This window comes from Fistularia commersonii, chromosome 24 (assembly GCF_037954325.1).
Source record: "Fistularia commersonii isolate RoL2024-O1a breed Wild chromosome 24, RoL_Fcom_v1.0, whole genome shotgun sequence".
Taxonomy (NCBI): Eukaryota; Metazoa; Chordata; class Actinopteri; order Syngnathiformes; family Fistulariidae; genus Fistularia; species Fistularia commersonii.
Genome location: NC_141307.1, coordinates 10,721,767 through 10,782,714, shown reverse-complemented (window position 1 = coordinate 10,782,714; position 60,948 = coordinate 10,721,767). Strand labels below are relative to the sequence as shown.

The following is a 60,948-nucleotide window of genomic DNA, read 5'->3' as shown; positions in this document are numbered from 1 at the left end:
GGGTTCAATGTTTATCCTTGTTATTTGGCTTAAGAGATCTGATAAGTATATTAAAAAAAAAAACCTAAGTGTCATATTTTGACATTGTGCAGCTTTTGTGGACAAAAAAGAATGTCCACATATTTGGACACTCATTTTTAATTTCTATAGAGCACGATTGAGTCAACTCAAAATATGACGTGGATGCCAGGTCTTTAGGCATTATTTTTCTATTTTTCAATGTTTTTCTCTACTTTCTGTCATCTGAAATTAATGGATGACACTGGAAATGTGTTGGAAATTAGTCCAGCAGGTCTAAATTGATAACGGATCATACAACATCGGTGTTTCCAAACTGAGCCTTTGTTCATTTTACTAACTTGCTTTACAACCAAAAAAAACAAAACCAAAAAAAATGGATTTTCTGGCAACTAGAAAGGATAATTCAATTTACCTACCAGTCTGCAAAACACTCGAAGCTCATTTCTCAATTCATCTTTGCCCACACAGTCACATAAACCGCCATACTCACTCTTCGTCACTATCTGTCACATTGGCAAAGAAATACATCAGTGGCTGGATTTTAAGAAACACATTTATATATATATATTAGTTAGGCAATTTTATTAGCAAAGTAATCTCGTTTTAAGTGACTGTCTCACAATCCTTCTTTTTGCATAATGAAGCAGAATACACTTATTGTATTCCAAAATTATTAAGTTGCACATTTCAGTCATGTATGCAACATTCTGAGCAGAGTAAAAGGCCTATTACTACTACTAGCGTATGTTTTGACATTTTTATCCTCACTTGACTTTCTCACACTCACCGAGATGCAAAGTATTCAGCGGGTGGGAGTGACAAAATAATGCTCATTAAAATGGGTTGCTGTCTATCAACTGAGCACTGCAAGACTTTTCACACAGCTTTGTCAGCGGAAAGATGAGGAGCGCTTAAAATCCAAACACCTAATAGTCGAGTTAAATTAGCCCAGGATAGTTAGAAAAATGTCTATAATTGTCACAGTGCAAAATGAACCCTGAACATGTACAAGTAGCCGGTCACCCGACAACGGCGCCTTAAAAGTACTGACCCCACAGTACATTCAGCCGATCCCATATTGAAACTGAAACAACTATTGAGTTGAGGTGAAAGAGAAATAAAAACATTGCTTTGCAATTAAGCCTATGCATTAGTATGCACAATATATCAGTGGTCATCTTATATCTCAGCATAAGCCGCAAACGGTTTCACAGCAACTGTTAAGTGCAGGTAAATTCCTACCTTTCGATGGAGTGCAAATAACTGTCTTTGGATTTATTACCGATGAAACGCATGATTACTCGTCCTTATAGTTTCTACGTCTGTTATGAAGAGTGTCCTCTGTGTGCCTCGTGGATTAGACGAAAAGGCTAAACAGAGCTACTGTCAACAATCATGAAACTATTTCAGCATGTTGATTCGCTGGAGCTTCGAAGGTATCTACTACATACATAAGAGGCTTTTCTAATATATAGGCGTAAAACATTTCCGATTCCAAAAAAATGTCTATACACCTCTGCAGTCACTTAAGGTCAAATGATGAACTGTGATCCTTGACGAAGGCAAAACAAACAAACAAACGAAAAAAAAAAGTGTGACATACTCGGCTGTGGAAATATAAAAATTGTGCGGTGAAGCATTGCTTAAAAGAATCAAAAAAACTGAACAAAACACAAACAATAAATATCAGCATATGACAGAACAGAGCGTAAAGAGAGATCCATCCCTCATTTGAAGTTTCTGGATGTCTGCATTGCCTCCCTGTTGTTCTTCATTATTCTGATTACATCAGGAATAACGGGAAATAAGGGAACGCGTTACATATATATAAAAAAAAAATTATGTTTCTTTGTGTGGCAGGAGCCTGTTCGGGGCATGTGGGTGAAAACGTGACATCCCTGGAATGGTGCCCTCCTGCCTCAGGGCTTTTTGCAAGGCCACGGGCGCAGGGGCGATAGCGCCCCCGGCTGCTGTGTGAGAGGCGTTGCTGGAGGAGGTGTTGGTGGCCAACTCGATTTTCCCCTCCAGTTTGACCAGCCGTGTCAGAATGTCGTCCAGGAGCACGGCTATTGTCCTCTTCAGGTCGGCTGTGAGCGGGAGGGAGAACGACTCATTCACCTGTTTGATAGATATAACTTTGACGGAATGCTTAACAAGGGATTTAATGTCGGGAAGTAATTACCGTAACCGGCCATTGAGGTTCCCTGCGGTCCGCCCGGCGCGTTCTGGTTCTCCTCGGTCAGGACCTTGACATAACGCCGGCTGAGCTCCAGGATCTGCTCACGCAGCTCAGCGCTGCTCTGGTGGCGCGGCTGCTGCACGGTGTAGTGGAGCAGCATGAGTCCCCACACCAGGCCGAAAACCAACAGCAGCACGCTCAGCTTCTGGGACATGTTCCTCCGCAGGAGTGCACCCAGCATGTTACTGGGGCTGACGGAGGGGAGGGGGGAGGGGGGGAAGGTGGGGGGGGGGGGGTATAACGGCGAGGGCCCGCTTTTGGCCGATTTGCAATCCAAGTCAATGTCGATGTTTTGTTCTGCTTTTTTCTGGAGGGGGCGTCGCCGATTCTGCTGTCACCTAACCTGATATGGAAAATTCCGCCAGTCCACTGCAGGAGAAGATCGACTACACCATCCTCAAGGGTTGGAGTTGTGTGTTCAGTAGGGGCCGACCGGTGGGACCACGATGAAGTATTCACTCAGACAACTGCGAGGGGGGGGGATTTATTTCCATCCTCTTTCTGTTGTAAGATACTGAGCGGCGAATGTCCAACGCAGACCAGGTGTTGAGAGAGGGCATCCACAAACCATTCCTGGGAAAAAGGATATGAAGATTAGAAGAAAACACACATGGAGCAATTGTCAGCGACAAAATAAACTATTTAGCAATTTATCGCCCATGGTGTTATGACTTTTTTTTTTTTTTTTTCCACACGGTGTTTGGATTTCCTTGTGTTGTGTATCAATGTGTAGCCACTCAACTACATCTTATAATACATGTGCATAAACTGGAAATATACATGCAATTAACTGAAAAACTATTTGTAAAAGCAATCAATTTCTCTCAAAGTAGCTTTTATTATACTTTATTTATTTTTTTACTTGTGTGTCTACCAGATTGTATCTGTGCAAAAATGTACACATTTGTTTAGCCTATGAGAAAGTGTTCGGCTTTTTTTTTTATCCTTTTCTACCTTCCAGCACAATTACCGTATTTTCCGGACTATAAGTCGCATTTTTTTTTCATAGTTTGGCTGGGGGTGCGACTTATACTCTGGAGCGACTAATATGTGAAATAATTGAGCTTTCTGGATCTGATGTGTGTGTGTCTGTGTCTGCGTGTGTGTCTTTAATATAACAGCGATCGTCACACACACGCCAACCAATCAAAATTCAGCGGGGGCGGGTCATGGCAGAAGTGCGTTGCGAAAAAAGAAGCTACCAGCGACTTCTGTACCTATGAAAATTGATCATTTCAACATTCGCGCTAACTTATAAAAACAACTGAGAAGGGCTGAACAAAAATGGCACCGAAAAGAAAATCACATTCTGCAGGTTGCAATCCGGAAATAGTGAAATATGCAGAAAATGGCGATCGAGCACCAGAAAAAGTTTGAAGTGAGTGAGAAACTTGTAAGAGACTGGCGAAAAGCGGAGGTTACTCTTACTGAAATGAAGAAAACTAGAAAAGCTAATCGCGGGCTAAAAGCTAGCTGGCCACGGCTAGAAGAAAGAGTTCACACATGGGTGCTTGAACAACGTGCTGCCGGGAGAGGCTTGTCAACAGGACAGTTGCAAAGGAGATTAATAGAAATGACTTTACGGAAGGACCTTCCTGGTGTTACCGCTTCATGCTCTATCAGAGCAAGGACGCCATCCTGTCGGGATCCAAAAAGGCTGGAATAATTGGAACTGCAAGTGACGATGACTCTGACGTAAGCGACGTACCGGTAGAAGAGGAAGCGGCGCACCGTCTACCTTCGGAGTTGTTCAGAAGTGACACCGAAGAAGAAGATTTCATTGGATTTAGTGATTAAGAGTGATACAGATTGTTTGGTTGTAGCATGTGCTATATGCTATCATTATTTGAATGACTCTTACCGTAATATGTTACGTTAACATAGCCTACCAGGCACGTTCTCAGTTCGTTGTTTATGCGTCATACAGGCTATACTTGTTCAGCCTGTTGTCCTCTATTCTATTTTCATTTTAAATTGCCTTTCAAGATGAAATGTCTATTCTTGGTGCTGGATTTTATGAAATAAATTTCCCCCCCAAAAAATGCGACTTATACTCCAGTGCGACTTATATATGTTTTTTCCTTCTTTATTACACATAGCTGGTGCAACTTGAATTCCAGGCTTGGAGCGACGTATAGTCCGTAAAATACGGTATAGTTTCCCCCTAATTTCGTTGTGTGGTTGTGCAATGACAATAAAGTTTCTATCTCCACTGTCTATCATCAAGTCTCTTGAGTCTTTCGGAAATGTTGCACTTTGAGCTGGCGCTGCACGGTGACATTTAGGAGTTGGACGAACGTGCTGATTTTGCATACACAAACGTTTCTGGGTAAAATAAGAGGAATAACAGACTCATTCATATTGGCAGGGAAGCACCGGGTTCTAGAAAAAGGGGGTACACGAAGGCGGACTCCATTGACCGCTAGGTCGGGTTGCACAATCGCTAACCCTTTCAACAAATCTTTCACGGCTGCCCGGAAACCCGATCACCAGTTTGGTTACAGCTCCAGATCCAAGTCACAGAGTGTCGCTTCGATCCCACCCCTCAGAGATGTTCGAGGGGCGTGCAAAGGGTTTGCACGAGCACGCCGCACACAGGCCTCGCTGATTAGGTGGCGATATCTCAGTTTTCACAACTTTGTCACCTGGTTCATTCGCAATGCTTCCTCCTGGGTGTGGTGGTATCACTTCCTATTGAAGTGTGAGAGGAAGGCACTGTTGGAGAGAATCAATTATGAAAAGTGAGCTGAAAGTCTGAAGACACACACACGTCCTTCCAATGACCTCTGCACTGCCGAGGATCATAGATGAGCCGTGACACAATTTTCCACATAACTTTGGGAAACATTTACTCCTCCAGAAAACACCTCAGTTATATTTTCCTGCCTGTGAGACGCAGCATAGCCTTCCTTTCTAACGATTAACTACTAGAAAGCTAAACCCGGGGAGGGATCGGTTTTAACCCTCGCCAGTAAATTTTGATGCGTTAAAATACAGCGAGTGTTACATACTTTCTCCGGAAGGCCAGCTCGAGCTCTGACTTGGCTGTCTGTTAGCTGCTACGCAATATGCTGCATAAATGCAGACCATTGTTAAAACACTCTTGCTCTCGGATCTTCAAAAAGCGGAAACACACAAGTATGTAGACCAGAACAATGCCCCCACCCCCACCCCCACCCCCTCCAAAAAAAAAAAAAAAACACATTCAATGGATTGCATTGTTGTTGGAATTGAACACGTCAATATTAATGCCTTCCTAAAACCTAAAATTAAAAGTATCTTCAATACATATATCCATTTTATTCTGCAGCTGCAGTAGAAGAGACAATCCCCCGGCTACAATTGCTCGTTCTTTTCACTCCAATGTGTGGCATTCCCAGCGATTATCCGTAGCCGCTGAAGTTTCTCTGCAGCTCGCAAAGTTCCACGTCTTCTGACTCTGTGGTTGTTTGTCCATCTGTTGTTTGTCCACTTTGTCTATGGCTGACTTTGGGGCTTCTGTTATTGAGATATATGTGGCTTTTTTTTTTAATCCATTTGTTATTTTCATCAAAAATGAAACACTGCCACACAATAGACGACCGATTTAAAAAAGTAATTATCTAATTCAGCTTATAAAAAACAGTGTTATGTAAGCTGAGCAAAAAAGCTTGAGTTGATTCACCTGAGTGCGCGCTTGTTCGTGTCCTCATGTGTCCTAAATTGCGATTTTAGGCGACTGATCCGTCCACCAAAGCGTGGCAGGAGTTTGAGTAATCACAAAAAAGTACTTAAAATTGTCCATTCATGCACATCTCATCTGTTTCTGAATTTCAGAGCATTTAAAGCATGTCTTTGAATCCAAATTCGGTTAGAAAGCCATTACAAACTCATGCTGTGACATTGGTTTGAATCCGCTGTACTGCAGAAAAGCAAAAAATAATACCGACTGCACACACGTTTGTTTGCACACAAACACAAGCACACACACCTTAAGGATAAATATAAAATCAAGCCCAGCTAGTTTAGCCTCATCCAAAATCCTAGATGTTATTGTATGTGTTGACATTTCCCTCCCGGGTAGTCATGGGACTGACTCCTCAAGGACCATACCCTCCCCCCAACGCAGGCTGCTCACACTTGTGAAAATGTAGGATGTTACAACCGAAGAACTCCTTCTTGCCAACTGCCGTTAAGACAACCCCTGAGCGCCTGACAAGGGTCAATAACCATGCACTATCTCAGGAACAATTAGATTCACGAGATTGTTCACCTCTCCTGCTATTTTCATTACGGTCAACACTGTACTTAACCTGTTTATTTAAGTTTCTGCCTCAAACGTGCACAATGTGAGTTTTAAAAGACGTCAATATGCACTTCTGGAACATGCATGCAGCAGTTCAGGTTTCAATTGGCACGTTTTCTCCCGAGTTGTGTCCTGTTAACGCTTCGTTGCAATGATACGCTTCTTATTTACATTTTGCTTTTTCTGTCCATCTATCCGTCTACAATGGGGACAGCAGAATATGATGTTTACTGCACAGGGAATTAAGTTTCCTGACTGTACATATGATAGTAAAAACTTTAATTCACACCCAGAAGCGCGTAGATATTTTCCTCCGCCTTCAAACAATTTTTCTTTGGACAATTTTTTAACTTTGCAAGAGGGTTTAAAAAAAACCTTGCCTACGTCGACAGGATGTGTTTACACTGAGAAGACACACGGCCCCGGGTTAAAAATAAAAATAACCCACCCCCGACCCCGCTAAGGTCAACAGTGACCCACACAACTGTTACTTGTCATTCACGAGGTTTGCGGGGGATCTAAAAGTCCCTGTGTTTTACGAGTTAAACCGCAACTCGGCGTGTGTGTGTGAGAAAGTGTCGAGCTGAAACACACAAGTGATGATGTAACGGGTTCCGCACCGTGTTGACTGTACATGGACATGCTAATAAACTGTGATGTCAATAACAATCATTACACAAGACGCTGCGACGCAGAGACATTAAAAATAAGATTCTTAAGTTAATAAACTTTATTTACCTACCACGTCTGTTGAGGTGATTTTAACACCAACTAATAGTTTATAAATAAGAAAAGAACAGATACTGTACAACTCAACTCAAATATTAGCACGCTAGCTTGGAGGCACTTGAACCCAAGAGATAATGCTAAATATTGAAGCTAATGCTAAAGGGGAGAGGTCGCGGGTGAGGAGTGTCCGTGGAAATGCTGTCACTTACCCACTTTCCTCGGCGTGTTCACGCAGAGGTCACCCCGTGGAGGAAAAGAGGAATGACCGCGACCCGGTGAACCGGCTGCTAAGCGACACGGCGCTCAGTCGGCTCCAACCTCTGGAGACTACGTCACCGGCTGATGCTATTCCTTTTTTTTGTTTGTCTTTTTTTGTTTGTTTTGGATTGAAACCCGAGGATGGATGCGTTTGCGGGCTCTGCCTGAAACGCCGCCGCTCGTCCCCATCGGAAAGTTCCCCGCCTCTCCTGATCCCCGGTGCACGGAAACGACACCGCTGTAAAAAATCTGCGGGCGGATTTGGGAACATGCAGCCGCGCCGGATGACTGTCTCGGTTTCGTCCCACCTTCGGTGTTTACGTCATTGGCACCGGTGCATGCTGGGAATTGTAGTTTTACAGCTTTGTACAGTTATACACCATTATAAACAGCATTATAAAATTGATTTAAATTCGCCAATACATATCGCCACCGTCTTGAAATAACTGCTTCATTCATTTTTTTTAATCGTTGTTTTTTTTCTTGGCCTAAATCAACTTCAAAAATGAGATGATTATTGTAAGGATGTGGTGATATAAAGTGTATCAGTAGTATATACAGGACTGTCTCAGAAAATTAGAATATTATGTTCAAGTATTTTATCTTTTGTAATGCAATTAAAAAAAAAACTTTTTCATGATATTCTAATATTTTGAGATAGGATTTTTGAGTTTTCTTAAGTTGTAAGCCAAAATCAGCAATATTAAAATAGTAAAACGCTTGCTCTATTTCAGTTGATTTGTGATGAATCCAGAATGTATGACTTTTGTTTCTATATATACACATACATACACAAATATGCGGAATACTATAAACACAAAATACAAAATCTAAAAGAAACAATGAAAATTATACATACAGGAGCGTCTCAGAAAATTAGAATATTGTGATAAAGTTCTTTATCTTCTTTATTGTAATTAAAAAGATAAAAATGACTTTTTCATGATATTCTAATATTTTGAGATAGGATTTTTTAGTTTTCTTATGATGTAAGCCATAATCAGCAATATTAAAATAATAAAAGATTTGCAATATTTCAGTTGATTTGTAATGAATACAGAATGTATGACATTCTGTTTTTGTAATTGCATTACAGAAGATAAAGAACTTTATCACAATATTCTAATTTTCTGAGACAGTCTGCATATACACATACATACACAAATATACGGAATACTATAGACACAAAGTACAAAATTTAAAAGAAACAATGAACAGGACTGTCTCAGAAAATTACCTGCTCCTCCCGCATTTGTTAGGAAATTTCGTTTAATTTCATCAAACAGAGTCCGAAACACTTTTCCTTTAACACACATGACCTCGTGCAATATTTACAGATCTCATAAATACTGCTTCCAAACTGCTAAGAAAGCAATCAGACGTGGAGCCAAATTTTGAATACCACCTTTGTTAGGTTTTAGCCACACGGAATATTTGCAAAACTGAATGTGCTTTTGGATGTGCTTTCCAGGCACCAGCCCAATTGTTTGACCTGAATGATTCGTAAAAAGTAATGCATTTAGATGATCCTGACGTCACCACTATGCAAATGGTGAATAATTACTGAATATAACATTTTTGAAAATAAAAAAAAAGAATATATCACAAAAAATCTTTAAAAATAATTTTCAAATGAAAAAAAAAAGAAATTATCTTTTTAATTAGAGACTGCTCACTGGTAACTATGTGTATATGTCGGTACAGTGTATTCGAATGTCGAATAAGGCGCCTTAAATAAAGTGTATTTTCATTATTATTGTAAAAACCAAGGCAAGTGGAAAACTGTGGTTTCTGAATTTTAAGCAAAGTGATAATTTAAACCACAGACACTTTTTCCATATTTAGAATACATTTTTTGAATACGTGATTTGTCTGCATGGACTTAAACACCACAAGTCTTTGCAAGAAGACAAAAAAATATTCAGGAATCATAACATTAATTGACGTGTGTGTAAATGAAATAATTTTTTCAGTTGACTCAAAAATGAAGGTTTAAGGAGTTAACAGTGTGTGCTCATTTTTTACTTTTCATCAATTCTTTTTTTCCCCACTTTCTTAAGCGTCTCGCAGGAAAAAGAAAAACATAGGAGGGATGTTCAGGTAGTAGCAGTTCTTTCAGTCATCGTTAGGGGGACCTAAGAGCTTTCCTATGAGGATTTCATCAGTGATAGTAAACAGATGTCTGTCAGTGTTTTGTTTGAGCATCTTAGGCTTTTTTTTTTTTTTTTTTAATACTGCTAGTTTTTGAAGCTTTATCATATTTGTCAAAGGAGATTTAAAATGAAGCTAGTTGGAAAAGGTTAGATGATTGGCTTAAACACTTGCCTGTTATATATGCAACTGTTGCACAGCTAAGCCCTGGATGAGGGCTCCATGTGTCACGGTCAGTGTTGACATTGTGCTGGTATTAACTATCAATCATAAATGAAGGTGCACAATCAAAGCTTAAACTAAGTTGATTTGGGTGCTCAGATGTGATAAAAAAGCAAAACAAGGATTCATAAATGCAGATCTGTGCAATTTACACCATGTGTGGCTACCATGTTGGCTAGCATTTATCAATTACAGCAGGTAAAATTAGGATGCAAAGCAAAGAAAATGAAATTCTTAAGTCAAAAGGTTTGTCTATTTTGTTCATTTACATGATCCTCCATTGTAATCGTTAGCCGGACTGGACCGGTTTTTCCCTCTTATGTCATTTTCAAATATCCGTGCCATGAAACGGTCAGTCGGCACACGTAGGGACTTGCGTGATGGGTGTTCGCGCGGGGAAAGAAAGCCCACCCACTCAACATGTCACCAAAATAACAGCAGAGCGGCGGATCTATACCCAGTGATGAGCACGATTTTTAATTTGCGGATAGATTTACTGTCTCCGATTGATTAATCCTATTCCTCACGGCAGATCAGCTGCGATGAGAGCTGATTTAATCCACAGTATGAATGGAGAATGAGGCAAGTGGTGTTTTTTTCTGTATTTTTTTTTTTTTTGTAATTCTTCCCCGTTGGCCTGCTTTGCTTTGGACTGAGAAATAAAATTAACAGGGAGAATTAAATAAGAATTCACACCCACTCGGATGTTCTTCGCTTTTAGGACACGAGACGCACGGAATCGGCATCGGCAAAGTTACTGACCAGTTCATCACATGCCGAGTGTATTTAAACGCCAGTGTCACCAAAGGGAACTATACATATATACATATATATATATGTATGTGTGTTTATAAATGTGTGTGTGAGCTGGACGGATGGTGTTGAGAGAAATGAAGCAGAACGGTGCCTGTATGATGGCCCCGATGCACCTGCGCCCCCGTCGCGGCGCCTCGGAGAGGAAACAAGTGGAAGGGGGATCTTATTTGAAAGCTGACACTTCGGATTTTCGCGCTTATCTGGTGTGTATCCGCCTCAACGACGATGTCACCGGGTCACGGCGAGACACCGCGCAAACACTCGAAACAGCCGTGTTTCAAAACTCTCGCAACTTGAACGAGCCGTGACCTCGAGTAACGTTCAAAAATAATTTGACCTCTTTTCATTGATTGCTTTACCTGCAGGCTGGGAAGCAATAGGTGCAGAATTGGATTTGAAAAGTTTCTACATTAGTCTGGTAAGATTGCTAATTTGCAGCAATTAGCTCCCTATGGCAACAGGTAATTTATTTCAGCCATTGGTAGAAGGGGATGAGTTCTATCCTTCCCTGATCTCCATGGAAATTTCGCCCAATTACCGTGCATTGAAACCCTTAAATTACTCCGGCGACCGTCAGGGGTGAGCGGAAAATGTATGCATGGCGGTCCGACACCTTTGGACCGATCACGGGTGAAATCATTTTGCAACTCAGACGTTTACTCCCTCATATCTGCTGCGGTTTCAAAGGAGGACAAACCTGGCCTCTTGTTTGTTCCGGGAGGTTCTGTCATCCAGGTCGCGGTGAGATCTTGTTGCGCATTGTTATGCTCATGGAGTGTTGTTTGTTGGGACAAAAGAGCAACTTTTGTGGGATTACCTGACTTGGAATGGGAAAAAGTAAAGCGAGACAAATAAGGGAAGCCTGTTGGAGCACATGAACTGACGTGCAGGACGTGCTCCGATCCCAGTGTAAGGGATAAAATTTGGGACGGGAGAAATTAATTTAAAAAGATACCTGGTTCAAATATTAAAATGCCCTTTCAGAATTGTCTGGGAGGAATATTTTGAATTTCATTTTCAAAGGATTACTTTCATGGATCGTTCATTCCATTTCCAAGAGACCCAAGTAAATAATTGCTTTTTGAGGACTTAAAAGGTAGTGTGACATTCTGGAATATAATCCAATTTAATTCCTCACAGAGCTCAAGAGGAGGAGAGATTGTTGCTCGTTTATCTTTCCGCTGGTAGATTTTGTTACGTTTTTACTGTGCAACGTTTTTCCCCATGTTCTGGTCAGAATAGATGGAATGAGGCTCCAAACATATTAAACATCAAGCAGGAACTCATTCAGCAATGCCGCATTTGGAGCCTATTCTAACTGTCATTGGGTGAAAGGCGAGATTTGACCTTAACAAGTTGCAAGTCCAGCAGAGAACTCCATATCGGAGCATACAAGTACCGTCATTGCCGGACTATTGAGCACTGAGGGCAGGGAGGGAGCTACATTGGTAGCTCAGCTACATTGAGGGAGCTACATAGGTCTGATAAAATTTGACTGATTGATTGATTGATATGCAATGGAAACGGCATGAGAGGAAAAAATTAAACAGATAATGTACCTGAAGACATGCAGGAACCAAACGGTGTACAGTAGAACATCGGCTTGTGAACGCCCCTTGTCACAAAGAAATCGGCCTACAAACAGTTTTCAATCAAATTTTGAATCCAACTGCAAACAAGCCCTCGGTACACAAACAAACTCACAGACTTTCTGCGTTGTAGCGTTGTAGCGTAGCAACAGTTGTGCATGCTACTCCGCCTTGTTTATGCTACTCCGGCTGAAGTGGCTCAAGGGGCGACTACGTTAACGAAGCAAAGGTCTCAAGTCTTAGAAGTAGAAAAGTGATTGTTAGCTTCATGAACAAATTGGCCAACGAACAGTGTTTTGAATCATTTAAATCATTCAATCAAAAAAAAGTCACAGACCTTCTGCTTTGTAGCGTTGTAGCGTAGCAGTAGTCGTGCATGCTACACAGCGTTGTTTACATCATTCATCGCCATGTTCTCCTGTTGTAACATTTTCTCAGTAAGCTAGCCCTCGTTATGGCTCTCAAAAAGGTTAAAAGTGCTAGAGCTAGAGGTGTTAAAAAGAAGTTAAGAAATTTCAATCGATCTGAAGAAGAAAATAATAGCTAAATGTGAGAGCGGTGTTACTATTACTGATGCCGCCAAGCCCTATGCTATGGCTAAGTCAACCATCTGCACAATCCCGAAGAACAAAGATGTGCTAAAGACGGCTGATGTGGCTAAAAGGACGACTTCGTTAATGAAGCAAAGGTCTCAAGTCTTAGAAAAAGTAGAGAGCGTTTGTATGCTTGGATGAATGAAAGACAGCTAGCCACAGATAGTGTTAGCGAGGGTCTCATATACTTTACTTTTGCTGATATAGTGAAGGAAACCTCAAGCAGAAGCGCTGAAGAGAAGAGAAAGAACACCAGAAGCACAACGATAATTAAGCTTAACTTTAAATCCTTCCTGTATTTTTTGCCAAAGATCAATAATCAGGTACACACTTTTGTGGTGAACCCAAAAGTGACCATTAGGGGAAGTACCCTAGCCATTAAGTTGTCTTGGTGGCAGCCTTGGGGCAGGAACAGCACTGTCAGAGGGTCTCCTGCAGTTGCAGATGGGTACTGGTGGGCCAGAAGGACCGCGGCTTGTGTTGGAAAAGAAGCAAAAAATACGGTGGTTGGGAGGAGTTTCCCTTCAGGAAAGGGAAACAGGCAAACTGGAGACCTGTTGACCTTGACATTGGTGTGTAGCAAAGGAAGCCTTTGTCACCGATTTTGTTTGTGATCTTCATGGACAAGATTTGTCTAGGAGTGTCTGACATGAAATCCTCAAAATTTCTTTTCTTTGCACAGGATGTGATCTTGTTGGAGAAGCCACCTGTCCTGTGTCCGTCTTGGCGTGGGTGTAGCTCTTTGTAATTCCAAAATTCCAAGGACTGCAGATTTTAGGTGCTTTTCAAATGCACTGGATTGATTTTAAAAGTCATAATGTCACTCGATTATCAGGCTTTTTTCCTTTGCTAGGTATTAGCATATTTTGTCCTTTGACCTAAAGCCTGCCTGAAGCGTAGCTATACTTTCCTTTTATTTTCAATCCTTAAAACTAATTACACTTCTGTGAGAACATATTGCAGGTGGAAACGTTTTCTCTCGGCTTTTCCCCCTTCGACTGCGATGTTTTTTTTACAGGGTATCGATCATGATGTTATGTTAAAATGATGTTTGGCACTTTCTTTTCAGAAGTCTGTTCCCGTAGGCTGTACGATACCAGCAACATCTTGACGTATATTTGGTAAATGTATTTCAGACTTTTTAATTCCTCTTCCCTCAGCCGCAGGGAATCGTCAATCTTTGTAGTTACTGCTAACAGTTAAGACAATTCATATTTCATTATATTTCTTATTCTTCCTCCTTTCCACTATTATCTATTACTGTTATGTTTTTTTTACTTGAAACTCAGGCACAACAATTTCCTTCGGGATTAATAAAGTTGTTCTCATCTCATCTCATCTCATCTCATCTCATACATATAGCATTATTTGATGATGTATTCCATTAAAATTAGATTTAAATCCCTTCTAGAATATTCACAGATTAATATATTTATTTACAAAATAAATATATTTATTGAACAAAAAGGATGGTCTGTTATTTTAAGGTTGACACGGCCCATCAATTGCCTGATTCCTGATAAGAAAAGTCCAAGTACTTTTATTTTATTTCTCATCGATAGTAGTTAAAATCTATATTTTCCCATTTTTTTTAACTTGGTAGAATAACTTTTCACGTGAAGCCTTGATGTCATTCCAATACTTTCCTGAAAAATAACTATTATTAATCATTATTAACAGAAATTTTTTTTAGGGATGGCTAAATTCAAGATCTTGATGATGAACTATCAGTCATCAATATTCTCATTGATAAAGGATGCGCTTAAAAAAAAGTTTCCTGAATATATAGGAAGCAGGTATTTGTGACAATGACAGGCCACTATCCCATTGACCTTCTCTTTTACACATGTCTTCACCTCAGTGCCGAGGTTTCAGGCAGCTGACGTCCATCAGGTGTCCGGGTAGCGTGCGTCACACCTGTGCCAAAACAATGAATCACAGCTTTTGGTGGCTTGACCTTCTGTTTGTCTGTCAATCAAAAGTGATTTTTTTTTTTTTTTTTCTCCCCCGACGACTCACCCCGGGAGCAGATGTGGCGGCGACACGCTGGCCGGGATGGAAACTCACGTACAGCTCGCAGTGGATCGCAAGGAAAGCTGATTAAACGGGGGAAAAAAAAAGGCAGATAAATGGAAATGACAAGACAGGATGTTTTGGTCTGTTAAAGTAGCGGTGGTTTAATTCTGGTGACGATGACATCAACGAGGCTTCAGACGGCAGATTCACGGTGGATCACAACCTGAGTAATAACAAAAACACCCGGTGCATTTATAGATTACTCTTTATACTTTTACACTTCAGAATTTATTTGACTTTTACTTGCATTTTTAGCTAGCTTGTCACTGTCTTGTTCTTGTATGTCTTGCTGCTGCTAAACAATTCCCCAAGCATGGGATCATTGAAGCACATCTCAAAGCTTCATGCACGCCTTCCACCATCGAGAGCGTCCTGACCAGCTGTATCACAGTGTGGGGTGTGAGCTGCGTGGAAAAGCTTTGCAACGACACACACACACACCACCCGCCTCACCCGTAAAGTGTCCTCGATTGTGATCAACCCCACTGGAACTGCACCTCCACGCTCCGGATGTTGATCCCCCCCCCCACACACACACACACACACTCTCTACTGGACTCTGATAACATATCAAAATATTGCTACTTGATTCTTTTTTGCACAACTGCTACTTTTTACTGAGAAAACCATCATGCTGCTATTGCACCGTATATCACTGACCTCTTTATGCCTTCAAATATCAGTATGTATCTGCATGCACTTTATTCCTCATAGTTTAATGCTCACTATTTAATCTAACAGTGTACTTTACTGCTAATATGCACTTGATTATTATTATATTGTTAATTTCATGTCACTGAGGGATTGTGAGCTGACTTTGACTTTGAATTGTCCGCCCGTGGGAATGAGAGCGAATGGTTGGATGCGACGCTGTCATGTGACCCTACCTCTCGTCCAATGACAGCTCCTGCACGACACGCGTGGAATTATCAATTATCAATTAATATCAGGTCAGCTTGACTTGGCCATATCACTCTCAGCACCTAAATTCTAATTCTAGGCTTGGAGGGACTTGATCTATTCCTTTTAGTATAAGTAGCGCTAAGTAGCGCTATTGCGACAGTTACATCGCAATAGCTGAAATGATAAACTTTAATATTCTTGTGACTTGGAATTATTGTGCTTTTAAAAAGAAATCAACGTAATGAGCCCCATCAATACTGGTGTTCATTCAAGGAGTCCATCCTTCCCAACCCCCCATTTTAATCAGTTTGTGTTACTTTGTGTTTGTTTCAAACGCTTGTATTCTTCCCTTGGCGTTCATGCATGTGTTTGCTTCATATCGTCGTCCGATATCCCGAACGCAAAGATACATTTGTTTCTCAGGGTGACCTATTTTTCCCCCCTCATCTTCAATTCTTTTTTTTTTTTGTTTTGGTTTTCACCGGTCATGCATGTAATCTGGCACCGCCCGTCCATTTCAAGCTTGAGTGAGATGCGTATTCAAAGAAAGCGCAATTTTCCCCTTCTCCCGCCGCTCAGACACCGACTGACCTCTTAAACTTTGCCAAAGTGTTTCAAAAGCATCTGTTTCTTTCATTTGCGCGCTCGAATAGGCGTAAGGAGGCGGCGCGCCTATTGACGCCGCGCTGAATGTAACCAGAAGACGGCGAGGAATCCTAAATTCCTGCCTGCGATCATTATGATTCGGTCATGACTTTCTCGCCCCGCGTTCTCTCACTTGCGTCTCGTTCCTCTTTGCTTCCTGCATCGTACAAAAGAGCCCTTGGCGCATCCTTCTCCGTGACTTAAAGAGCAGTGCCGCGAAAAGAATACTGATTTGCTAGTTTATTCGACTGGGAGGCGACGCACAAAAGCATCATGAATAGGAGGTAAATGAGGCACTCGGCGATACATTTTCATTTGAAGTGCTATTTGGGTTTTCTTATTAAGTGTTTCTCGGAGATTAGGCGCTTCTTTGCCTGACGTGTCTCCGCATTCACATTTATGCTCTTTTTGTTCAGGTCGAGAGTCTCCGACTCTCTTCCCGTCGGAGGTGAACAAACTCCAAAACAAAATAAGCAGACTGATTGAGTTGTAAAAAAAAAAGAAAAAAAAAACGTTTCCATTCGACACGAGTCCGTTTGAAACGGTTTCAGAGGAAGGGAGGGAAGTCGCTCCGCCCGTCGGTTCCTTTTTCGGAGAGCGGTCGGACGATTCTCTCATGGATCGAGGCTTCGGATCTCTGGGAAACAATCTATCGGCTCTAAAGGGAAATATCATAAACAATAAATTGTGCATATCAGTCGCTATTTATTCATTTTGCATATTCTCATTTGCGTAGAAGTTCAAGGTGGAGGCCCTCCCTGTTTGCAGTGGTGACGGACAGGCCGGCTGATGAGGATTGACAGGAATCTCCACGGACCACAATGTTCGCAGATGACATTGTGATCTCGGGTGACAGCAAAGAACAGGTTGAGGAAAATCTAGAAAGGTGGAGGTATGTGCCGGAAAGGAGAGGAATAAAAGTTAGTCACAGCGAGATGCGTGAATGAGAGGAACTCGGGTGGAACGGGGAGACTACAGAAAGTGGAGATCAAGAAGTTGGAGGATTCCAAGTGCTTAGGGCGGTGGTTCTTAACCTTGTTGGAGGTATTGAACCCCACCTGTTTTACATGCGCATTCCCTTCTTTATTGGATCAAGGATCGTTTCGTTGATGGGTACAAAGAACAGGCAGAGTAGCCTTTTCATGGAATCTGGCTCCCTTCACCTTGAATTCAGCAAGCGCTATGTTCTTGTAGTTCCCATCTCCATGCAGCTGAAGGAAGCCTTCCCTTAGTTTTGCCGGTGCCGGACTAGAATTGCTCATCTTGTCTTTGCAAATCACGCAGTTAGGACGTCGATTCCAATCGCGTTCCGTCATACATGTGAATCCGTATTGTCCGTGTTCTTCCGACCGCTTTCTTTTTTTGCCCGACATAATCAGTATGAAGGGATTAAAACATTAAGAAAGAAATCACATGACGTACCATCACGACAGTCACAAGTTACTACAACTGAGCGCGCCAAAATCCCCGCAGCACGGATAGGCCGAGCTATGTAGCGTGATCACCTGTGATGTCATCACCAATGTGTGTCTTGACCTCCGCCGAACCCCTGAGACCGACTCACCGAACCCCTGGGGTTCGATTGAACCCAGGTTAAGAACCACTGGCTTAGGGTCAACAGTCCAGAGCAACGGAGAGTGTGGAAAAGAGATGAAGAGCCGGATTTAAGCAGGTTGGAATGGGTGGAGAAAAGTGTCAGGTGTACTATGAGATAGGAGACTATCAGCCAGAATGAAAGGAAAGGTGTACAAGTCAGTGGTGAGACCTGCGATGCTGGAACAGTAATAATGACCAAAAGACGGGACGCAGAGCTCGGTTGCAGGGATTAAGATGCTATGGATCTCTTTGGGAGTGGATAGAATCACGAATGAGTCCATCAGAGGTTGTTGGGTCGTGTATGGAGGAAGGATAGTGAATTTATTGGTAGACGGATGCTTGAATTGGAGGTCTAGACCAGTGTTTCCCAACCACTGTGCCGTGAGAGATCATCAGGTGTGCCGTGGAAAAATGCCCACTTTCACCTGATTGGTTTGAAAATTATTTATCCAATGCAAATAATGTGTCTTCCTATGTCTATGTGGGCAGTGTGTGCATTCCATGGCAACGGGTGGTGAATTGACCTGTGCATCTGTGTATCTGTGTATCATTTTTAAAATAAAAAGCACTTGCATCAACGTAAACAAACAGGCAGCATTGCTGAAAACGACCAAGACGAGTGAGAAAGCAGTGAAAGCTGCTATAAAGTTGCTGAACTCGTCTCTAAATCCAAACAGCAAAACATTAATACTACCTGCCGGCAAAATGATTGTAGAAGAAACGCTCGGCTCTGGCGTTGATAAAGAAATAGCCAGAGTTCTCTCAAATAATATCATTTCCAGACATATTGATGTCATGTTGACATTGACATGACATAGATGACATTTTAATTCCTCTTCCTTTGGCCGAAGGGAATACTCAAATCTTTGTACTTTTTAAGACCTTGAAAAACTTTATAGCCTTGACTTTGACACTTTATATTTTTATTTGTATTTCTTACTCTCCCTCCTTCCTACTATTATCTATTATTGTTATGTTTGACTTGAAACTCTGGCACAACAATTTCCTTCAGGATAAATAAAGTTGTTCTTAGTCTTGTTCTTGTTCTTGTTCTTGTTCTTATTCCTATTCTTATTCTTATTCTTATGTCTTCAGACATTGAAAAAAGTGCCCTGGAAAAGTTGCACATCGGTGGGAAATTTGCATTGCAACTTGACGAATCTACAGATATTAGATACATTAGATTTCACATTAAGTAAATTGAGACTACGGTTTCATTCTAATTCGTTAAAAAATGTTTTTGACATATTTATTTGGTGGTGCGCCGTGTGATTTTTCTAATGTAAAATATGTGCCGTGGCTCAAAAAAGGTCGGGAAACACTGATCTAGAGGAAGACTAACGAGAATATTTATGGATGAAGTGAGAGCGGATATGAAGGTAGTCGGTGTGACAGACGAGGATCCAGAGAACAGGGTAAGATGGAGAAGGTTGACCAGCTGTGGGGACACCTGAAGGGAAACGTCCAAAGGAGGAGAAGAGGAAGAAGACTCACATTTGCGCAATAATAGGCTTAAAACGTTCCCTTTTTTCAGAACGCTTACAATACGGTGTCAGGCTAGCTGGTGTCTGCACACTGTGACGGTGACCTCGCATCTTCTCTCGAGTACTTGGGCTAGATCTTGTAAACCATCTCGCCAGGTAACCACCGTTATTATCTCCATTCAGCCGCCGGCAACCATAAAAACCTATCTTTAACCTAAAAAAACAAAAACTGTGCAATATTTCATTTCACTGTGCAATATTCAGAACTGTGCAATATTTCATTTCATAACAGCTACACCACAATTTTTCCTTTTATCATACCATTGTGCACTCCTTACCTCACTTGTTACTAAGACACTTATAGTTTTATCACTTGTTTACTAAGACACTTTATAGTTTCACTGAGACACTTTATAGTTTATAGTTTATTTTTATTTCTAATTCTGCCTTTTTCTTTTTATTATTTATTACTGTTATATTTTCTGTAACTCTGGCACAACAATTTCCTTCGGGATTAATAAAGTTGTTCTTATCTTATCTTATCTTATCTTATCTTATCTTATCTTATCTTATTGTTTTTTTTTTTGTTTTTTTGTTTTCCTGTGCCGAATTTCATTTTAAACGACCCAGTTGTGATGTGGCAGCGTTGAAATACATGTCGGACGCAACTCGACGCGATAAAAAGCAAGGGGTGTGTGACGATCAAACACCCCGGAATTGAATCCCAATCGCTTTGTAAACAACTCCGAATGAGTAAAATCTCCACATTCACAAACGATTTATTTGAAAAAATTGAAATACGGCAGTCGGCGGGGCAACATTTACTCCATATTGCACAGCTGCGAGGATTTGTTTGTGTTCTTTAAACGACCCGGGTCTAAATTAAACCAAGACTTCTAATTTTAGTGTTTGTTTTTTTTTCATGAAATATATCACAATACTTTGTTGTTTGTTTTTTAACACACTAATGAGAGCATCACCGGTGACGTCTGCCAGAAGAAAAGCGGTGACACGCAATCGAGCGGAGCGCCATCTCTGACGCGTTTTGCGCGGCGTATAAAGCCCGGGGCGCACCGCAAGAGCGCGGTTAAAAGCAGAGGAGACACAGCAACGCAAACATCCCTCTCCCTGAACCCACAGGAAAGGTGAGTATCTCTCTTTCGCCGCAGAATAATGTCAAAATACAGCCGATTCAAGGCGGTAACTTTAAACTTTATTGCGTTTACCGCGGATATGGTACATTTGCGCCTCTCCAGGTGATCCTTACAAAACAGATAAATGATGAGACATGTGATGGATGTGTGTGGATAAGAGGTGGTTTATGGCACAACTCCCAATTTGTCAGATGCATCCTAACTTGGTGAGCTGGCTGGGCACTCTGGGGTTCCTGCTGTGGGCGCTGCTCTGGCTGGGCACGCTGACCGAGGGGTACCCGGTCAAGCCGGAGAACCCCGGGGAGGACGCGCCGGCGGAGGAGCTGGCCAAGTACTACTCAGCCTTGAGACACTACATCAACCTGATCACAAGACAGAGGTAGGACCGGTCGCATCCTGTCTTAAGAATTGAGGCTTTTGGGAATAATAATCCTGCTTTTTATTCACGCTACTCCCTTTTTGGTGACCCAAATGTGAGTCTCCGTGACCTTAAAGTCCCGGGTTCGTGGGGGTGTGTCGATGTGTCAAATGTTTTAGTTCGCGACGTCGTACTATGTATAACGATCGGGTCGTACAGCGACGCGGTTGTTCGTCAAACAGCTAAAAAAAAAAAACAGAAACCTTGTTGGAGCAACAAGTCAGAGAGCGTTCATCCGTCTTGCGGCAGATCTTGGAGACGGTTCGGAACTATTCGACGCCGGCCGTCATGCCGTTTCAAACTATCAGCAGGTGTTCTCTCTCTTCAAAAGGTTTTTTTGGGTGGTTTGGCAGGACAGGCGTGCCAACTTATCACCCGAGGAGCAGAGAACAGAAAACCCCTCGTCGGGTCGGGTCTTTTCTCGGTGTGAGGACAAGTCGAATTATTTTAACGCGCTCCTGTTAAACCCATCCCATTTATCCCTGTGATTTGGCGCGAGATATCCCGAGATACTGAATCCTTTTGTTGTTTTTTAATTTTTGCTTGTATCCCAGGTATGGAAAAAGGTCCGCTCCTGAGATTCTGGACACGCTAGTCTCTGAGCTGATGTTGAAGGAAAGCACAGACGCCCTTCCACAGTCGAGGTGCGTCGGTCGATCTAATTGCGACTCCGATGTCCGCCGTAATCCTCAAAAGGATATTACAATAATCTTTCCTCCTATCTCGCCAGATACGACCCGTCATTGTGGTAACGTCCTCATCTGTATCGACTCTCATCACGCCGCGCCCGTCATGGCCTCCACGCATCCGCCCCCCCCCCCCGTCAACTCAGCCACGAGAGCCGCCTCCACACTCGGCGTCTCCTCCTTCCATGAGCTCCAGTCCGCGCCGCTTCACGCCAATAAAAATTGTAAATAATCGGATCGTAATCCTGATACATCGCAAGTCAAGTCGGGGAGCCCAACGTTGATTGTGCTATTAAAGAATCGTTTGAACACACCAAAGATGCGTCATAAACCTTATATTATTTGTTTGCATATTGTCGGGAAGACCCAGCAATGGTGCTCGAGGGAATCGGGAATAACATAATAATACCTAATCGATTAATACCTAATCGGATGAATACATAGACATTCCTCCATCTGGATTCCTTTTCTTGTGAACATTTCCAAAGTAGCTTGAAACCTGCCTCTGGCTGCTTTTTGCAGAAAAGAGATGTTTCCCTAAAGGCGGCGGAAGTTTATATTTCTCAGACAAAAGCTGATTCGGAGAAGGTTTTTTTTCACGCCTTAGGGGGGAGCAACAACAAATTGTTTTTGATTATTCACGCGAGCGGAAATGCATGTGCTCCGATGATTTGATAGCATTTTACAAAACTTTCTCTTAAACAAAGGGCAGAGGTCAGGTTTATACTTGCTGTGCCACACCTTAGCTTCTGGTTGTTTACAAATCAGTCTCAGGTGTGACAGAAGTTAAGTAAGTGTTGCAACATGTCATGAAGAATATTTCAACACACACACACATACACACACACACACACACAGATAGGCATTGAACGCGGGTCAGTTCAAAACGTCAACTGTGCATATGGCGTCATCTTGTGGTCGTTATGGATAAAGTGCAAGTGTAATTCTACGAGTGGATAATCCACCTCAATTTGGCATTCATTATTATTTTCATTATACAAATACAAATTAAGCTTTATTTCACTCTAGTCCCTGCACAGTCTGCAGCCATAGTTAAACGGAAAACCTCAAGTAAAAATGATTTTATTTAGTTAAAAAAAAAAAACACACACACACACACGAATGAATGTGACTCATATTTGCACAAGGTAAAATTGTTCCTTTTAACCAAATCAAAGGTACAAATTTAATCAAATATAGGAGAAGTAGCGACCACGTCCAGAATAAAAGGTGAATGGGAGAATATTCATGCGCTGTACGAACTCGGGGAGGGGCCGGACCTCGGCTGTGATTGGTCAACGGTGCAACGTCATCACAAAAGGGGCGGGGCTTTGCGTTTTGATTGGCACCGTGCGGCTCGGTAGTCTGTCGCGGGACCACGACGAGACAGCCGCGGGGCCGGGGGGCGGGGGTGGGCTCCGAGTGTCCAACCGGGACGGTCCGCCAAGCCGCCGCCAACTCACGCACAGGTAAGCCTCGTCGCTCACCGGTCGCCCTCGCCTGACCCGCAGGGTCTATTCTCCGCGGCGGCGGTCGGTGACGAGACAAAGACAGTTTAACCGTGTTTCAAGCGAAGGAGAGTTTTGACAGGGCGGGAGGTTTTGCCCCCCCGCCGCCTCCGTCGGGGAGGAGAGCGGGCTTCGGTCAGGAAGCTCTCCGTATGCGGCAGGCGCCCTATTTGTAGTCCTTGTAGTCTTTCTTGGACGTCTTAACGGAAGGATACCGCGGATGGATTTTCGGAGCCGTTGAGCGCGCGCACGCCACAATGGCTTGGGATGGGTGACCGAAAAAAAAAAAAAAAAAATGGCCGCACGTGCTTTGGCGTGATTGGCGGGCGCGGGCGCGAGCGCCCGACAGCTGTGGTCACGCGCCGGTGCGCCTGCGCGTTTGGCACGGAGCCGGACTCGGGTGGGAGAGCTGGGCGTGCGCGTGCGCGTGCGGGGGGTCTCCGGGAAATCGCCAAGGTGACGCCGTTCTGCAAAAATAAATCTAAACTTTTAGCAACGGTCTACTTTTTAATGTCATTGCATTGACTATTTACCTATGCATTTCTTTGCTTGTCGCTGAGAAATAGGATTGCACATGAGTTATTATTATGTAATACATCCTGCAACCACTTACGCCTCACTGTTTTTTATTGTTTACATTTTTTAAATGCACTTAGGAAACGACTGAATTGTACGGTAACAAGTGTTAGCGCCGGGGTCCTTGGTTGGATTCCGACGGGGGCTTTCTGTGTTGAGTCTCCGATTTGACCGCGAGAAGGAATGGTTATATATGTTTAGAACGAGAGAGTTAAATAGTTTTATGTCTAGTTTTACGTGGTCCGGTGATCGATTGGCGACCAGTCAGTGACAGCTGGGAAAGGCTCTGGCCCTCCCGTCACCCCAAGTAGAGGATGAGAGGTTTAGATAACAGTAAATGAATAAAAGTCTCGCGCATTAAGGCCATCTTAATCAGAAGGGCGAGAGGTGACTGGTTTCTGAGCTGTCGAGCCTCACACCTGATGGGGATGAGAGCCCATGTTAGCATCCACCGCCACCGCCATTCATTTCATGAATGAGATATACTCTGCCAGACCAATAGGGGGGCTGTGAGGATCATGTTGCATGTAAACTAGGATTTATGGGTCCTACTCACTTGCTTTTTGTCTTGTAACAAAGTCTAATCTGATTAGTTGATGCAGAGGAGGAAGGGAAGCAGACCGCAGATCAGTACCGTCCCTGGGAGGGGATATCCAGTAAGTCTTTGTTTGCCGCCATCGTGCGTCGGTTCTTCTCCGTGATAGAAGACAGCTGCGACGCTGACCCCCTGTCAGCAAGTCAGAAGAAAACCAATTTAAAACGACGCAAACATCCGTGATGTCGGGAAGTACGACAGCTGAGCCGTTTGGACCTTAAATCTACAATTCAAACACGTCCGCTTTTCATTTACTAATGCATACGCAGAACGGCCCAAAAAGACGAGACAACAAACAGGTGGAAGTGCTTGCGATAGATGCACACCCTACGAACGACGTCCCATTCTCGGCACCAGGCTGCTGAGGTTACGTAAGTAAAATGAACGTTTGCGTTACGTGATGCGATACTTGGCAAATGGAGAAAACCATCTTTGGCTTGGTTCCGTGGCACCCGGAAGTGCCGATTCGCCTAATTTCATCAATACGCTCAGGTGTTAACAGGGGCAGGAGACGATAGATAAACAAGCGCTAACCTTAAACCTGGAGACAGAACGCTTCAGCTGAGATCTATCGGCAATTCTTTTGGAAAACTTCACAAATGGATAATAACTGCATGATGTGTATATATATATAGACATATGTACATATAATACAGTACAACCCCGGCTTACAAATTCAATTTGTTCTTTGACTCCGAACCTGTTCGCGAACCCAATCAGTTTTTCATTGAAATCAATCTAAGTCCCATTGATCCGTTCCCCAGCTCCGAAAAGAAAACTGCACTTTTTGAAACTTTTTTGTGGGTTTATTTGTGGCAGAAATACAGCAAGGAATTAAATAGAACGTTAGTTATTACTGTTTTTTATGGTGTTCTTTGTCTTTTTACTTACGCTCGAACTCTGCGTTTCCTAAGCGCAAAAGTAAAGCTTTCTTGCATATGAGACCCTCGCTAAGCGAGCTGTCGTTCATTAATCCAAGCTAACAATCACTTTCCTACTTCTTCCAAGACTCAAGTCCTTTGTTTTGTAAGGTAGTCGCCCCTTTAGCCACATCAGCCATCTAGCGCATCTTCGTTCTTCAGGATTGTACGGATGGTTGGCTTAGCCTGTGTCGTATCGCTTGGCGAGATCTGTAACACAAACACCGCTCTCACGTTTAGCTATTACTTTCTTCTTCAGATCAACTGAAATCCTAACTTCTTCTTAACACCACTAGCACTTTTAACTTTTTTCGGGGCTACAATGAGGGCTAGCTTACAGAAAAAGTGTTACAACAGGAGAACACAGCGATGAACGATGTAAACAACACACACAGCCCGCACAACTGCTGCTATGTTACAACCCCAATGCAGAAAGCCTGTGAGTTTGTTTGTTAGTGTACTCATGCAGCAAACAGCTTGGTCGCAGGTGGAATCAAAATCCGATGGAAAACTCCTTTTGTAGGCCGATTTGTTCGTGATTGGGTGCGTTCGTAAGCTGAGGTTCTACTGTATATGCATATATGCATGATGTATATATACTGTATAGATGATATATTTGTTGGATGACAGATTCTGAGTCATCCAACATCTTCTCCCGAGTCCTAATGGTCAGTAGCGGGAGTCTGACGAGGCCAAGTGGAAGCAGTTCCCGTCACGTGGCGCCGGACTGTGTCACGCGGTGCCCATTATTTGGTGCTGGTTTAGTGCAGACAGGTTTCTCCATTGCGATTAGATTACATGACATCATCTGGAACCAGGAATCCACCCATCCCTACCAGCTGCAACACTGATGTTGAGGAAAGGGAGGTCATTTTTTTTTTGTCCTCCCCTCCCGTTGATGACTTTGCGCCGCCATTATGACCGCTCTAATGATCTGGCAGCGGCAGACCATCAGATTTGGAAGATTTTTCGAGTAGCTTTGATTACATAATGTTTGAAAGCGGAAATGTGGATAAACTCTCGATATCAGGTCTGGTTGTGTCTACATGGCAGTCCCTATCATTTATTTTAAAGTTGTAGTAAAATACAGTGGGGAAAAAAAAGTAACACATTAATTACTTGTTGCAATTTTTTCCTCATAGCTTATGTAGAATTTTGGTAGTTTCTACTTAACAGATATTGAGCTACATACTCGGCATTTCTATATACTGTAAGCTTATTGATGATATATTTGTGTATGAATCTTTTTTTGTTTGTTTCAATTCTGGTATTGATCCGCTGACACCCCGGTTCGAGCGTTTCCTGTTTTTCTGGATAGCTGTGTTATCACATGGAGTGACCTACATATGGTTTCTGGAGGCAGGGGGTGATGGATGGGAGGCAAGGCATGGTGCGAATGGCCAGTTTTCATTTCAAATGGCAATGACATCTTTTCTTAAGACAACCGCGCCGTTCCGAGCCAAACGCTGCCGACGCGACAAAGCACAGCGAGAATCCTCAAGCCTTAAGTTTAATAACTGCCGCCTCTGGGTTTGCCGCCTCCTGCCCCACCAGGGCTCCTAAGCGGGCCAGAGCTCACTGGGCTCTTTTGTAATTCTCAAGTCACTGCGAGCAACTCGGAGTGACAGCTGCTGCGATGCCCCCACCCCCGGGTTCCGCGGCGCACAAGAGGGCAGAGGATAAAGGTGAACTGAATGAAGTGACTTGAATGGTAGCTCCAGGGACGATGCCTTATGGGCAGAGGTCTGTATGCCTCAGGGGGTGAAACGTAACGGCCCGTCGGACACACTCCAGTCGCTAAATGCAATGTCGAGTCAAGACAGAGCAAGGACACGTGAGCTCTCCCAGGTTGACAGAAATGTACTGTATGTCTTATACAAAATCTACCCCTCCGATCTCCTTAGAATCCTCGTTCCGCATCTCCCCCTACGCTCGAGATGCTCTTTGCAGGCCTGTATTTCTTGACGGTCCATCCCAATGGGAGCGCGATGTGGGAGCCAACAGTCCGTGTCGCGAAAATGAGCGGCGGGCTTGAGGGACACATTGTATCAAAACTTGACACTCGCCGATTTTAAATTCATTATAGAGATGACCATTTGTTTGTAGTCCTCTTCCCGTCCAGCATCTGTAGACTCCATAAAACAACCCCCTTCTTCGGTGGTGTCTCACTCGTATCCGTAACCGTTTTTTCTGCATATTTTAGTATAATTCATCCTTCTTGCTCCGGATCTCCGAACCCCTCCCCTGAAATTCTCCAACTCCCTTTTCAGTACTTTCCTCTTCCATCAAATTCTGACCCCTCTGAACCCTTTTTCCGCTGAGTCCCCCCCCCCTCCCATGTTTGCTTCTTCCTTTCCCCTCGATTGGCATGGCCCCTGCTCCTTGGTGTGCGTAGAACTTGGCAGAGAGTTGCACCGGTGACTCCGATCCGCTATTAACATTCTTCCAGAGGATATCTTTCACTTCCAGTGAATGTGCCCAGCCTGATTGTAATCTAAGTTACGTAATGCATCAACTCCTCTCCTGTGTCACACCGCGAGTTACCAATTGGGTCCGACATCAGAGGCGAAAAAGTGCCGGCGCAAGGGGTTTGCAGCAAAGCCGATAATAGCTATTCTTCTTCCCCTAGCGTCGCCACCGCATTTACAAACTGTTGTGACCGTGCTGGAGGAGCCATGTCAGTATGAACAGCATTAGCTGTTCTCTATGTCTGAGGTCAGGTGATCTTTTCCTGACTGCCTAAAGGATGTGGATAGATATGAGGGCATTACGAGTAGGAAGAAATGAAGCATGCAGGAAAGTAGTATATCCTTTATCTGGCTGGTGCAGAAAACACCAGCGTTATCACGCTAGCCACCGTGCCCTCGCCGGCTTGCATTTCTAAACCGTCGATTTTTGTGAAAAAGGCTGCGCGGCACTGCTGATTTTGTTTATCTTATCAGTTGTGTAATGGTTCATTTGCAGGATAGTTCGGGGCAAAAATGAAAACAAAACACGTCCTCCCAAGGTTACCATCCTTTGCCTTGTCATCTTAGGTCATCTTTCATTGTGTTTATTTGTACCATGCTCCTTATCTTTCCTGGAACTCCCTGACCTTGTCAGCACTTGTTCTTCTTTTTTCCCACGGATGATCTTTGAGGAGCCATTGAAACTCAACGGAACGAGCGGGAAAGGGACGGCCTTCAGTTTACTGGACTTTGAATAACCCTGCGCAGGAGTGTTACAAGGCAGCGAGGAAACGGTAGCACGTCGGCAACATAGCACCAGTAGCTACCTAACTAGCAAGTATGTAGCATCTTCCAGGATCTCCAGTGTTCAGCGTGGACTCTGGAAATAAATGCATGTATGTACTGACCTGGTAGCAGGACATAAGTAGCGCAGAGGAGGAGGAATCATCCCCAACAAATCTCGTAGCTCCAAATGAGCAGCAGCCAAGACTCAGGGCTGGTTCAGCCATATTCTTGTCATTAAATACAACTGAGGTGGTACCATGCTGAAGGGGAGCGGAGTATCTTTGTTATGCTCGCCATGTTTCTAATGCCCATCTTATGCCAACGAGTGAAATCCATCTCTTTTGCTGTCCAGGCCTTCGGAGTTGACCGACGAGCAGCCAAGCGTGTCTGGAAGTCGGCAACAGCGACTGATCGAGGTAAACACGACTACCCTCCCTGGTTCTGAATCTCTGCTTAGACACTGGCGAAATTTTTGTAAGGATAAAAGAAAAAAAACACGCTGACACGTTTTTTATTTCCTCGAAGGGAAATCCGCTAGGCCCTTTGAAGCAGAACGCTCCGTTCCCCCGCCGTTAAAGATTTATCATCCCGCAAAAGCAACATATTTCTCTATGTGTTGGGTTATATCACCTCCTAATCATGGCGGCGACCAGAAGAAAGGGCACTCTGTAGATTTTAGCTCTTCATTTGTCAGCGAGAATGTTAACCGGGTTTCTCCAGTCCTTTTTCACAAGCAACAGGCATTCTGTAAGTTCATCTTCAGGGGTCGCCACAGCCAATCATCTGCCTCCATCTCACCCTCTCCCCTGCATCGTCTTCTCTCACCCCCTGCTAACCTCATGTCTCCCGTGACTCCATCAATAAACCTCCTCTCTGGTCTTCTTCTGCTTCTCCTGCAAGGAGGCCTGGCCAACCTCAGCATCCTTCCACCCAAACCTTCAACATCCCCTCCTCTGTAAACATCCAGTTGGACCTTAACTCCAGAGCATCTAACATCTAGTGGACCCATTCCTGACTCCGAACCGGACATCATCTCCGGTCTTACTTCCATCTTCCACACCTTTCCTCTCGTTCAAGCTGATGATGTTTTATCACCCCTCCCAGTGATTCCTCACCTCTTCTCCACACCCTTGGTTCCCCCGGGCTGTTGCCCATCGGTTCTTCAAATCCTCCAGCTTCTTCTATCTCCACTCCAGTCCCTCTTGTTGCTGCTGACCTTTGTCCCTCTCCTTTCCAACACATGCCTCCACTTCTGGGTTGCCCTTCGCCTGCTCTCTGGAAACACCTTAAAAAAAAAAAAAAAAAAAAATGTAAATTGTAAGATACATTTTGGGACAATATCATCAAAATAAGAAACGCAGGACAAAAAACCCAACATCTCCCGGTATTGAATTTTTTCCATCGAAGAAGGCAGATTGATCCGTGTTTCTGAGCTGTAGTCACTCAAGTGTAGATCCCTTCCATCTTCCAAGTCATGGGGTGTGATCTTATGAATAATTAAAAAAAAAAAGCATTTACAAGCTTAAAACATCGGCTGTTGAATGACGCGGCCGCCTTTGCGGCCATTTGGGAATCGGTCGATGGGACTGTCGCAAAAAGAATGGGAAATTAAAGCGGGCGCCGGAGACTAATGGCGCCTGATTCGATGCGACATCGCAAATCCCCGACGGATGCACCAAATCCCGAACGGTCGCTCTCGGGGTTGAGAAACAGCGATTGATCCATTCATGCACCATCCATTTTTCCCTTCATGTTTGAGATTCCAAGAGTGCTGCTGAACCTTTCGGACTTTTTTTTTTTTTCTCGAGACTAAAATTGCGTTCTCAAAGCTACGACACAATGCCTTTGGTCTGATTTTTAACGTGACAGATAATTTAAGGGTACCAATCAAGCGAAGGGATGAAGGAGTTAAACCTAAATGGTAGACAATCTTTGCTTATACGGCACTTTTGTCACCTTGCGGTTGCAGTGCGGTTTACGCCGGAATGGCATTCACCCATTCAACAACTTACGGTTTCGAAAAATAGGAATTAGCCGTTCAAGTTACGGATTCAACTGAAATTGAAAGGGTACACGTCGCTTTTAATCGACATAAGGTTTACTGAATTAAAGGAATGAATATTTGGGAGTTGCCGCCTGATAGTATATTTCTATTTCTAATTGAGCGTTGATAAATTATTCTCATCATATAGAAACGCTCCAAAATCATGCTGCACTCCAAATACGGGAGTAATATGAATCCACTCTTTGGCCCCGAGGCAGACGGAGGCCGCGTGCTAATGGTTGAACACTGACCGTGGCAAGCGAGAGATTTGTAATCCCGTGCTTTTGTGGCTGGATTAAAATCCCATCCTGTGAGCTGGAGGAGGGGTTGACCGGTCATGTTGAGCATGTTGAGGGGAAGGCAGGGGGGGGTTGGGCAGGGATGGTAGCGGGAGGGCGGGGGGGCGGATTAAGCTCGCCGATCTGCTCCTTCCCCGGGCAACTGTGTCGGCGGTGGGCGGGGCTTGACACTCCAGCGGGAGGCACGCCGCAACAACGCTAACATAGCCGCATGAAATTAACCGAATTTGAGTTTTCACCGCAAAATACGGCCGACGGAGAACCAGGGGGATTTCTGGATATCGTAAAACACGTTTTAGTAGTCATTGTTTTCAGGCCGGCGCGATAACAAGCTCTGCATTTCACCTCCGTAGCAGAACGTTTAGCTTCCCCGACGCGCTTAGCTTTGCTCTGATTCAGTCCAGCACTTGCTAAGTTGGTGATTTCCAATTTCCTTCTCCATTTGAAAACCCACCTGAGATGTCGCAGATGAAACATAAGCCCCCGCCCATTCATTAAGACGCTCAATGCGGAAATGTTTCGCTCACATTTTTACAGACTTCCAACGCAAACGTGTCATTTAAAGCTGTTCCCGATTGGAGAAACGGGAGTTCAGTTGCTATCTAAACGGATGAGATATTGAAAATGTTTAGTCTCGGCATGTGAAGAAAAGACGGGAGGGCGTTAGCAGATGCTACGATTTAGTCAGACGGTTAATATTTCACGACGGTCCAATTAAACCCTTCATCGGGCACAAAATATTTTCGATTTATGAAAGCACGAGACTTTTCGGGGCGACTCTCGTATTTTTTGTCCAGCACTGACGCTATTCCAAAAATAAAGCATCTGAAGAGCACTTCAAGCGTTTTCGTGTTTTCCCCCTTTGGTCGGCAATTACGAAGTTTCATCGTCTCCGTCCAGGACGATCTGGGAGACGGAGACTTTTTTTTTTTTTTTTTTTTTTTTATTGGTCTTTAGCCAATCACAAGGGGGGGCAGAGGGGGAGTTAATCCTGTCAGCACCTCATGTCTGCTGACTTAACAAGAAGTAAGTTGGCGAGAAGGGAGTGGGGGGGGGTAAATTTGAAGAGAATGAGAGACAGAGGCATGAGTTTTGGAGGGGAGACCCCCCCCACCCCCACATTTGGCCGTCACATGCTGCTTTGAGGCGGGGGCAAACACAACCCTGCAGCAGGGTGTCCAAAATCCTGGGCAAATGAAGGGAAAAAAAAGGGGGGGGGGTTGAACGGGAATGCAGGGTCAGACCCTTATCAGTAACGGTTATGTAAGATTTACTTACATAATGATGCGTCCATTAGTGTGTGTGTGTGTGTGTGTGTGTGTGTGTGTGTCCCTCTGTGTCTCCAACATTGGGGGCACCTCAACTTTGGGGTGGGGTCAGGAAAACAAGAAGAAGGGTACTCAAGCCAGCCCTCAACAGCGGGAGAGGATTGTCGGATTAAACGTGCGAGCGTGTGTGTGTGTGTGTGTGTGGGTGATGGGGGGGTAGGGATGGGAGGGTATTAAAAGCAGAGTGGAGGGAGGAGACTGACAAGCATTGAACGCATGCCCACATCTGTGTACGCTATCCAGATTTCTACCTCTGCCTGGCTTTCACGCCCGTCTCTCTGAACTTATCCCTGCATCAGCCTGGCTCCTTAGCCCCCCCTCCCCCCCTCCAGCGTCTCTCCTCAACGCCACTCTTCCAAGGCATTCGCGTCCCCCCCCCGAATCTTAATCCCGACTTCTTTTGTTGCTCTGATCGTGCCTCTTTGTATCTTTCATTATCTACAACCCCCCCCCTCCTGCCCCTCTCCGTCCCAGTGACTTCAGAGGGGAAGCGGCACCAGACGAGTGGATCGGAGGAGGTAGTCCCAGGTCCGCTGGGGGGGTTAGCCTTAGCATACTCGTGGCGACGGGGAGGACCGAGCGAGCCTCGGAGATGGTCACGTCTATGGAGGATGCCAACGGGGTGCAGGAAGAGGAGGAGGAGCAGGAGGTGAAGCCCCCGGGACAGCCCGGCGTGGAGGTGGCCCTCGCAGTCCAGACGTCCCAGGGGTCCGATGCACCTGGAGGTGAGGAAAGGAAAGCAAAGGGCACTGTTAGTCCTTTTTTTTTTTTCCTTTATAATTCTTTATAATAGAGGGAAACTGAAGGGTGTGTCACTTTTGCGGAAGTCGTTCCCGTCTTGTCCACCCGTGAACTACGGTAAACAGGGATACCCGGTGTGAGGCAGGTTTTCCCCAGATGTACTTGCAGAATTTGTTTTTGAACCGGAGTTGCCTGTTTTGAAGCACTTTTAAGCGCTCTCTGCTAATGGCATTCCCCAAGTCCTGCGCTGCTAGGTGTGCATCCAGTGGCGGTGGGGACAGTGTTAATTATAATCGACATTGTCACACTGTTTACCGCCCACCGTGCAACCTTGGTCCGTCATCTTTGCCAATATTCTGAATTAAAAACTCACTTAAACTTTTTTGGAACACGAGCCACACGGCTAAACAGGACCACTCGACACCTTCCCGTTACCTTAGTTGGCTTTTGATGCCTCCTTAGGCCACTTGTAGCCGGGAGCTGGACGGAGGTCTCATATTTAAAAGTGACGCACGGCAGGAAGCAAATTGACGCTCTTTGTCGTGAAAACAAGGTGTGCACGAATACAACCGGGAGCCGTGGATAAGATGAACGAGTATTTCCTCCGGCTCAAGGACAAAGTGAGGAAAGAGCTGACCCAGTGAGCGACGGTCGACCCAAACGGAGCGGGAGCTACAGCGTAACGTGAAATCCCCCTGGGTTTTCGGTCAAGCGTATGTTCGGGGGGTTTACGGCCAAGCGTGTGTCTGATACTTCTTGTCACAAAAGTGTTTGCGTTCACGCAGAGGAGTCCAGCCTTTGGCCCTGGTGCCCCGCTCCTCTTTTCAAATGAATGTCCTGGAAGCATAAAAGCTACGATGGAGCACAAGAATTTAATGAATTGACATGTTTGAAAAAGAGTCCAGTCCTGGCCAAGGCTTAATGATTATTAGGCGTAGTTGTAGTTTTAAGTTGTCATCGGGAAAAGTCCTCGCTTTTCTGTCTTTAGAAGGATTATTATAGGGCTTTTGTGTTCATGATGAATTGTACAATTTCTCCAAACACACAGATGAGTTGTCTCCAAATTAACTTTGCTCATGGAATTGAATGAAATTGAAATTGGCTATTGATTTGCTGTCATCCTCAATTAACCCAACAAGTCCCCAATAACCGTCAGCGAGCACCGTGCGGGTATCCTTGTTGATCGTCACGGAGCTTTTCAAGACGGCCGACGCCCACATGTTGAAACTTACTAGACAAGCCAGTGCATTTTGTTAGCTGTTGATACAAGTGAGAGGCCTTTTGCACTCAAACTTGCCCAATGGGAGCAGGGATGCATCCACTGATGGCGGTCGCTGAAAAAGACTTGGGTGACTCCTTCAACGGGCCATACCGAAGTGTTGATTATCTTAGAAGTCCCAAACATATTGCATTGTGCGATTTTTTTTTTTTTTTTTCCATTTCAATTTGTCACCCCCTGTTGTTGCATAAATACGCTGTGTTGACACAAGCTCTTGCATAACGGCATTTGCCTGGAGCTCAAATGTCTGGATTTAAAGGTAACCCGACCTTTTTGCACTAAAATACTGGCATCATCACAGTTTCACATGAAAGAATCGGGCTTCATCCCCGGTTCAGTTTATTCCGTGATTGTCGGCATCTCCTCCTCTGCGACCGGGGAGACGCCGACAAGCAGACGGTCAAAGGAAAAAAAAAAATCCCGCCCCATTTCAGGCCCCGCAGGAGTAAGTCATACATGGACACGCATCCTCTGTTCCTGCCATTTAAACATCCCTCTGGACCGGAGATACTTCCACCTGCCCCATTTAAAATGTCTTATCTGTGATCGTGAGTGGAATTTATTGGGTCAAAACCGTCCTTTAAAAATTCGTCATAATGACAGAGGCACGCTCGTTTCCAAGTTCCAGGTATTGACCAAGTATGCTCTCTCCGGATTCTAAATGGGCTTCGAGACCCCGGCGTCACTTAGGTGTCACTCACATCCAACGCCTCTTTCCGTCAACACAGCAATTCCAAGTGCAAAGAACTTTGCTTACAGGGAGTTCATGCACCGCCGTCCCGCATCTGCAGTGTATTTTTCTGTGTTCTGCCGCTTTCACGTCCGACTAACTGCCGCTCACTGCTTTTATCCATGTCTCCACCTGTCCATCCAGCCGTGCAGCAGGTGTTGGATCATGTCGGAGAGCTGCCGGCCTCCACGGGAGCCAAAGACATTGACCTGCTCTTCCTGCGAGGCATCATGGAAAGTCCAATTGTACGCACCCGGGTTCAGGTAGCACACGTAGATGTCTGAGTGAGCAGCCAGGCCGGGTTCCGCAGGCTCCCTTTGCTCCAGGTGGAGAGGAGCTGGAAGGCTAACACTCATCCTCAAACTTCGTTTTCACTGCATATATACTGCTCAAAAAAATAAAGGGAACACTTGAACAACACAATGTAACTCCAAGTCAATCACACTTGTGTGAAATCATAGTGTCCACTCAGGAAGCAACACAGATTCATTTGGACTTGTTTTCAGGACATTACATCAAAGTTGGATCAGCCTGGAGTTTGTTTTTACACTTTAATTTGGAGTGTGATTCCTAATCCAGACCTCCATGGGTTGATACAATTGATTTCCATTGATCATTTTGGTGTGATTTTGTCGTCAGCGCATTCAACTGTGTAAAGAGCAAAGTATTTCATAAGAATATTTCATTCATTTAGATCGAGGATGTGTTTTTTAAGTGTTCCCTTTACTTTTTTGAGCAGTGTATATACCATCAAATTTTTTGTCTCACATTAAAAGTGTGCAGTGGCGGAGTGATGACCCCAATTTTTAGTGCTAGTGCCTCACAGAAAAAGGTCCCAGGTTCAATTCCAACAAGGGGCTTTTTTTGTGTGGAGTTTGTTTGCCACTTGTGTCTCCGCGGGTTTCCTCCAGGTTCTCACCGTGCAGGAAGTTTATTGGAGACCCCAAAATGCCCAGACGTGCGAATGGTTGTTTGTTCCTATATGCAGCTCCTATATGATTGAAGGATTGCTTCCCGCCACAGTCCAAAAACCTGCTTTTGGTCACCCGAACACTAAATTGTGCGCAGCAATGAATGAGAGAGTGCACGTTTTGCATGTTTCCACACGTTCACACCTCACCTCGTATGCCCGTCGTCCACTGTCAGCCGGAAGTAGCTCTCGCACCCTCTCCCCGCGACCCCTGTGGGAAGAAGAAGCGGTACATTTAATGAAAGAAGGGGTAGTTCTCTGTACGACAGGTTTCTCAGGCATTTCCTGTCGCCCTCAGTCGCACGAGCAGCTGGAGGAGGTGAAGCTGGAGGCAGTGCAGGACAACAACGTGGAGCTGGTGACGGAGATCCTCGGTGACATCAACAGCCTGAAGGTAAAGGACGACAGCGCGGCCGAACTCTCCAGGATCCTGCAGGAACCCCATTTCCAGGTGCGTGCTTTAACATCGCCAGCGCTGCCGGACACGCCGTTGTCATGTGTTATTTTATCATCACTTTAATTTCTAAATAGAGACCGACTCATTTTTTTATCTCATTAAAAGTATTTACCGTCACACCTGGACTATTCAGCACACCTCAATATAAGCCACACTGACTAAAAATAACTAAATAAATATATGTGTATATATATTGGCCGCACATTGTAACATGAGATATTTACACAGAACTTTTTTTCGAAACTTTTGATGAAACACATACTGGTAACATCCATAAAACACATACTGGAAATGCTTTTTCTGATCAGTGCCTGTAACATGACTGATGGAAAAAAAAGAAACTAAATAAATAACTCAAGGAAATGTCCATCCATCCATTTTCTATCCCCGTTTTTCTTCTTCCTGCGCACTAAAACTGTGAGTCGTTTGCTTTTCTTTTCTTTTCTTTTCTTTTCAATTTCTTCGAAATGGAATGGTCTCAGAATTTCACGGTAATTTCATTGGTCAGATGTGACATTTTGGCGGCATGAAGCCCGTTCACCCCCCAAAAAAAAAAAAACATAAATTAGCCGCAACATAGCATTTTTCAAGCTGCAGCGTTCAAAAAAAACAAAGGCGTATTGTCCGGAAATTACAATAACCGATTTTAGAATAAAAAAGTAAATCAAACGCTTGACATTTTAATGGCGAGTGGTCTCCGCTTACAAAGCGCTCGGTGTTACATTCACACACACACACACACACACACACACACACACACACACACACACAAAGCCATCGTGAACACTTAGGTGCTCAGATACCTTAGAATAAACGTGTCCGAACTTTTTGCAAAGCGGGTCATATTTGGTCGGGTGAAAATGTGTGACGGCTGACCATTCAGCCTGATATTCTTTGAACCATATACATTAAATGTAAATGAACTATTTCATGACAGTTTTTATTGCAAATGGCATACTTTTCACGTCTTAGTACAGAATACAAATTTAAGGTTTTTACCGAAATCACTCTGTCTTTCATATTATTGTAATTGTGCAATTATATATATCTGAATTTCAAGACGCCGGGAAAAACTTGATTTGCTCTCAATGTGAATCGCGTGGCTTCTTTTAAATATTTTTATTCAATGTCGCCCATCGCGCGACCGTCGATATTTAACTTGGCCTCCGGTCGTAACGCGGCGCCGAGGGGAAACCGACGACGGCAACAAAGAGACGATTCTCCGGATTTTACACGCAGCCGTGCAACGCCAACCCCACCGACAGACAGGCGCTTTGCGAGGAACCCACCAATCAGGGAGGGAGACATTTAAGCCGAAGCACCAATCAGAGTCCTCGGTTGTGTAAGCCGCGGGATAAGCCTCCTCTGACCTACTGTAAGCGCGTGAGGCTGATGGAAAGGGAGGAAAGACGGGACGGGGCTTCATCGTGTTCCACGACCAAGGAAAGAAACACTAAACCAAAAATATCTGAAAACAGTTTACGGCTATTCAAGCGTCGCCCCGTGCGTTTTCTTTGAAGCGCCAAAACGAGCCAATAGGGGAAGAGTTTACAACAGCGTTTGCGTCCTCGGGTTTGTTACCAGCGTAATCGGGCCGGAACATTCTAGTACAAACAACTTGAATTCAGAGGAAAAACCTGGACGCGCCTTGTTTACATTTCACCCCTTCGTCAGAGAGGGTTTAACAGTTTTTAATCCCGCGTGTCTGTCACTTTTGCTTGCGCCCTCTCGCAAAGATTCATTTTCATATTTTGATGGAACCAAAAATGTTGCTGGAATGGAAAGAAAAATTAATCATATTAGCATATTAGCATATTAGCTGTGATTGACCAGAATTGACCAGAAAGCCAGGAAAGGCTCCAGCAACCAGGATAATATGAATAACGAATAGTCTTAAAACTACTATCCAGAGTCTCCCAAATACACCAAACTACTGGTTATTCCACAAAGGAAAGGCTTTGGTTGTAATTTCCTGTCCGCGTGTCTCCGCAGTCGCTGCTGGAAGCTCACGACATGGTCGCCTCCAAGTGCTACGAGGTCCCGCCGCCGGCGGAGGCGGCTAACGACGCGGCGGTGAACAGCGCCCTGATGCAGGCCGACGCTGTACGCATGATTGGCATCCGGAAGAAAGCTGGGGAACCCCTGGTGAGTGAGACGTTGACCATCTTCACCCTAAAATTAGCAGATCGTCTTCGGAGTATCGGTAGGATTTACAGCACATAAAAAGTCTATTATGGAAGGAGCTCAATGTTAGCGAGACGGTAACTACCAACCCAGACGACGGCGAGTCTAAATCGCTCAGGATGTCTGTAACACCCCAGGGTGTAACTTTCCGCGTCGAGAAGGACGACCTGGTCATCGCCCGGATCCTCCACGGCGGCATGATCGACAGGCAGGGGCTCCTCCACGTCGGCGACATCATCAAGGAGGTGAACGGGAAGGACGTGGGCAACAACCCCACCGAGCTGCAGGACATGCTCAAGGACTGCAGCGGCGGGATCACGCTCAAAATACTCCCCAGCTACCGGGATGCACCCGCGCCGCCCCAGGTAACGCACGCACGCACGCACGCACGGCGATACCGTCAACAGACGCCGGCGCTCCCGGTAATGTCGCGGCAGATGTCGGGCATACGGGATCGGCCGGTGATCCGTCCTACGGCCCTTCCCACAATGCTCTGCGCAGGAATATGAACCCTGGGAGCCCTATTAATAATACTCCACATGCTATCTAGGTCACACTAGCTGTTTCTGTCTTTTGCACACAATCCACGCTCACACACACACACATAAGCTTCCTGTAATCTCATGCTCCCTCGCATGGAAAGTACAGCGCCCTTATTTTTAGACACTTTGCAGATCCCTCCGTGATTGAAAATGAATGAATGGCAGCGCGACCGGCTCCGCAGCTATTAGTGCTTTTCTTTTTTCCACCGGTATGCTTTTATTTCCCCCCCTATCCCTGAAGGGCGACCCGTCGAGCTCGAGCCCGCCTTTTCGAGTCTCCGCAGAACCCCCGCCCCCGTCCCCGGGAATAAATCCGAACCCCTCGTCTGCTCACCACAGGTCTACGTGAGGCCGTACTTTGACTACAACCCGGCCAACGACAACCTGATCCCTTGTCGAGAGGCGGGCATGGCCTTCAACAAGGGCGACATCCTCCAGATAGTCAACCGAGAGGATCCCAACTGGTGGCAGGTGGGACGCCTCGGACGTCTTAGCTAGCGCGTACGTTACTGTCGTCAAGAAACGTGAGGGTTTGAGCTGTGACCTGTGTTAGGGCTGCCACGTGGTGGGCGGCGCCACCGGACTCATACCCAGTCAGTTCTTGGAGGAGAAGAGGAAAGCTTTCGTCCCTCGAGACTTCGACGGGTCAGGTGGGTCGAGCGTCGGGATTCCTCGGATCGGAAACGTCAATTCCGATTAGTTTGGGACTCGAATTCTTTAATAGGAATCGACCCTAGACAAAAAGAGTCGATCGGGCGGAATGTGGTCCGAGCCTGCCACCGTCTGGACAAATCTCGCAATAACCAAACACACCTTCGCAGGGATCCTTTGTGGCACCATCGCCGGAAAAAAGAAGAAGAAGATGATGTATCTCACCGCCAAGAATGCAGGTCAGACTCTCGATGTAGCTCCGAATGTCATCTGATGTCAGCTCTGTGTGCCTTCTAAGTAACCGGCACCGTTGTGCCGGATAGAGTTCGACAGACACGAGCTGCAGATCTACGAGGAGGTGGCGAAGGTCCCGCCGTTCCAGAGGAAAACGCTGGTGCTGATCGGCGCTCAGGGTGTCGGTCGACGCAGTTTAAAGAACCGACTGATGGTCCTTCAACCCGCCCGCTTCGGCACCACCATTCCATGTACGCTCTTTCCCGGTTCGTCCGATCTTGCCGACCGAACGGCGCCGCGGCTGCTTACGTCTGAGTATCGAACCGACAGATACTTCGCGGCGGCCGCGAGACGACGAGTTGGACGGCAACTCCTACCACTTCACCACCAGGACGGAAATGGAGGCCGACGTGAAGGCCGGACGCTTCCTGGAACACGGCGAGTACGACGGGAACCTGTACGGCACCAAGATTGAGTCGATCCACGAGGTGGTCGCCAACGGGCGGACCTGCATCCTGGACGTCAACCCGCAGGTACGACACATCGGATGTTGCCCGAAGGAGAAGACCATGAAGGCCAGAGAGATAAGTTCTCCTCCTGTGTCTCCATTCCAAAGGCCCTGAAGGTACTGAAGACGGCGGAGTTCATGCCCTACGTGGTGTTCATAGCGGCGCCGGATTTCGACACGCTGAAGGCCATGCACAAGGCGGTGGTGGACGCAGGCATCACCACCAAGCAGCTCACGGTAGGTTCAGATCCACTGTTTATGTCTCTCTGCGTAAATTTATAGGTTTGCGTCAGACGTCTAAATATCCGAGTTGTGCAAAGACGTATCGGAGAGGAGCGAGGGATACCGTAGCATTAAAAAGCTGAGAATTTCCAAAAGGAAAAGAGATAGAAGATAAAGTTTGCAGCAGGAAAAAAAGGCAGTTAAGAGTTTAAAAAGGCACAGAGGACGTCGGGTTCAGCAGGGAGATAAATGTAAATATCGTCGGCATAGAAGTTCCTTGAATGGGGTCGGGGGCCCACAGAGTAACATTATCTCGAGGGATTTTATGTATTTTTACTTGTTTATATGCACTGCTCAAAAAAATAAAGGGAACACTTAAAAAACACATCCTCGATCTAAACGAATGAAATATTCTTATGAAATACTTTGCTCTTTACACAGTTGAATGTGCTGACAACAAAATCACACCAAAATGATCAATGGAAATCAATTGTATCAATCCATGGAGGTCTGGATTAGGAATCACACTCCAAATTAAAGTGTAAAAACAAACTCCAGGCTGATCCAACTTTGATGTAATGTCCTTAAAACAAGTCCAAATGAATCTGTGTTGCTTCCTGAGCGGACACTATGATTTCACACAAGTGGGATTGACTTGGAGTTACATTGTGTTGTTCAAGTGTTCCCTTTATTATTTTGAGCAGTATATAAAGCAATTATAGCAGATGATTGAGAGGTTTAAGGATTCAGAGCTCCCTCGTCCACCTGTATCAATCGACTAAATTGTTAAAGTGAAAAACATCATCAGAGCATTCTTTTCGTCCGACCGGGCGCGTCATTCCTCGCCAATAGCTAGCGATCATTTTCTCAGTGTGTCGCTGTTTCCGTGACTCACGTGTCCCATGCGTCGACAGGACGTAGACCTGAGGAAGACGGTGGACGAAAGCGCTCGAATCCAGAGGGCCTACAGCCACTACTTCGACCTCACCGTCATCAACGACAACCTGGACAAGGCCTTCGAGACGTTGCAGGCCGCCGTGGACAAACTGTGCATGGAACCCCAGTGGGTCCCGGTGAACTGGGTGTACTGAGGGCCGGACCGCGGCGCTCGGCGAACCGGCGCGTGCGTTCCTACCCGCCGCTCCTCGACCCCGGAGGCCGAAGAGGAAACACACCTGTAAAATAAACATGAGTATCATTAAAAAAGAAAAAAAAAAAAAAAATCCTTTTGTCACTTTCTCCTCTTGGGCCTGCATGTCAACTTTTTTTCTACTTGAGAACTCAAAAGGGAAAAAAAAAAAAAAAAAAAAAAAAAAAGAGTGCTTATTTATTTTATAACTTTTTACGGAGGACCTTTCTATTCAATGCAGAGTTCCAAAAGCTCAGATACCCAGGTCACGTTTTCACGTTAATTTATCGCCGTTACCCGTGGTGTGATCCCCCCTCCCCGACCCCAAACACAGGATTTCTCTCCGAAGATCCCAAATGGAGACCCGGAAAGGACGAATCACCGTCTCCCCCCCCGCCAGTGTTCCAACCGTGTAGTTTTTCATTTGTCGCCTGCGTGCAATGAATTGTTTTAGTGTCCCGTAGCTTTTTTTAAAGGAAAAAATGTTTTTTTTTTTTGTCTTACAAGCTTTTCACAGCTATAGTTGATACTAGTGATCCTTTTCCTTTTTTTTTTTGTTTTTATATTATCCTCACCTGCTCATCCGCCCGTTTGGAGGAAAGACCCTCAACACTGTGGTCGTTCCTTGTTTATACCCGCTTCTAAATGTCGGATCGTTTTGTGTATTCTGTGTGAAAGTGGACTACACCCACTCTGGTTTTTTTTTTTTTTTTTTCAGTGTTGCAGTAAACCTGAAAGCCTAAAACAACCTCCAAATAAATAGATTGAAATCCACCGTCGTCACATCTGTGCAGTGTTTTGAGAAGACAAGTTGCCCACAAAAAACAGAATTTGTGAAGGTTATTCAGACACAGCGGAAAAGGCTGATCAGATTTTCCATCGTGGAAAAGCAAAATGTTCTTAAAAAATTCTCAAATTGAAATTTCCTAAAATGCCATGGGGATGATTGATTCGATCGATAGCTTTATCTGAAAAAGCTGGGGGGGCATTCGATTATTCAAGTTTGCACTGCTAGTGTAGCAAATCCCAGCTCCCAGGGGACGATGGGAGAACAAAAGACGAAAAAAGGAATATTTTTGAGTCACAAACGTGTGAAAGATAGAAAAAGGACACAGATGGAAATCTTTAAAACTTTTTTTTTTTATTAACGCAACTTACAGTCAAGCCAAAGAGTGATCTATATTAAGTGATACGTATTCACATTATGTACTAACAGGGTTTACAGCATGTCTTGTGTTCTGTAAGCATAATTGTTAACAAAAGAGGAAAGGTAGGGTGGAAATCAAACCTTACGACTTTTTACGATGACAAGAAAGGAGTTTAGCAGTCGGATATGAATGAATTTTAACAATCTGCAAAAAAAAAAAATAAAAACAAATCACCGTAACAGGAATGACAGAAAAAAAAAAAAAAAAAGGAATTTTGGCATATTGTGGTTTATTAAATTAAAAAAAGAAAAGGGGTGAGGAGGAAAAAAAAAAAAAAAAAAAAAAAAAAGAAACCATATACAACCCCCCCCCCCCGCGGAAAAAACCCAATACAGACACACCGAAAGCCCAGAAGCTGAACTGTTGACGCGGGGTTTGGGGTCGGTAGGGTTTTGGGAGGGTCCGAATTCTCGCGGCTGTGCTGGGAGACTTTGGTCACTTTGCTCCTCCGTCGTGGGCGTTTCGACGGATTTGCGTGGGGGAGGGGGGGAAGGGGTTAAATAATGTTATCTCTTGATGATTGTCTTTTTTTTTTCTCTTGGTTTTAAAAAAAAAAAAAAAAAAAGGAAAACTAACGGTCGCGGGGATCGAACGCGGTGATCGACGGCGTGTCCGGGACAGCCCCTACATTCCAGAGGAGGTAGTTCAACATGGCAGTGATGCTAGTTTTTTGTTTTGTTCACAAGACCTATCGAAACGGGGAATCGAGATATAATAATAATAATAATAATAATGATGATAATAGTGCATAATTTGTGTTGACTTTTAAGGCCAAATGGGGAACTCTGCAGGAAAAAAAAGGCTGCTTTAAGACAACGGTGCGGGTGGAGCTGGCACAGTGAGACCAGTTAGCCCTTTTATTTTATTCTATTTTTTTTTTTTTTAATTTCCTCACTGCAACGTTGGATTTGACGAGTCACGTTACGCCCCGGAGCTGCGCTCGGCAGCTCATCCGTCACAAGGAGCTTTGGCTACACAGACAGGGAAAAATTCCAAAAAAAAAAAAAAAAAAACCACACAAAATTGAGCTTAAATTGCATATGTGTGTATATATATATATATATAGATATATAGTTTGGCCACAGGGTGTAACGTAACATCTATTACACGATAAGGACTCTATGAGATTGATTGGTTGAGGCGTTTGCACAGCCTGCGGTGACATCAAAACCTCCCGATGGGGTCAATTTGAGATTTTATTGGACAATATGAAGTACACTAAAAGAAAAATGCAGCATATATCAGGCTTATGAGGTACTTCATGAATGTGTTTGTGTGTGTGTGTGTGAGTGCATGTGTGTATCTATATATATATATTTATATATCTCAACCTTTTTAGAAAAGCTCTTCAAAAGTCATAATTCCTATTGATAGCATAAAATACCTCGTCAGTTTTCTGTTTTTTTTTTCTTCCCATTTTTTTTTTTTTTTTTTTTTTTTTGTTTTGTTTTATTTACCGAGACTGCTTTGAAAGTGCAGAAAAAAAAAACAAAAAAAAAACTACACAAATACTGATCGTTCTAATGCAGCACGTATTTGCAAGGTTGCAGGATGATGATGAAGATGATGATGATGATGACGGTGGCGGCGGCGAAGGTGCGATGGGAGCGTTTTTGTTCGGGGGGGGGGGGGATGGAGAAGACAAAAGGTCTACCGAAGGCACGGACACACACACACACACACACCAGATGATTTCTGTCTGGAGCCCGACCGAAGCGCTAGCCACCAATACTGGCCTTTCACAAGGATGTATAAATATGTGTGTGTGTGTGTGTGTGTGTGTGTGTGTGTGCGCGTGCTAGCTGGCATAATAAACAACCCCCCCCCCACGATATTACTTTACATGTAAAAACTGTTTTCACTTTATGTACAATCCAAGCGGGACGCCGGCGAATCTCCTGGCGGCGATTTGGTCAAGATTGGAGGGCGTCTAATGGCTACGATGCGCTATTTAATCGATTGTTTTCTTTAAAAAAAAAAAAAAAAAAAAAAGGAAAACATAACAGAACACCAGAAATGGATCCCGGCGAATGGTTGGGGTCATTTAGCAACAAATCGGGACGTCCCCCCCCTTCTTTTGTCATGCTGGCTTGACGTTTTTTTTTTCTCAAAATGGATACAAGGAAACGCTTGGGCGCTAAAAACACCGCGAGGGTTTATCGCGTGCTAGTTAGCTTTGGCCCCGCCATTATTGCTGCATTGTGATTCGCACACAGGGTGGAAGACCCGACGGCGCTCGATATTTTTTCCCCCGCGGTGATCTCCCCTTAAAAAAATTTTTTTTAAAAATTTAAAAAAAAAATTTTGGTACTCCAAGTCTGTCATTTAAAAAAAAAAATCTTAAAAAAAAAAAAAAAAGGACCCACAAGTATCTTGTAAAATGGCGCGGCATGACGACCCAATCGCAATCAAAAAAATAAAAAATTGGTCCCTTATGACTGTTAAAGTAAAAAGCAACCAACCAGGCAGACATTACTATTATCTCCATTGCTTTTAAATTTACAAAAAAAAAATGAACAAAAACAGTGCTTGTACTGGTTTGGTCTCTACAATTATTGATTTTTTTTTTTTTTAAATATATATATGGGCTAATATTAGCTAGCACCAGACAATTCTGAGGTAGGTTCAATTTTTATCCATTTGTTAATTATTTTTTTTATTTTCCTTGAGGCTTTCGGCCGGTCCCTTCACGGGATGCCACGGCTCCCTCTCAAAATGTAAATAGCAGAAGAAAAAAAGACAAAAAATGAAAATGCTTTGGATGCACCCACCGGGGGGGGAGGGAGGGACGGGGGATCACCTGCCGTGCCGCTTAGCATCAACGCTTCCAGGACTAGCGGTGCACACTGGTAGCTAAGTATGCTAACGCGCTCACGGCGCATGACGTTGGTTTGGCCGCCTAAAACAGCATCGCCGCTGACGTTATTGCTTTGTAATCCAGCCTTCAGCACGCTCCGAATCGCTCGTTGGTAGCTCTACGGTATTTTCGGCCACTTCAAAATATGGCACGAACGCTTTAGACTACATTTGGCGACGATACGTTGATGACCGGAAGTCATGGATGCTGATCGAGCGGAAATAAAAATTGTACTTCTAAGAGACTGGTTTGTATTCGACCGAAAATGATCCTTTACAGTCAGTTTGGCGTTTGACAGCCCGTCTGGGAGTCGGTTGATGTTACAACCGGGGGGATGGAGGTCGTGGACAACGGCCATTTTGGGCGAGGGCAGATCTCAGATCAGTCTTGGCGAGAGAACGAACGGCGAACTGCTATTCGGGGCTTTTTGAGTCGACGGGGAGCAACAGAAACAAAACAAAAAAAACAGCAAAATGCAGAAACCTCGTCGGGAACCGAAGCGGTACCTTGCGGGACGCCGGTTGCGGATGAAGCGCCGACAACCTGCCGAGAGGGTCGTCACAAGGCTAGCGACGTTATCGGATGGAAAACGCCGTCGCCGACGTTCTGCGGTTTGGACTCTTATTTACGAAACAGAGCGCTGCGGGGTAAAATAATAGTTTGCAGCTCGGCCGGTTGACAACATTTGCGCGGTGATCGAAAAACTTATAATAATAAATAAAATTTAGAAAAGGGAACAAAAGTTAATACACTATTTGCAATCACTTTGGTCTATGAATAAGATAAACAAGAGGCAGAACACGAAGCAAACACGAGTATCATCTTATCCGGGGAGCGGGTAGCCTAGATGTTATATAATGCACCAAACAGGCTCTAAATACATTCATGTGGAGCTAGGAAAATAGTTTCTACAATTCTGCTAAATGTCAGCGAAGAGGAGAGGCGACACGTTAGGAGAGGAGAGTGGAATAGTATTTCATCCGGAAAAATCTGACATTTAAAAAACAAAAAAAAAAAAAAAAAAAAAATGAAATAGGGGGACCTCGTTACGCCGCGCTATTCCGTCTTTCCACCTCGGAGTTTTTAACCAAAAACCCGGATGACAGAGGTGGCGCTGCGGCAACTGGGGAATCCGCTCGCCTTGCTTTAGCTTATGATATGTTTTTTTTTTAGTTTAGAAGGAGGCGCCCGTTCTGAGAAAAGCGTCGGGCGAAGGTGAGTGTGTGCAGTGCGGTCCAGACCCCTCCTCACCCCGTCCGAAAAAAAAACATCCATTTAGCTTCGTCTCACAAACGTTCCCCAGTGATATGTCGAGTTGCGCGTTTCTGTTTTTTTTCAGCGCAACATAAACAAGTGGGGACGTGCGACTCTCCCTGACGCCTATATTTACCCTCCGCCCACAGACGTTCCCGGAAAAAAATGTAAAAAAAAAAAAATTTTTTTAATTCTGTTCGGTTTTGGGGGTAAAAAGCTGTCAGTTTGTTTTGCGAAAAACGCGTTTGTCTCTGAAACCGGAGACAAAGGCGCACCCACCTGAGCAAATACGACTTTCACTCACTTTTTTTTTTTTTTTTTTTTTTTAAATGTCAAAAAACAGAAGGCATCGGGATATTTCTGCAAAGAATTAAAAACAAAAAAAAAAAAAAAAAAAAAAATGCTGGATGTTTCGCTGGCTTTATTAAAAAAGGATTCGGTTAAAAAAAAAGAATTGCGAAAAAAATGCTACATTGAGCACGCTACAGCTGACCAAGACTGTCGGCGCTGCAACCAGTTCAGAGGTTGGTATCCACTAATAAAAAAAAAATAATAATAATAATAAAAAAAAAAAAAAAAAAGAAAAAACACCATTCGCATCTGGACATCTAAGGTGCTGATATGAGCCGAGTAAAAACATACAGAGGCGGTGGCAACAACGCCGACAAACCCGTCCCCCTAAAGGAAATGCTTTGGATAGTTAGCAGGTTACTGGGGAACCCCATTACACTTGAATGTAATGGGTTCAAATTGCCTGTCAAAAACATTACATATTTATGTTTGTTTATATATATATATATATATATATATACTGGATGGATGATTTCCACCTTAAAAGTGTTCGGCTTAGTGACACACATTTTGCTGCACGTAAGGGAACTGTAGCCCCCCTTATATATGAATATATAGATCTATATATTCATATATATATATATGAATAAAAGACAGAAATGTCAGAAATGACAAATAGGAATTGATCGGAGGCCTTGCCGCAACCCACTTCCTGTTTGCGTTTTCCTAACATGCGTAGGGTGCGGGAGCTGATGCCGGGGTAACGGGGGGTTTAAGGGGCAAAAAGGATGACGCGCGGATCTTTACGAGAAAATCTAAAAACGACGACCCGCTTTTCGATTTGGCCATCTCGTTTCCAGCGGCAACAGCGGGAAAACAACGGCGGGGGGGGGGGGGGGTCGGAAACAGAGAAGCGCATCCAGTCCGGTAGCCAGGGTGGGGGTTGGGGGGGGTAATTGTACAGAAATGGCCTGCGGTGTGATGTTACCATTACACTATAAACAGGTAACAAGAGGTAGAACACGCGGCCATTTCCATACAATTACACCAGTGTCGAACCACGCGGTTTTGGGGTTTCCCGCCTTGAGCGACGCGACTGGGGAGCGTGCGTCTGTCGTCCGCTATCGAAAAAAAGTGCATCCAAAATGTACATGTCGCGAGACCAGCACCGATTAAAAAAAAAAAAAAAAAAAAATGCACGAGAAAAGACATCATAACAGCAAATATCAAGTACATGATTTTTTTTTTTTTTTTTCCTTTTTTTCTCAGAATGCCCCCGTAAACACAGTCAGTCGGATTTCTATTCGCTTGAATGTGGAAAAAAAAGAGGGGTTGAGGAGAAAAATAAATGTACAAAAAAAAAACAAATTTTACCAGCGGGCCTGCAAAAATGGGGAAAAGAGTAGTTTGCAAGATCATGCCTCAAACTGAGTATTGAAAAAAAAATAAAAAAGCTACGAATATGATTTTTAAGGTGGTTACAGTGAAAACGTCTAGCACCTAATCAGGGGGTCTTGTGTGCTTTCCTTTTTCTCACTTTTTTACTATTTTACCATGCCTGAAAAAAGTCTGAAATCTTATTTAGGCTAAAAAGATTACAGAAGAATAGGTCTGACTTTTATAAACTATAGAAAATCTATCTAAATCACTGTGAATGACCATATATATATATATATCATCCTGTGAGAAAGGCATGACAATACTGAAAAGCTAAACACAAAATGATGACGAGTCATTTAAAAAAAAATTAAATAAAAATAAGAGAGCCCTGGTTCTCTACCTTGAAATCACACTTAAATCGGGTAAAAGCGACAACCCACGGCTAAAATCTCTTGGTTTGAGTCGATGCATAGATAGAAAGAACATTTAGGACCTCTCGGCGCACGCAGGTGAGTATTTTTAGTTGTTGTTTAAAACTAGTAAAAAATAAATAACTGAAAGCTAAAAAAAAAAAAAAACACGCAGTGGGAGGGAGTCGCGTGTCGAGCCGAGGGTCGTCCGGTGGTCATGTGGCATTTTTTTCTGCGTTTTTGCTGTTCACAGAAAGGTGAAGGCGGCTCGGGGTGATGATGGTTTGATGAAAAAAATTTTAGAATGGCAGTTTCCGAATTAAAAAAAAAAAAAAAAAAAAAAAAAAATAGAACTAGTTTATCGAAGGGCGGAGGACTACTTTCTTCTGGTTGGTGAAAAATACTGATGATGGAAATGGATGTAAATGAAAGCTAATTCTAGAAGCTCATAGAACTACAATTCATGGATTCCCGACAGGTTTAAAAAAAAAAAAAAAAAAAAAAAAAAAGTAACCTGACCCCCGCCCGAGTTCTACATGTGGCTCCTTCAATGGCGACTAAGGCAAAATTTAAAATCTTACACAAATAAAAAAAAACACAAGGGAAACTGAATGAGGGGCCAGTTGTTGGGGGGGGGGGCTTTCTGCCTCTGCACAAAAAACGTATTCAAAATATACCTTATTACCAATATAGAATAAAGATTTGAAAAAAGTGTGTTTGCATATAAATACCACTCTCTTGTGCGACAACTGCCCATGATTGCTGAAGCAAACACAATCACAGATTTTTTTTTTCTTTCTTTTTTTTTTTTTTTTTTTTTTAAAAAGTCATATTTTAAAAATTGCTTAACTGGTCGGACAAAGGGGCCGCAGAGAGCCTATCCCGCTGCTCCGTACATTTTTGTAAAAAGTCAGGGTTGACGTGGAGAAGACATCAAAATTGTCTAAAAATGTGATACATCCACTGGAGGGGGGGAACGGAACAGAGAAAAGAATGAAATTCGTTTCCACGGCGGTGACTTTTTCCTGTATCTTATCGATGCGGCTCAGAGTACACTACAAAAAAAAAAAAATGTTTGTTTTTTTTTTTGTTTTGTTTTTTTAAAAAGGTATCTTTATCAGGAACCAGTCCCTAACACACTATTTATAGGCATGAGATTCGAACGACCGCCACAAATACATCGGTTAGCGCGAACGATTCGAAACTTAAAGAAAAAAATCATTATTAAAAAAAAAAAAAAACATGCATCGAAAGTGTCAACGGCAAACAACCCCGATGCGAATGCTAATTTGGGAACGCACCTCAGACTTGGCATAGTCCAATTCCTCTTTGTTGCTTAACTTAAAAATAATGACGGCCCGGCAGACGTGGATCATAGAATTCATCTATTTGTCTTTTTTTTTTTTTTAACATGGAAATGAAAAAAAAAGGGAGGTGGGTCTTGAAATGGCACTTAAAAAAAACAACAACACGCTGTGCCAGGATATGTGGGGAAAAAGAAAAAAAAATAAACAACTCTGACATAGTTAAGTACTTTTGTCCCGATTGAAGTACCCGGATTGGTCAGTGCACTTTGCTTTGATTGGCTGACAGTGTTGGTCCAAGGAGCGATTAATTCGGCGGATAAAAGAAAAAAAAAAAAAAAAAAAAAAAAAGGGGGAAAACTATCTTTTCAGGATCTATCTTTTCATTGTTTATATTAACTAGCGTCATCACGTAACGACGATATGGGTATATTTTAAAACGCTAGACTCAAAACCTTCCTCCATATATATAAAATCAAATACAAATATATACAAAAAAAACCCCAAAAAAGATTAAAACCTCTGCTAGCTCACACCCTCCAGAAAAAAAAACTTTTTTTTTCCTTTTTGCATCTTACAGTCTAATAAGTCTGCTGGGATTGCATGGGTCGGCAAGATTTTTTTTTCGTTTTGTTTTTGCCAGACATAACGGCATATGTTAACTAGGGAGTTCGTATAAAAAAAATTTAAAAAAAATAAAGACAAAAAAAAAATAAAATAAAATAAAATAAAAATCGCTGCTATCCACGATTCAATTTTTCCAGACAGCAGGCAGTTGAATTTGATCAGTTGCCCACCCTCCCCCCCCCATTCTGTGAACCTGGGGTCGAATGCTCTCAGGCAAAGTACATGGTGCGCAGGGTGTCCTGGTGGATCTGCACAGCCTTCGCCAAAGCCTGGTGGTCACGTCCGTTGCTCTGGCCCGAGGTGTGACTGCCCTCGGCACTAGAAAAGGCACACACGGTTGTGTCGCAACGACTGACGCTCTCGGGGCCATTGGGATATTCTTACAAAAATTAAGAGACTATAAAAAAAAAAAAAATTAAATTGGAAAGGCTTACCTGTCGTGCTCCTTGTCCACCAGGTGATAGCGCGCGCGGAACGCCACCAGGTGGGCATAGTAGGCCGGTGCCGGGATGGAGACCGAGCGGGTGCAGCGCACGTATGTGTGACAGAGCTGGTAGGTGAGGACCTGCAACTCGTCCGAGGAGAAGTGGTTGTCGTCCCAGAGCACGTGGTAGTGAGACGGTCGACTGGTGCCCTGCGTGGCAGCGAGGCGAGAGCGGGTCGGGATTAGGATGGGGAGGGAAAAAAAAAAAAAAGGAAACCATGCGGGGTCAAATGGAAAAATCCAGAGGCCCGTTCTCACCTGGATGCCGGCGTGGCTGCAAAGGTAGAAGTCGAACTCTGACGGGTGCGTGATTTTCGTGTCCACCGTGGTGCCCGCGGGGATGTTGCCGCTCTTCCCAACCTGCGAGACAAACACGACATATCAGATCATATCCACATACATACGCATGTAATTCCATGGTTTAAGCTTTACTCTGCAAGCTGCCTTTCCAAAAACAAACCCTCCGTCGGGCTGTGAAATGTCCGCGTCAAGTAAGCAAGCGCGGCAAAGACAAAACACCGACCCTCTCGTTCCTGTCCATACAGAACAGCCTGGTGTGATGCCTCTTCTGCACGACGACGAAGGTGATGCCGGGCTGGTAGTCTTTCTCCAGCTTGATGCAGGCCTCGCGGATCGCCAGCAGCTCGTGCTGGAGAACCTGTCGGTTTTTCGGCGTGGAGACAGGACGCAGGGACCGGGCTAGTAAATAACGTGTTTAACCAACTTTTTCACTTCATTTGGGGCCTGCCAGAACAGCGTCTAAGTCATATTCCATCCGGGGTACCGCGTTTATCCCCGGAGTTAACGTCACCTGGTTGAATTGGCCCTCCGAGATGCCATCGCGGTAGTAGATGATTCGCGTGGGCTTGAAGCGTGTGGACTTGTAAAACTGGATAAGTAGCTCCCGCACCATGGTGGCCAGGTCCTGGATGATGTCCTGGCGGTGCTGCTGGACGCGCACCGTGGCGCAGTATCGGCTGGGGTGGGCGTCCATACTGCCAACCACCTGCGGAGAGGAGCCGTGAGGGGGTTGGAAAGTGGATTGTCGCCGGGACGGGACGTATCAATATTTCCTTACGGCGGCGATAGAAGGCTTCTTTCCGTCTCCCGCGGGAGGATGAGTAACATCTGCGCCGAGGAAGATCACGGGCTGCTGGAACACCAGCGGTCTGCGTGCGAACGGTGGAAACATTTTAACATCGGTTCTCGAGGAGAAGTGGTTCGACGTCCGGGAAAACAACGTGCACGCACCTGCCCTGAGGGAGGAGGATGTTGTTGACGCCGCCCAGTTTGACATTGATCTTCAGGCAAAGGTTGGAGAGGGTCTGGGGCGTCGTCTTTTGCACGTTCTTCACTTGCACGCACTGCGTGGCCATGCCGAGGACGGTGTCCCCGACGCGCTTCACCTCGGCTGCAACACGCAGAGAACGAACAGGGTGTGATTGAAATTAAAATGTCTTGTCATGCTATCTGACAAATCAAATAGATGGGAATACTCAAACCCAATGATTTTCACCAAATATCCGTGTTTTGGATTGAAAAACATTCATAAAACTGTCAATTGTTTTTCAGCGGACAAAAAAATAAAAAATTAAAAAAAAGGTGGACTGGGAGTTTAGTTGATGTAAATAGTCCAGCCGGGAGGGCAAGGATGGCGTTTTTATTTTGCCGCTCCGTTTACTGCGTCTCCCTCGACCCAAAATAGAAAGGGAGCACTTCCTCATGCGGCTCATGGGCAGCGACGTGTTTTTTGGTCTTCAAAGTTGTTCTTTGTTCTGTGCAAATTATAAACCACTTCGCTTCCAATTCGTATCTTGTCCGTCAGTGAGAAAAAAAAAAAAAGGAAAACGCCACGTTGTTGCATTTTTTTATTTGACGGTATTTCTATTTAGCTGCTGAGTAGCCGACGGGAATCACACGAGGAGATTCCCCAAAACGGTAAGGGTTTGGTTCCACAGCAGAACCACTGTAAGCAATGAGTCAACAACCAAATGTGAGTGCTCTTATTCATTTAGTGAACTTGAGAGACACCGAGGATATTGCATTTCAATTTAAATGTCCGGGTTTGCAAAACAATGCTCGTGAATTCATGACAACAAAAGCACACGCGGTTTACTCACCGTACACAGGTGTCTTTCCCGGTAGGATGACCACGACCAGCTGGAGGCCCTGGTACGTGTACTTGAGGTGCCGGAACATGGGCTCCACGCTGTCGGCGCCCTGGGCGTACTTACAGAAGCAGGGCTGGCCCTGGATGGGCATGCCCGCGTCCCGGGATATCTTCCTGAGCTGATCGGTGAATGCTCTGAAACAACGGAGAGCGCTTTATGTGATCACGGGCAACGTCCAGTATGTTACAGGTACTTCCAGCATCAGTCGACTCGATGTGTTTTAGGATGATGCTAAGAAGTTAAAGCCAGAGGATGGAGAAGGAAGGCAGGGTGAGTGACTCGCAACGTGGCCCGGTCGGCAACGTGGCCGATGTCAACGGTAACTGAAACGACGACAACCGTCTCTGTCCTCTTTACTCGGTGCGGTGGTTCCACACCGATCGACTGAGAGCAGGAGATAGACTTAGCAAAGCGTGACCAGAACAGGATGATACAAGAGGATGAGGGGGCGGGTTTGAGACATAACAATTTCTGCAATGAAATTCTATTGATTGGGGCGGAATTTGGTCCAAACAACATGAGTGCGCGGATCCATCCTGCGTTTCAGAGATGGCGGTGGTGAAATATAAAAGAATATATACATCTGGTCCTCACTTAAGGGCGGGGTTATGTTCCTAAGGGTCCGCCGTGAAGCGATTTCATCATTAATCGAAACACACCCCTGACGACAGACAACATGGCCGACCATTTGTGAGGTCAATACAATGTTTATTCAGTACGTACTGTATGTGCACATACATGTGACTCACGCTTTTGCACTGGATGACATGTTCCTTCACTGACATTAACTCTCTCTCATACACTCACACACAAACACACACCAGTATTTGCATGCATGTAGGCCATTTGTGCAGTATGGATTATTTTACCTTTTGTTTTTCTTTAATGTTTATATTCGCATGATTATAGGCCATTTAGACTACATATTTTCTTTAATGTTCACATTTGCATAAATATACCTGTAGGCCATTTCTATCGTACTACTGTACAGTATTTGCACACATACAGACCATTTATGGAGTTTGCACACTGACCCTGTCACAATATTTGCACACAAAAATACCAGGACACTCCCCTTTTAATAATAATTTATACTTTTTAATCCCTCGTGGGGAAATTCGTTCTCTGCATTTAACCGATCAATGATGACTCATAAGCAGTTGTCTGCCGTCCATCATTGCCGGCGGAGCAGTCAGGCGTTCGGTGTCTCGTTTAACACTTCGACACACCGGAAGGATCCAGGAATCGAACCAGGAATGTTCAGTTCCAAAGAAGATTGCTCCAGGTAGAGCTGAGTAAATAGCTCTAAGTAAATGGCACTAAACTATTTTACCTTTTCTTTTTCTTTATATTCTTATTCACATATTTCTTTATGTTTATATTTGCATGAATCTAGGCCAATTGCAAGCGCAGGTATTTGCGTACAATATCTACTCCCAATGCTGCATCCTGTGCAAGTTTTAATTTTGGTGTAAAGCCCATCTAACTCGAAGTCATCGTTTAAAAAGGACCACTTGTACATGTATGTAAGAAATTGCTCAAAATTGGTTTTTCCCTAAAGGGCCGCTCGACTCAAATTGACTCCAAAGTCAATAGCTCTCAGTTTAACAGTTAAACCGATTCTAGCAGAAGCAACGAAACGAAGTGTGTGTTTCGGACTTACTTGAGAAGAAGTTCAGTGCATTGTCTCTGTGGCGCAAAGCATGCGATGGCCCACACTTTGATTTCGATGCCGGTGTGGAACTGCTTGTTCCTCATGTCCCATACTCCTTGGATTGGCGTGGCTATCGCTTTGTTCTAAAGGTCAGAATACAAATGGCTGTCTCAAGAAAGAGATCGAGGTCGAAATAATGCATTTTAAAAGGCTCTGCGCCGCTCCGTAGACCTAAAATGTTCATCCACTCACCCTGCCTCCATACAGAATGGATGGTGCTTGTAGAACGCGGCCGTTCACTTCTGTCATCTCGTCCCTGACCATCACTCCGAATTCTCGAACGTAAGGATCAGTGTTGAAGTTGGCACTCCTCATCTGTAGGTGATTTGAATAAAAAACAAGCAGGGGGACGGTGAAAAATGGACCTGAAAATAATTTAATCTCCATTGCATGATGACACAAACCAATTTCCCAAACAGCTTCCCGGCAGCCGGCGAGTGAACACAATTGGGACAGTCATTGGTTGACAAGCTAAAAAAGAATGGGCCTTTTTGTAATAACCCCCCCTTTTTTTCCCAGTTTCTTCTCTTAGCTTCAATGAACACCGAAACGGATTTCTAAATATACAGCAGACGATGAAAAGTGTTTACGGGCTGAAGCGCGACATCTAACACGCGGGTTTTCTTCGGCTACGGGGGAAGAGTGTCTTTGTTTTGCACAATCCTCATTCCTGACAGATTTTAAATTTCTGTACTGATAAAAGAAAAAGCCCTTCAGATAATTTGACAAAAAGGCCTGGTGGTGATGGGGGTTCATTTTTTTTTATGTTTAATAAATCGGGATTTCGAGTTAAGAACTTCCATCTGAACATTCGGTTCGCCGACATTTTCATTTTCGGGGCGAGCCACGAGGGACGAGCCGAAAACAGACCGTCTGCCTTTGCGGGAAAAATCAATATCCACCGGCGAGCGACTCACCAATTTGCTTATCTCATCCTGACGATCTGGCGCTGATCGGGCGGTGGCACGGATCATGGTAGAGGTCTGATTGTCTGTCAGCTTTTTGATGCAACGCTGTCCCGCCACTATGTTGCACACCTTGGCGTGGATGAAACAATGAATAACAGACAGTCGGGCAACTCACCTCGATTTGATATTTAACCAACAAGAAGTGCAGTTATTTACCTCGAGAGGTAGGTAGGTGTGCTTCTGCTCCTGTCCAACCTGCAGACATGGTAGGTGTGGGTATCGCAGGATCAGCTTGTACTTGTCCTTGAAATACTGCGCTACAGTGCATTCAATAGTTTGGCCATTCTCCTGCTGCAGGGGGAACCTAGGGGAGGCACACAGGAGCATCAGAAAATGAGCAGCTGGAGACGACGGTCAAAAAAGAAAACACAACAATCCACGCAGGTTCACTTGGGACCCCATGGCTTCGCTCCGTCAGAGGAACTCTCAAAGTCGGCACATGGGAGAAAATGGCTTCATTCGTTCTGGTGGACAATATTAGTTAAATTGGTACCGCGTTCCCTTTCATGGGGAAAGCGGCGTCTTCGGAAATAAAAGGATTTCAAAAGGGGATTGAGTTCTGGTGATGCACTTTTGAAATAGTATTGGACCGTGATCAGACCCAAAGGGGGCGACTCTTACGTTTGGTGGCTGGCAGGTCTTCTTGTCACATTGCACACTCTGTACTTCCTCTTCATCTGCCCGCAGTGAGTGATTTCCACCTTCAGCCCTTTCAGAAAAGGACCACCAAAAAAAACAAAAGGGGGGGGACGATTTTCAAAACATCAACGGGTCAAACGAATACATTTGCAATGCATTACACTCTAGTTTAGTTTATACCTTTAATTTCCTTGGTAAACTTCACTCTTTGGGAATCCGTTAAGGGCTTCTGTTGCTCTTCAATACTTTTGAAATCCAAGACCTCACACATGAACTCGATCACAGGCTGGGCTTTGTAGAACGCAGTGGCAGAGACTACGAAGCGGCGTTTGGGTTCAGGGTGAGATTTTAGAATTCGGAAAGGCGGTCAAATTTTCACGTCTCGAGACGGACAAACATACCGTCGATGTTGAGCATCATCTTCCAAAGAGAGGGCCTGACAGACTGGTGGAAGCCGAACCATACCTCTCTGCCGCCGCCGAGGGGGTTGGAGCATCTCTCTGAGGGGGTGAAGAAAGAGCGACCAACCGGGGTGTACCTGCAGGGGACAATTGGAAAATTCAGGTTTCCGACCAAAACACAGGGACAAATGCAGCAGAGATCGGTGCCAGGGGATACATGTATACATGTGTGTATATACACAAATACACACACACACACACACGAAAAAACAGCACGCTCAAATGACAAACACGCCAAGGATCAACCAGTCTCATCCAATAATAAAAGGCCCTACCTCATTGAGGGCAGGTGTCTCATGACTACATCCAGTGCTTGGATGGTCTCGAAGGGGACACTGGGCAGCCGTCCCGATAACGCCTCGTGCAAAGCTTGCAGACTCACGCAGGACACCCACTTGATGGACACTTTGAAGCTACGGTCTTTGCCTTCACCCGGTATGGTCACCTCGAGTTCGACCTGCACAGTTGACACGGGAGGACGGGATGAGAGTGGAAATGATCTTATGCGCAGTCACGATTTAACACCTTTAATTGGCATTTCAAAAAAAGAAAAAAAAAAACAACTAATAATTCTGTCAAGAAAGTTTCATACTTTCTCTCCGCCTATGGGCAAGGGCATGGCAGTGTACAAATTCTTCCTCCCGTCGTAGACCGGTTTTCGATCGCCAAAGATCTGCGTTTTAAAGTGCTGGACCATGTGTTCCACAATTTCACTGAGGAAAAAAGTGAAACAGGCTCGTTAGCAATTCCAACGAGATCGCCGATGTGGAGCCGCTGATGTATCCTACGCAAGTAACGCCGGGATGCAATTAAACTGAACGCTGGGGCGTACCGGTTGACCCTCCGGGGACATTTCTCAGGCTTGATATCAATGTCGTAATGGTAGACTTCGAGTTTGGGTATTTCCATCTCAAAAAAGTTGGCCTGCAGCTTGATTGTCCGACCCATGGTGCCGAAGTCTGGACGCGATGGTGGCTTGAACACATATTCTGGTACTGGGGATGACGGTGGTTCTAAGAAAAAAAGAGCGAGAGAGAGAAAAAAAAAACTGTCTTGAACACACGACATATTCCAGTGTCAGACAAAAAAATGCGCCATCAGCATTTCTCTTATGGGGTCGCCACAGCGAATCAACCTCCCCCGACTAACGCTATTCGCTGTATCCTCATCCTTCGATCTTCTTTGGTTTTCCTCTAGACCTCCTGCTTGGCGGGTCCAACCCCAACATCTTTCTACCAATATAGTCACTATCACTCCTCTGCACATGACCAAACCATCTCAGTCTGGCCTCTCTGATCTTATCTCTAAGACATCTAACATGTGGTGTCCCTCTGATGGACTCATTCCTGATCTTATCCATCCTCGTTGTTCCTGAAGAGAACCTCAACATCTTCATCTCCACTATCTCCAGCTCTGCTTCCAGTCTTTTCCTCAATGCCACTGTCCCAAAAGCATACAGCATCGCTGGTCTAACCCGTGTCTTATACACCTTTCCGTTTGTTCAGGCTGATACTCTTTTATCACGCATCACCTTTGACCCATATTCTGCCTCGCTACGACTAACCTTGATTCCTCTGCTTTCCAGAGCATGCGTCCACCTCTCCAGATTGTCCTCCAACTCCTCCCTGCTCTCACAACAGCTCACAATGTCATCTGCAAACCTCATGGTCCTTGGAGATTGCTCTCTAACTTCAACTTGTTCATCCCCAACGCAAACAAGAAGGGACTCAGAGCTGATCTCTGATGGGAGTCCCCGCCTTCACCATGAACTTCTCTGTCACACCCACAACACACCTCACCAAGGTCTCACATCTTGCATACATGTCCTGCCCCAGTCTAACGTACATGCTCTCACACTCCATACAGTACCATAGTTCCTCTCTGGGCCCCCTGTCATATGCTTTTCCTAGATCTACAGAGGCACAATGCAGCTCCCTCTGACCTTTTCTGTGCTTCTTTGTCAGCATTCTTAAACCAAATATTGCATGTGTAGTACTCTTTCTAGGCCTTTAGTCATACCGTTGCTCACAAATGCGGGTTCTCAGTCTAGTTTCCACCACTCGCTCCCTTAACTTCATTGTATGGCCCATCTACTTTATTCATTTAGTTACTTCAATTCTGCAGACCTCCATTACTCTTAAAAATGGCTGCCATCACACTTATCCAATCCTCAGGCACCCTCTCCCTCTCTAAGATCCTGTTGAATAATCTAACCAGAAACTCTACTGCCACCTCTCCTCGACCTCCACAGGCGCATCATCTGAATGGACTTTCTTTCCATCCTTCAATCTCTGTAGTACCGTCCTCGCTTCACTTCTGCTAATCTCTGCTACTTCGCCTTGATACCTCTTATACCCTTCGCTTTCGTTCATTTCCCTCATTCATCAGATCTCTTAAGTACTCTTTCCACCCTCCCATTGCTCATCTGGCACCTGTCAATACATTCTGCTCTCTATCCCTAATCATCGGGACCTGCTGTACATCCTTCCCATCTCTATCTCTGAGTTTTGCCAAACCAATACAAGTCATTCTCTCACTCTTTGCTTTCCAAACAAGCAGACAAGTCAATGTACCTTCAACTTGCACTGCTTCTCCCCCAAACTCCTGTCTGCTCTCTTCAGTTCCTTTGCTAGCACTTTCCTTGTATACACTCCTGCACTTCCTCATTCCACCACCAAGTCTACTTATCTACTTTCTTCCCAGACCTCACACCAAGTACTCGCCTAACTGTGAGCTGAACATTGATCTCATCGGTTGGATTTTATAATTTACTTGACAAGGTTTAATGATATAAAAGGGTTGCAAAGAAGAAGTCTGCATAATATGTTGTGATTATGATTAGAGAGAACAACTTGCATGATTCCCTGGTTAACAAATAACTGTTTCATAACCCTTTCACAAGAAAATAATACTTTTTATAGAAGCAACAATATAACGCTTGGTGAGTAATGTGATTACCGGTGAACAAGTTATACACAACCTGTACAAGGTGCCCCCTCTGAGGAGACAAAAACCTGAGTGAAATAAACGGGAACACTTCATTTCAAAATTGCGCCTGCTTGGGTTGGATTTACGCTGCTAAGATGTATAACATTTCCCAAGCTCTGGAGCCTTTAGTTTTAACACCTGGACCTCTTTGTCATTGCTTACGCAAATTCCACTGAG

The 60,948-nt window shown here is 44.4% G+C and overlaps 4 protein-coding genes across 9 annotated transcripts in view; 2 read left to right on the top strand and 2 right to left on the bottom strand.

Moving 5' to 3' along the window:
• Positions 1-320: 320 nt before the first annotated feature.
• ccdc126 (coiled-coil domain containing 126) lies at positions 321-7,815 on the bottom strand. Its single transcript, XM_086171635.1, has 4 exons — positions 7,484-7,815; positions 2,604-2,833; positions 2,204-2,451; positions 321-2,108 (listed from the first exon to the last, which is right to left on the bottom strand). The coding sequence occupies exons 3-4, from the start codon at positions 2,439-2,441 to the stop codon at positions 1,861-1,863; spliced, it is 486 nt and encodes a 161-aa protein (XP_086027761.1). The 5' UTR covers positions 2,442-2,451; positions 2,604-2,833; positions 7,484-7,815; the 3' UTR covers positions 321-1,860.
• Positions 7,816-20,689: 12,874 nt separating this feature from the next.
• Positions 20,690-22,183, top strand: npy (neuropeptide Y). Its single transcript, XM_086171328.1, has 4 exons — positions 20,690-20,752; positions 20,953-21,140; positions 21,734-21,823; positions 21,910-22,183. The coding sequence occupies exons 2-4, from the start codon at positions 20,953-20,955 to the stop codon at positions 21,929-21,931; spliced, it is 300 nt and encodes a 99-aa protein (XP_086027454.1). The 5' UTR covers positions 20,690-20,752; the 3' UTR covers positions 21,932-22,183.
• A 1,018-nt stretch (positions 22,184-23,201) lies between these two features.
• On the top strand, positions 23,202-42,109 carry pals2b (protein associated with LIN7 2, MAGUK p55 family member b). 6 transcript variants are annotated; one of them, XM_086171322.1, is made up of 14 exons: positions 23,202-23,334; positions 29,050-29,113; positions 32,843-33,093; positions 35,263-35,363; positions 36,387-36,539; positions 38,538-38,690; positions 38,867-39,094; positions 39,611-39,742; positions 39,825-39,921; positions 40,093-40,161; positions 40,246-40,407; positions 40,487-40,689; positions 40,773-40,901; positions 41,801-42,109. In XM_086171322.1, the coding sequence occupies exons 3-14, from the start codon at positions 32,961-32,963 to the stop codon at positions 41,975-41,977; spliced, it is 1,737 nt and encodes a 578-aa protein (XP_086027448.1). In that variant the 5' UTR covers positions 23,202-23,334; positions 29,050-29,113; positions 32,843-32,960; the 3' UTR covers positions 41,978-42,109. The 6 variants fall into 6 exon arrangements, with proteins under 6 accessions (XP_086027448.1, XP_086027453.1, XP_086027452.1 ...); XM_086171324.1 differs by lacking the exon at positions 23,202-23,334 and adding an exon at positions 24,866-24,915; XM_086171325.1 differs by lacking the exon at positions 23,202-23,334 and adding an exon at positions 26,336-26,494.
• Positions 42,110-50,851: 8,742 nt separating this feature from the next.
• ago2 (argonaute RISC catalytic component 2) overlaps positions 50,852-60,948 on the bottom strand; it is a 12,194-nt gene continuing 2,097 nt past the window's right edge. Inside the window, exons 3-20 of the mRNA XM_086171321.1 lie at positions 58,616-58,796; positions 58,376-58,496; positions 58,059-58,240; positions 57,724-57,860; positions 57,503-57,637; positions 57,305-57,392; positions 56,840-56,987; positions 56,633-56,752; positions 55,908-56,030; positions 55,665-55,798; positions 53,951-54,135; positions 53,082-53,241; positions 52,909-52,999; positions 52,642-52,836; positions 52,354-52,488; positions 52,089-52,190; positions 51,781-51,980; positions 50,852-51,664 (exon numbers count right to left, since the gene is read on the bottom strand). Of these exons, the coding sequence (XP_086027447.1) occupies positions 51,556-51,664; positions 51,781-51,980; positions 52,089-52,190; positions 52,354-52,488; positions 52,642-52,836; positions 52,909-52,999; positions 53,082-53,241; positions 53,951-54,135; positions 55,665-55,798; positions 55,908-56,030; positions 56,633-56,752; positions 56,840-56,987; positions 57,305-57,392; positions 57,503-57,637; positions 57,724-57,860; positions 58,059-58,240; positions 58,376-58,496; positions 58,616-58,796 (2,546 nt within the window). The 3' untranslated portion in view covers positions 50,852-51,555. The remainder of the gene's footprint in view (positions 51,665-51,780; positions 51,981-52,088; positions 52,191-52,353; positions 52,489-52,641; positions 52,837-52,908; positions 53,000-53,081; positions 53,242-53,950; positions 54,136-55,664; positions 55,799-55,907; positions 56,031-56,632; positions 56,753-56,839; positions 56,988-57,304; positions 57,393-57,502; positions 57,638-57,723; positions 57,861-58,058; positions 58,241-58,375; positions 58,497-58,615; positions 58,797-60,948) is intronic.

What these genes read in the sequence shown, in the direction of transcription:
- ccdc126 (XM_086171635.1), bottom strand. Translation starts at nt 2,441, where the DNA reads ATGCTGGGTGCACTCCTGCGGAGGAACATGTCCCAGAAGCTGAGCGTG. An exon ending in AACCTCAATGGCCGGTTACG is followed by an intron (nt 2,109 to 2,203) that starts GTAATTACTTCC and finishes TCCCGCTCACAG; the next exon opens with CCGACCTGAAGAGGACAATA.
- npy (XM_086171328.1), top strand. Translation starts at nt 20,953, where the DNA reads ATGCATCCTAACTTGGTGAGCTGGCTGGGCACTCTGGGGTTCCTGCTG. An exon ending in AACCTGATCACAAGACAGAG is followed by an intron (nt 21,141 to 21,733) that starts GTAGGACCGGTC and finishes CTTGTATCCCAG; the next exon opens with GTATGGAAAAAGGTCCGCTC. An exon ending in GACGCCCTTCCACAGTCGAG is followed by an intron (nt 21,824 to 21,909) that starts GTGCGTCGGTCG and finishes CTATCTCGCCAG; the next exon opens with ATACGACCCGTCATTGTGGT.
- pals2b (XM_086171322.1), top strand. Translation starts at nt 32,961, where the DNA reads ATGGTCACGTCTATGGAGGATGCCAACGGGGTGCAGGAAGAGGAGGAG. An exon ending in GCATCATGGAAAGTCCAATT is followed by an intron (nt 35,364 to 36,386) that starts GTACGCACCCGG and finishes TGTCGCCCTCAG; the next exon opens with TCGCACGAGCAGCTGGAGGA. An exon ending in TGCAGGAACCCCATTTCCAG is followed by an intron (nt 36,540 to 38,537) that starts GTGCGTGCTTTA and finishes GTGTCTCCGCAG; the next exon opens with TCGCTGCTGGAAGCTCACGA.